Source organism: Carettochelys insculpta, chromosome 32, assembly GCF_033958435.1.
Source record: "Carettochelys insculpta isolate YL-2023 chromosome 32, ASM3395843v1, whole genome shotgun sequence".
Lineage (NCBI taxonomy): Eukaryota > Metazoa > Chordata > Testudines > Carettochelyidae > Carettochelys > Carettochelys insculpta.
The window spans coordinates 465,074-535,079 of record NC_134168.1 but is presented as its reverse complement, the minus strand read 5'-3'; the positions used below and the strand labels follow the sequence as shown (position 1 = coordinate 535,079).

The 70,006-nt window shown below is 53.8% G+C and overlaps 3 protein-coding genes across 3 annotated transcripts; 2 read left to right on the top strand and 1 right to left on the bottom strand.

Annotated features, from left to right (window-relative positions):
- Positions 1–25,241: 25,241 nt before the first annotated feature.
- Positions 25,242–47,837, top strand: LOC142004476 (olfactory receptor 10A4-like). Its single transcript, XM_074982120.1, has 3 exons — positions 25,242–25,493; positions 40,535–40,649; positions 46,897–47,837. The coding sequence occupies exons 1-3, from the start codon at positions 25,242–25,244 to the stop codon at positions 47,835–47,837; spliced, it is 1,308 nt and encodes a 435-aa protein (XP_074838221.1).
- A 6,062-nt stretch (positions 47,838–53,899) lies between these two features.
- LOC142004475 (olfactory receptor 6Z7-like) lies at positions 53,900–57,975 on the bottom strand. The gene is made up of 2 exons (XM_074982119.1): positions 57,362–57,975; positions 53,900–54,080 (listed from the first exon to the last, which is right to left on the bottom strand). Exons 1-2 carry the CDS (start codon positions 57,973–57,975, stop codon positions 53,900–53,902), a joined length of 795 nt encoding a protein of 264 aa, XP_074838220.1.
- An 11,041-nt stretch (positions 57,976–69,016) lies between these two features.
- Positions 69,017–69,985, top strand: LOC142004474 (olfactory receptor 10A4-like). Its single transcript, XM_074982118.1, has one exon. The coding sequence runs from the start codon at positions 69,017–69,019 to the stop codon at positions 69,983–69,985; it is 969 nt and encodes a 322-aa protein (XP_074838219.1).
- Positions 69,986–70,006: the final 21 nt, after the last annotated feature.

Sequence of the window (70,006 nt, the reverse complement as noted above, 5' to 3'; positions counted from 1 at the left end):
CCAAATGCTAAGAACAAGAACATAGATACGTGTTAAAAGAGAAGCAGCCGAGCCGTGATGTTAATGCAAAGGCATCAGAGCCCGTAATTCTGCAATCTCCTGCTTGTTTTTCCCTGTATCACTTGTTGATAAGTCCTTATCGCCTGCTGCTGTAACCACTGACTTACAATGCACCTGATCCAGCTCTGGCTTCCCCATGAGCAGAAAAGGATCACTGAGAGAAGTGCAAATAGAAATCTAGAAAACACACACACACACACACACACACACACACACAGAAGAAAGACCATTGTATTTGTTGGAACAATTCTACAAGCAATGAAACATGTGTGATGAATAATGGAGTGCACACACCGATAACAAATAAACTGGATTGATTCATGGAGAATACCTCGGATGGAAATCAGTCTTTCCCAGAGCTGGGAATGGGTGAGAGGAAATGGATCACTTGGGTTGTGTCTACTCGACAAAAATAACTTCAAAGTTGCTTACTTTGTAACTTTGTAAGCTACTTTGAAGTAGAGCATCTACACACACCCTACTTTGAATTTGGAATGGAGTAAAGACTTCAAAGTTGGGCTCCCTACATCGAAGTTAACTGTGAAGTCGTGGAAAATGTGTGTAGACTCTCTGCAGACAATTCAAAGAAGTGCCCAACTTCAAAGTTAGCTTTGAAGTTAGTTCGTAGTGTAGATGAACCCTTGATGATCACCTGTTCTATTCATTCCTTCTGGGGCACAGAGCATTGGCCACTGTCAGAAGAAAGGACACTGGCGTATATGGACCATGGATCTGATCCTCTATGTTCTAAATTGGAGATCTGTGTGTTCCTCCTTATTCTGCATGTTTTGCCCTGAACTCCTGAACTTTTTTCTCCTTCCCCTGGGGCTGGACAAGCAGTGATGTTCTTTCAGACTTGGCCCATGCTGGAGCAGGTCTTCATCTTTTCTAAATCTGATTACTTCATTGTCACTGTGCTGTGTTACCTTTCCCATCGATCATCTAGTGCCAGCTGCATCCTCATCCTCACCCTTCCTTCAGATATTCTGAGCTACGATTATAACCTTTGCCATCTATTTTCCAGTTATTCCTCCCATTGCTAGTCCTCACTGCCCACAGGAAATGGAGCCCTGCGCTCCTACTGCCTGGCTGGGCTTTATTGCTGATCTTGGGCGAAGTTGTTGTCGTTCCCTTGCATGGAACAGAACTGCTTCCACACTGAACATAACAGAGCCCAAAGAATTCCTGATCCCTAAGACGAAGCAACAGAAGAAAGGGAAAGTCTCATCTGAATGGAAATTGATTCCGAGGGACCTTTTGATCTGAAAGGAAATCGCTGTTCATGGGATAAGTAACGCAGGGGAGCCGTGTTAGTCTGTAGCTTTGAGAACAACAACAAGTCTTGTGGCACCTTATAGATGAACAGAGATTTTGGAGCAGAAGCTTTCATGGGCAAAGACCCATTTCATCACATGCCACAGAACAGGTCTTAGCCCAGGAAAGCTCCAAAACATCTGTGAGTCTATAAGTTGCCACAAGGCTTCTTGCTGTCGATGGGATGTGTGAGCTGAGCAGAGCTCCTGGAACAACAGAAAACAAGGACCACTGGCAGGTCTATTTCACAAAAAGTGGAAAACTGAAATACTCACAAGGAGAAACCAATTGTGAGATAAATCTCCCCGTTCAGTCTGAATTCTCTGGTGCCAAACGGAGGCTAAGAAGACCCCTGAGCTGCCACAGGACCAAAATTCCAGTCTCCTTTTGTGTTCGCTCAGGCAGGGACACGCCCAGCTGCAGTTACACACAGAGTCTCTGAGCAGCTCTGGTGGTAACCAAGAAAGGAAAAGCTCCAGCTCCCTGCCCAGGAACTGCGACTGCCCTGCCCGGCCCTGCTCAAAGCACCGACCCAGAGGAGCTTGTAACCGGCTTTGCCTCTTCCTCTGCGTGCAGAGGATTAGCCCCAGGTGTGCGACCAGGCTGGGATTCTGCCCTCGATATTCCATGTAGAGACACATGGTTTAGATTAAACTACAACCACATTCATTAGCTGCTAACGGTTGATTGTCTGGCCTAGCAAAGAGATCAAAGCAGGTTAACGAGCAAACCCACCAAGAGGCACAGTTAGATGGATTATGGATTAGCAGGTTCTCACCCTGACAGCTGATTTGCGGTTTGGGTTTCTCAGGTGCCCACAGACAGGCTGAGATCCCTTTAGTCGGGTCCAGCCCTTCCCCCCAGTTAAGCCTTTTTTCTCAGCTCGTTCCAGGAGTCCTCTTGTGTGGAGTGCAAAGAGGAAGTGAGGAGCTGAGTTCCTCCCTTTTATAGCTTCAGCGCAGGGCAGGAACGCTTTGTTTCCAGTCTTGGGTCTCAGACCAGCGGGTGTAAAAACACCGATTTCCTAACATGGCGCCCAGAGTTCTGGGATCTCATCACCTGCCCCTGTAGACTCACAGCTGCTGTTATTTACAGGCTGTGTGGGGAGTTGCCGGGAAGGCTCATCCAGGGGGTAGGAGCTGCCCCTAAGGCCCATCATGTTTCCTAAAGCTGTGGGGGCTGCCCCAGCATCTGAGTGTAGGTCTGTGGGGTCCAGGGCTGACCTGTAGCACTGGTCCCAATGTCACTGTGTCCTGAAGATCTCAGGGGCTGGGGCAAGTCTCCGTCTGGTCCCAGTCCCAATCCCAGAACCGGCTGTTAGGGGTAGAGGCTGGTGCTGGGCCGGCTCCCCACCACAGCCCGAGACACTGAGGGGGGCTTTGCCCCAGGAGAGAAGCACTCAGGGAAGGTGGGACTGGGCTCTGGGGAGGGGTGGACAGGCTGAGGCTGGTCCCCTACCAGTGATGGGCGGTGGTACAATGGCCTGAGCCCCTGCTGTGGGGAGCTCTGGGGCTCAAGCTGCAGCCTGGTCTGTGGGTGTGGGAGGGGAACAGGATCCCTCTGCCTGGCCTAGGCACATGTGTCAAAGCTACCAAATTACTCTTCACTCTTGGCAGCATTTAGACAGGGGGCAAAGACCCACTTTGTCAGATATACGTTGTGGAGATTCCAGAGGTCTAATTATACAGGTTCCCGGAAAAGGGGAAGTCCGGCATCGACGAGGTGAAGTGAGTTTTAGGGAGGGTGCGGACCACGTCCAGAAGCTAAAGTGGAGGTGTGAACATCAAGAGAGGAGAAGCTGTTTTTGTGGTTGACCAGCCACTCCCCATCTCTCTTCAGTTCTTTGCTCACAGTGTCAAATTTGCAGATGAATTGGAGCTCGGCAGTTGCTCTTTGGAGTCTGTTTTGAAGTTTTTTTGTTGTAGGACTGCGACTTTTAAATCTGTTACTGAGTGTTCAGGGAGACTGAAGTGTGCTCCGGCACTGGAGAGGTTTTAGCTGGGGGCTGTGTGTGATGGCCAATGAAATTCTGTTATTTTCCTTGTTGGGCCTGTCATGTATCTTGTGGCTTCTGGATACCCGTCTGGCTCTGTCGATCTGTTTCTGCACTTCCTTAGCTGGGGGTTGTAGTTTTTGGAAAGCTTGGGAAAGGTCTTGTGGGAGTTTGCCTCAGTCTGAAGGATTGGAGCAAATGCAGCGGTTCCTTAGTGCTTTGCTCTGTTCAATGGCTCGTGGGCTGTACCCTGGATGGAAGCTGGAAGCACGTTGGTCAGACATGGATGTGAAAAAGCTGCTTGGAGACCCCTCCCCACTCCTCAGCCAGAGCCAGGAGACAAATCAATGCACACTGACAAAAAAAGAGCAGTTCGGTAGCACTTTAAAGACTAACAATATAATTAATGAGGTGATGAGCTTCAGATCTGAAGAAGTGGGTCTGTCCCACAAAGCTCATCACCTCAGACATTATTTTGTTCGTCCTTAAAGTGCTCCTGGACGGCTTTTTAGTGTTGATCGTATATAGACTAGCACGGCCGTCTGTCTGTTACAGTGCGCACTGCTGTCACATTTGAGGGAGAACCCAGCCCCAAAATGGGTTGTGCCCCTGCCTGTCCTTCAACACTGGTGTCCTGAATGCTCTGCAAAAAAATAAAATAAAATAAAATATTAACACACCACAGGCAGCGTCCTGAGTATGTGTGTGCTGAGATTTCTGTGTTGTCCCAGCCTTGCCATCTGGTTAGTGAGTAGGTGGGCTTCCCATGGTCTTTTTGGGCAGGCAGTGCCTTCCCTGGCTTATGTTACCTACTGGCCACGTTCACCCTGGTCCCTGTCACTCACTTATCCATTGCACGAGTGATCCCTGCGTCTTGCCTCGGCCTAACATTTCTCAAAAGCTGTGCTCTGCTCTGTTGAGCCCTGGTGTAGACCATTCAGAAGCACAGCATGGGACATTTGCTCCTGTAAAGAGACAAAAAGCCCAGGCTATGACTTTGACTGCCATGGACCAACTCTTCCACTCTGAAAGGGCTGTGAGTTGGGTTGAGAAGAACAGTAGAATAATATCAGAGAGGAGCCGTGTTAGTCTGTAGCTTCAAGAACAACAAGAAGTCATGTGGCACCTTATAGATGAACAGATATTTTGGAGCATAAGCTTTCGTGGGCAAAGACCCGCTTTTTCAGTTGTTGTAGAATATTCAGTAGAATAATAGAGTCATAGACTCCTAGAGCTGGATGAGAAATCAGGAATTCATGAAGACCAGCCCCCTGCTCAAAGGAGGACCAACCCTGACGAACAAAATTCATGCGCATAAGTTAAGGCGGTATGGATTGGATACAGGGACTGTAAGGTAGAGAGAAAGCTGGCTGGGTGGTCAGGCCCAAAAGGTAGCGATCAATGGCTCAATGTCTGTTTGGTGGTCGGTTTCTAGTGGATTGTCCCACGGATCAGTTCTGGGGCTGATAGTTTTCACCATCTTTACTCATGGTCTGTAAGAGGGGACGGATTGCACTCTCAGCACATTTGCAGGTGAGACTAAGCTCAGGGAAGAGGGTAGGGTGAGTCCACATCTGGTGTATTGGATCCAGTTCTGGCCCCACAGTATAGAAAGGATGTGGATACATTGCAGCAGGTTCCGCACAGAGCAACCGAAATGATGAGGGGACTGGAACATGTGACGTATGAGAAGAGGCTGAGGGATCTGGGTTTATTTAAGTTGCAGAAGAGAAGAGTGAGGGGGGATTTGGCAGCAGCCTTCAAATTCCTGAAGGGGGCTCGAAAGAAGATGGAGAGAGGCTGTTCTCAGTAGTGAGATGGCAGAACAAGGGACAAGAGTGGGAGGTGTATGTTAGACATTAGGAAAAGTATTTCACCAGGAGGGTGGGGAACCACTGTGATGTATTGCCTAGAAAGGTGGTGAGATCTCCATCCCTGGAGGTTTTTAAGTCCCAGCTTGACAAAGTCCTGGCTGGGATGATTTAATCTGCGTTGGTCAGAACAGGACTGGACTAGATGACCTCCTGATGTCCCCTACAGCCCTAGGAGTCTATGATTCTGTGACTAAATCATCCCACCCAGGGCTCTGTCAGCCAGAACTTAAAGACCTCTAGGGAAGGCGATTCCACCACCTCTCTAGGTAACACATTCCAGTGCTTCACCAGCCTCCGAGGGCAATAGCTTTTTTTTTCCTAATAGCCAACCTACACCTCCAACATTACAATTTGAGACCATTGCTTCATGTTCTGTCATCTGTCTTCACTGAAAACACCCTCTCTCCATCCTCTTTATACTCCAACTTCAAGTATTTGAAGGGTGCTATCAATTGTCCCCTCAGTCGTCTCTTCTGAAGACTAAATAAGTCCAAATCCCACAGCATTGCCTCGTAAATCATGTGCTCCAGCCCCCTGGTCATTTTGGTTGCCCTCTGATGGACTCTCTTGAGTGTGTCCACATACTTTTTGTAATGGGAGGGGACCCAGAATTAGACACAATATATTAGATGTGGCATCACCAGTGTCAAATAAAGGGGAATAATCTCTTCCGTAGATCTGCTGGCATTGTCCCTAAAAAAGAGCCCAGTATATCATGAGCCTTCTTGTTTCTTTGTTTGTAAACTCTCTCTGAAAGGAAGGTTGAGAATGAGAGGAACCCCCACGTGAAGCCATCCCAAGTGCGTCTTCCTGGGTTAAGGGATTTTTCTTTCCACTTAGGTGGTGGGAGCTACAGCCCAGGGACAGGACATCTGTGACATTGGGGAGTTTTTTTTGTTTGTTTGTTTTTTTAAGGAGAGCATTGCAGGGAAGTTATTTTGAAAGGTTTTGTGGGACACCAATTTCTGCAATCAGAGTGTCAGAGTGGGGGGCAGGCCTGACACGTGCACCAAAATAGAGGCCAAGGTCTTAGAAATGCATCCATTGGCTTGATACGCTTTTGGAGGGAGCGGGCGTGCTATTCCGACATCCCTGAACACGTTATTGCAGGAGGAGTACAGGGATGCCTTGACATAGGGCTTTATTTTGGCATGTGGCACCAGTGAGACAGAGCCACATGCTGATACACCCTGTTTTGTGGTGAGTTTGTCCAGTCAACACAGCCTGTGAGAATGAGCTTATCACCCATTTGGAAAGAGCAGGAAGACAGGCAGAAGTGATGGACTCAGGCAGTATCAGGGTATTTTGCAGAGGCATTTGAGAAGTTTGTACACCCAAAGCCTACCATTAAAGTTACCATTAAATATTACCATTAAATTGACAAGCACGGCTTTCTCTCTGGAGCCGCGTCTACACTTGCACGCTACTTCGAAGTAGTGGCACTAACTTCGAAATAGTGCCCGTCGCGGCTACACGCGTCGGGCGCTATTTCGAAGTTAACTTCGACGTTAGGCGGCGAGACGTTGAAGTCGCTAACCCCATGAGGGGATAGGAATAGCGCCCTACTTCGACGTTCAATTTCGAAGTAGGGACCGTGTAGTTGTTGCGCATCCCGCAAAGTCGAAATTGCCGGGTCCTCCATGGTGGCCATCAGCTGGGGGGTTGAGAGACGCTCTCTCCAGCCCCTCAGCTCACTGGTGGCCGTGTGGAGCGGCCCCTTAAAGGTCCCCTCCCTCTCCCTTCCTGTGCAGGAAGCTGAGGGAACGTGCAGGCGGCAGCCCAGACACGCGGCCAGCCTGCACGTTCCTCAGCCACCCACCCAGCTGCGATGGCCGCCCGGCAGCCCCCCCAGCGCCCCCAGGGGACCCCCCCCAAGGGGAGCCAGGGCAGCCAGGCTGGCAAGCGGCAGCGGGGCCCCTCCTGGACGGAGGCCGAGCTGCGGGACCTGCTGGGGCTCTGGAGCGAGGAGGAGGTGCTCCAGGTAATGGGGAGCAAGACGCCGAACGCGGATGCATTCGCTCGGCTGGCCGAGGGCCTGGCCACCCGGGCTCACCCTGCCCGCACTCCGGATCATGTGAGGAGTAAGGTGAAGGAGCTGCGGCAGGGTTATGCCCAGGCCCGGGATGCGGCCAGCCGATCTGGGGCCGCCCCCGTCACTTGCCCCTTTTACAGGGAGCTCAGGGACATCCTGGGCCCCCAGCACACCTCCTCCCCTCTGGCCACCCTTGACACCTCGGCCGACGAGCCCCAGCAGGCCCTGCAGCCGGAGTCCGCCCCGGAGGCCACCCCCAGGACATCGCAGCAGGAGGAGGAGGAGGGGGGCTCCTCCTCCGCAGAATCCAGCCTGCAGATCCTCCTCCTGCCATCCCGGAGCAGCAGCAGGGCCTCCGCCCCCCCGGGGATCTCCGGACCGTGGGAGCGGACCGACAGGTAGGTACCCCTCTCTGGTGGACACCCCTGGGCTTGAGGGGCGGGGGTAACAGAGATGTGTCCAGGGCCCCCCACATGCTCACATGGCCATGGCCCCAAGGACACCAGGGCCATGGCCCTCACAGCACTGCATCAGCCCCTGCCCCCACCCAACCCCGCACGACAGTGCCATGCCCCATCCCCGGGCCAGGGGGCAGCGGAACCTCGAGGGGCCCCCGGGAGGAGGGGGTGGGACACCCCGCAGCAGCAGCATGTGATGGAGTGGGGGGAGTGCCAAAGGAAGACTCAGGCTACATATGAGCAACAAGAGCGGAATAGCTCCCAGGGGCAAAGGAGGATCCTGGGGCGACAGCTGGCAGGTGACACCTCTGCCCTGAACCAACAGGAGGGAGGAGCCGAGCTGGCTTGGACTTGGGGGGTGAGGGCGGGGCCCACAGGTAGAGGCTAGGGGAAGGGAGAGCTGGTAGGCAGCCAGCCTGAGGAGGGGGAAAGCTGCATCCCAGAGGGGCCCCCCTTGGGGTCTTCTCCCCACGACGGGTTGGAAGGACTGTCTCTTCCGACAGCTGGTGCTGTCACTCCTGGGAGAAACTGGCCATCTGTGGCCTAAGAAACCTCTCCTGCTGTCAGACCCTGCGGAGTGAAGTGAGAGTCGCTCCCACCAGGGGACGGGGTGCAGGGCAGGGGAACCCCTGAACCCCATCCATCACAGCAGCATCTCCCAGGGACGGGGATGGGGAACCTGCAGCACAGGGCTGGGGGGACAAAGGCCACGGCTCGGGGCCCACACTAACGCCTGTCTCCATTCTTCTTCCCCCCCTCCTCTCCTGTGTCCCGCACCTGCACCATCAGAAGGACCGGAAGAGAGCGCCGGCGAGGCGTCAGTCGTCCCGGAGAGCCCTCCGGGGCCATCGCTCCAGGCCAGCCCCTCGGCCGAGGACCGACCGGCCCCACGGCGGGCTAGACGGTGGACCCCGCGCCTCCAACCGCCGATGGCGACGGACCCCCAGCTGCTGGCCATCCACCGTCGGCAGCTGGAGGTCGCGGAGCAGCACCTCCAGCTGCAGGAGCGGGCGCTGGCCTGGCGCCAGGAGGCATGGGGGGCCTACATGGACACATTTAACCGCCTGGTGGACTACCTGGCCCCCCATGCCGCGCCGGCCGCAACCTCGCCCGCCCTGCCTGCTCCTGCAGCCCCACCACCAGCTGCTCCGCCCGTCGCCGTCCCGTCCGCCGTTGCCCCGCCACCCACCGGCGAGGGCCGGAGCGCCAAGGGACCCCTGGAGCCACCTGACACTCGCCGGCCACCGTACCTTCCGGTCCAGCCTGCTCCCACCCAGCCACGGACCAGGCTCCGAGCGCGGCGAGGCTCCCGGCCGCCAACGCCCAGTGCTGGGCTATAGGGGAGAGGGGCCCGGGACGTGGCCCCCCCCCGTATATAGTTGGACCCTGTTTTTTTCGGCCCCCAGTTTGCCCCGTCCCCCCATGTAAATAGTTCTCCCCTTTATCCTCCCTGGTTTTCTTTTTATTATTGCGGACAGTTGTTTCTTTGGATTGTTTTATTTTTGTACATATTGCTTTTGTTCAACGTTTGTACCTAGTTTTTGGTTTGTGGTTCACATATTTATTTACAGTCAGAAAAACAAAAGTTTCGGAAAGAAAAAAAAAAGTTTCGGAAAGAAAAAAAAAAGTTTACGTTCAGCCACAAGTGCGTGCTGTCATTTGTCCAGGACAAGTGGGAGGCGGGGCGGTGGGGTGCTCCCTGGTGTGGGCATTGGGGCAGGAGTGTGGGGGAGGAAGGGGCGGGCAGTAGGGGGCCTGGGCAGAGTTCACCCCGCGGCCTGTTCATCGAAGTGGGCCCGCAGGGCCTCCCGGACCCGGGTCCCCTCGGGGTCCACCTGCCGACTGGGGGCAGCAGGTGGCTGGACGTGTGCCCTGGCGGCCTCCGCAGCCCAGCCCTGGAGAAAGGTCTCCCCCTTGCTCTCGACCAAATTGTGCAGGGCGCAGCAGGCACCCACAATCTGGGGGATGTTGTTGGGGCCCGCATCCAGGCGGGTCAGGAGACATCTCCAGCGTCCCTTCAGCCGGCCAAATGAGCGCTCCACCACCTGGCGCGCACAGTTCAGGCGGTCGTTGAAGCGCTCCTGGCTGGCGGAGAGGTGGCCCGTGTAGGGGCGCATGAGCCACGGCCGGAGGGGGTAGGCCGCATCTGCGATGACGCAGAAGGGCATGGTGGTGTCCCCCAGAGGGATCTCCCGCTGGGGGATGTAGATCCCCGCCTCCAGCCGGCGGCACAGGCCTGAGTTCCGGAAAACCCGGGCGTCGTGGGTGCTGCCAGGCCAGCCCATGTAAATGTCCTGGAAACGTCCCCGGCTGTCCACCAAGGCCTGCAGGACGACAGAATGGTAGCCCTTTCGATTGAGGTATCGTCCTCCACTGTGATGCGGGGCGCGGATGGGGATGTGAGTCCCATCCAGAGCCCCGAAGCAGTTGGGGAAGCCCAGGGTGGCAAAGGCGGCGACGGTGGCATCTGGGTCCCCCAGCTTCACGAGCCTGTGCAGGAGCATGGCGTTGATGGCACGCACAACCTGCAGAGAAAGCACATGGGACAGCACCAATGAGGGGTGAGAAGGGTGTGCGTGGCCCTGCCCTGCTCTGGCCCCCCTGCCCTGCCCTGCCCTGCCCTGCCCTTCCCTGCCCTGCCCTGCTCTGGCCCCCCTGCCCTGGCCTCCCCTCCCCTGCCCTGCCCTCCCCCCATGGGTTCGCTTACCTCCATGAGGACAGCCCCGACGGTGGCCTTGCCGACACCAAACTGCTGGCCCACGGATCGGTAGCTGTCCGGAGTGGCCAGCTTCCAGACAGCGATGCTGACCCGTTTCTGCACCATGAGGGCACGCCGCATGGCAGTGTCCTGGTGCCTGAGTGCGGGGGTGAGTCGGTGCTGGTGGGGTAGCTCCACAGCCGCTGGCGTGTGAGGCGGGGGGTGGGGAGGGGTGCTGCAGGGGAAGGGGTTGAGCCCTGCTGCCCTGGGGGCATCTCCTCCCCTGGGGCAAGGAGGTGCTCAGCTGCTTCCCGCATGGCATGGGTCAGGGCAAGCCCTGCTCCTCCTGGAGGGCTGGGTGGACCTCTAGCTGCTGCTGCTGCTGCTGCTGCTGGGGGTCCATGACTGCGGCGCCCGGGGTCTGTGTGCCTATGGCTCCTAAGACCGCGTGCTGTGCAGGCTGAGTGTGTCTGGGAGGGGCCCTTTAAGGGAGCGGCTAGCTGTTGCCCCGGAAGCGCTAGTCCGCCCTGTGACCCTGTCTGCAGCTGTGCCTGGCATCCCTATTTCGATGTGTGCTACTTGGGCGTGTAGACGTTCCCTCGCTGCGCCTATTTCGATGTTGGGCTGCGCAACGTCGAAGTTGAACATCGACGTTGCCGGCCCTGGAGGACGTGTAGACGCTATTCATCGAAATAGCCTATTTCGATGTCGCCACATCGAAATAGGCTACTTCGATGTAGGCTTCACGTGTAGACATAGCCCCTGTCAGCATCCCACATGGTATCGTCAGGAGCAAAGGGGTAGTAAGGAAAACGGCTTCTCATAGTCTGACCTGGGAAGGACACAGTTCACAGAGGTGAACCTTCAATGAAACTTCTCTCCTTGGACACTGTATTTTCCTTTGACATTTTCAATGTTCAGGTTTGAGAATCAGGACCAGACTTTCTTGAAACTGAGTCCTTTGGTTTTTTTTCAATGAATTATAAATCAGGGGAAACTGTTCTGCCTTTTGTATTTCAAAAAAACTTGGACATTTTAAATTTTGGGGTAATTTGGCAACAAGAGATTCACTTCCCATTTTCCAGACAGGACAAAGTGTTTCAAAGGAACAAAAAAATTCAGAGTCATTGTGAGAAATTCAAGGAAATGTTTATGAATTTCCCTTCACAAGCGCCTCCCCCCACCGCCCCAATTTTGACTAATTTGACCGCTCAGTCTCTAGTTTCTCCAGTGGTGAGAAAAGCTGCTCTTCTGTATAGTTTTTCTCAAGGCTCCTTTCACCTCTTTGTTCCTCAAAGTGTAAATTATGGGGTTCAACACTGGTGAGACGATTGTGTTCAATAGGGAAATCAATAGGTCACTCTCTGTAGTGGAGCCAGTGTTGGGCACCAGGTAGGTGATGAGGTCCGTGACATAGTACACAATAACCACGGTGAGGTGGGAGGAGCAGGTGGAGAAGGCTTTACACCTTCCTTCTGCCGATGGCAGCTTGAGGATGGTGGAGATAATGCGGACGTAGGACAGGAGTGTCAACAGGAAAGGGCACAGGCCAAACACAACTGACACCATGAGGCTTACAACCTTAAACTGTGACATGTTGTCACATGCCATTTTCAATGTTGGTGGAGCATCACAGAAGAAGTGGTGGATGCGGTTGGAGCCACACAAGGGCAGGCTGAAAAGCCACATGATCAGAGGAACTCCCACCGAGATGCCAACAGCCCATGAAGCCCCTGCGAGCAGCACACACACCCGGCCAGTCATGGTGGTTGTGTAGTGCAGCGGGTGACATATGGCCACATAGCGGTCGTAGGCCATGGCTGCGAGGAGGCAGCATTGTGTGAGGCCCATGTTGGTGTAGATGTACGTCCCCGCTGCACAAGCTGCAATGGAGATGGTCTTTTCCTCCACCAGGAGGTGAGCCAGCAGCTGAGGGACCACACTGCTGGTGAAGCAGATTTCTGAGGCAGACAGATTCACCAGGAAGAAATACATGGGGGTGTGGAGGGAGGGGCTCAGCTTTATCAGCAGGATAACGAGCAGGTTCCCTGTCAGGATGAGCAGGTAGATCACCAGAAGCACCACAAACAGAAGGATTTGCATTTTCTTAAGGTATGAGAACCCCACCAGGACGAACACACTTGAGATGGTCTGGTTCCCTCCAGGGTCGCCCTCAGAAGAGGTCATCTGCAGGGGACAAAGAAACCGGGTCTGAGGCACATCAGAAATGTGACTGCAAATTAAAACATTTGTCCTGGTTTCCTTCCTGTTTGGACCCTTCTGACTAACACCTGCTGAAATGACTCTGTAAATAACAGCGACTGACCCGGCCTTGCTCTGGGCTTTAAGCAGAGTCAGGGACATTTGGTTCATGTGCTCAAGGGGTTGACTGTCTGGTTCTGGCTCTTTGAAGTCAGGTTGCTCCAGGCTCCTCGGGTTGAGATGTCTCTGTGTTTCCAGTCCATGTTGTCTGGGGTGAGGGAGTGTTGGGGTGTGGGAGGGTGGAGGGGTAGGGGTGGGTGGTGGCGGAAGAGAAGCAGAAGCTGGGAGGGTTCTGGACCAGGGCAGGGGGCAGAGGGTGCTGCAGTGAGGGCAGGGGGCCATGGGCCCTTGTTGTGTGTGGTGGTGAAGGACAGGGGATGGGGATGCAGAAGTCAGGGGGTTGGAGGGGACTCAGGCAGGGGGTGGGAGGTGCTGGGTGGTTGCACACCAGGGAGATGATTATCGACAGGGAAGGGCCTGTGAGGGCAGGAATGGGACAGGGCAGAGGGTTTGTGGGGTGGGAGTGTCGGGGGGTGAGGGCAGGAGCTGGAGGTGCAGATGTCAGAGGAGGGTTTGGTGTGGGGGTTCTCAGGGCAAGGGTGGAAGGGGATGGATTGAGGGGAGGGGGCTCAGGACAGAGGGCTGGGGGGGGGTGTTAGGGCAGGTGTTTGGACTGGGGGGTCCTTGCCGGGGTGTGATGGAGTATGTGCAGGGCAGCTCAGGGCAGGGGAAGGAGGGAGCCAGACGGAGGGTGCGGTGTGGGGGTCGGTGCAGAGTCTGGGGGTGAAAGTGTCACGGCAGCCGAGTTCCCAAATACGATTTCTCAAACGAGGGCACATTCTCCTCTCACTCGTATGTTAATGATACGAATAATCACACCAGTGCCCAGATTCCCCTGCAGTGACACCTCACACCAGCAAACGGACACTGGGGAGCCTAAACACGCTGGAAACCGTTTTCCGATGGAGAAGCCCCCTGGAATCTGAAAGCAGTGGGGGACTTTGGCCTTTTTGCACTGCACAGCGTTATTCTTCCTTCAGTGTTAGTGAACAACCCAAATCATTCCTGCCTCCCTCACAGCCAGTTCTGCCATACATTGGTTTGTGTCGACAATAGAGACGAGACCCAGGGCCAGCTCCTTACGTGGTGTAAATCGTAACAACGCCATGGGTGTAAAAGGAGCTGTACTGAGGACAAGGAGCAATGGGCTTAAACTGCAGCAAGGGAGGTTTAGGTTGGACATTTGGAAAAATTTCCCAGCTGTCAGGGTGCTTAAACGCTGGAATAAATTACCTAGAGGGGCTGTGGAATCTCCATCCCTGGGGATGTTTAAGAGCAGGTTAGACAGACATCTATCAGGGACGGTCTGTGCAGTGCAGGGGACTGGATGGAACAACCTCTCAAGGTCCCTCCCCATTCTAATGTTCTCTAATCCTATGAGTCTCCGAGTTACACCACATGTGAAGCTTTCTCCTATGATGGTAACACAAGGAATTTTACAAGAAAGATCCTACGATGCAGGAGACATTTCCAACACGTTTTACTTCAGGCTCATTTGTTGAAAAAGAACTTCATAATCGCAGGTGTGACCGTGAAGTGACAGTTGAATTAAAAATAAGACACAATAAATGGATTTTGCCTGCACTTGACTTCCCTAGTATGGGGCTCTCACAGGACTGCAGCAAATAATAGTGAGCTTGTAGGCAGGAACCAGAGTGACAGAAGAGACACACTGAGTGGGAACGCCCAGAACTGGAGACTGTGTTCTTCTGACTCTCAATGACACACGCTCTCCAAGAGAACAAAGAGAGAACATGAAATCACAGGAGCAAAGGAAAGGGTGGGGCTGAGCTACGCCCAGTGCACATCACAGAACCTTTTCAAACAGCTGTGAATGATATTTTCTAAACACACAGAAACGGTGAGAATTCTTGTGTCTGACCTAAGAGCTCCTTTGAGGAACCTACACTGACGTTACGAAGGACTTTCCTCAACACGACAATGGAACTAAATGCAGAGCTGGCTGAGAAATGGAATTTCCATCCCGTGGGAAATGCCAGTGTGTGTTTTCACACTGAATCAATTTGAAAAACTGAAGCAGCAAAAACCCAAATTACAGTTCACAAGAGTCCATATGAACTCAAACGTCCAACACAAATTGTTTTCTCAGTGTTTACAGATGGAAAACATCCATATGGATTAATTCTTTTACCAGAATGGATTTTGGTTTCTGTTTTTATTTCTGAGTTGACATTTGGACAGGCTCTAAATAAATGGAATGATTTCATTATTTGGCCTTATTTAGTTTGCAGAAGAGAAGAGTGAGGTGGGGATTTAATAGCAGCCTTCAACTTTCTGAAGAGGGGCTCTAAAGAGGGTGGAGAGAGCCTGTGACAGATGGTAGAATGAGGAACGAGGGTTTTTTATGTTACAGTGGGGGAAGTCTACGTTGGATATTAAGAGTAACTATTTCCCCAGCAGTGTGGGGAAGCACAGAAATGTGTTACCTAGAGAAGTAACAGAGAGGAAGCCGTGCTAGTCTCTACACTATCAAAACAAAAAGCAGTCAAGTAGCACTTTAAAGACTAGCAAAATAGTTTATAAGGTGAGCTTTCAAGGGACAGACCCACTTCTTCAGACCAGAGCCAGACCAGAACAGACTCAATATTTAAGGCACAGAGAACCAAAAACAGTAAGCAAGGAGGACAAATCAGAAAAAGATACTCAAGGTGAGCAAATCAGAGAATGGAGGGGTGGGGGGGAAGGTCAAGAATTAGATTGAGCCAAGTATGCGGATGAGCCCCTATAGTGACTCAGAAAGTTCCCATCACAATTTAAACCATGTGTTAATGTGCCGAATTTGAACATAAAAGCCAGCTCAGCTGTTTCTCTTTCCAGAACGGTGCGATAATTCTAATTCAGTAACACACTTACCTTTAGGTCATTGACAGAATGGCCCATTCCATTAAATTGTTGACTAACTGGTTTGTGGATCTGGAGTGTCTTGATGTCTGTTTTGTGCCCGTTGACCCTTTGTCTAAGGGAGTGAGAAGTCTGTCCAATATACAAAGCATCTGGGCATTGTTGGCACATGATGGAATATATGATGTTAGTAGAGGAGCATGAGAAAGTGCCCGTGATTCTGTGAGTAACCTGGTTAGGTCCAGGAATGGTTTTTCCAGAGAAGATATGTGGACAAAGCTGGCAGCGGGCTTTGTTGCAGGGAAAGGCTTCAGGACTGGTGTTCCTGGGGTATAGACTGTGGCTGTTAGTGAGGATCCTCATGAGGTTGGGAGGTTGTCTGTAGGAGAGAACAGGCCCGTCATGCAGGGTCTTCTGCAGCGTGGCATCCTGATTAAGGATAGGTTGTATGTCTTTAATAATTCGTTGCAGTGGTCTGAGTTGGGGACTGTAGGTGATGATCAGTGGTGTTCTGCTCTTGGCTTTTTTGGGCCAATCTTGGAGTAGCTGGTCTCTGGGTATTCGTCAGGCCCTGCCGATTTGTTTTTTTACTTCTCCTGGTGGGTAATTCAGGTTGATGAATATTTGGTAAAGTTCCTGTAGTTTACCTAGAGTGTTACCTAGAGAGTTGATGGAACCTGTATATCAAAAAGTTTTTAAATTGCCGCTTCACAAAGTCCTGGCTGGGATGATTTAGTTGGGGGTGATCCTGCTTTAGGCCGGGGACTGGACTCAATGACTTCCTGGGTTCTCTTCCAGTCCTGGCATTCTACGATTTACTCACCACTGAGAATAAGGTCCGGGGAGATTTCTGTCATTGAAAGTTCAGTGGTAATTTCAGTGCTCTTCAGGTCACCCAGACAGCCCCTTTAGAAACAGGAGACCATGCAATAAATTAACAAAGCCCCATTGTGGAACGAAAGGGCTCAGATAAATTCAGCTATGAGAGCCCACCTCTAAATTAGTGGGCTTCACCAGTGGAGCATGTGCCGTGGTCGTATTCAGGAGTGGATATTCTCATGAGAAGAGATCAGATGGAGCCCACCCAGCCGACTGTGCTCAAATTCATAAACAGCACACAGCTTACGAAACAACAGTTACACTCAAGAGTGAGTTGATAATAATGAGGAGGAGGAGGAGGAGGAAGGCTGGGGAGCAGAGTGGAGAAAAGACGAGAGACGTGAGAAGAAAAAACACCAACAACACAGCAAAAAGAATCAGGCGTGGGGGGGGAGGAGGAGGTGTGGGGCTCATCTGTCACTCTGCTGGGCACGATGGAATGAGGGGACCAGAACTTCACCTAGTGCCAATGACCCCCACGCCCTGAAATCCAGCACTTGGCCTCATCCCAGATAGCTACATAAGCTAAATTCTGAATGCAAGACAGACAGACAGACACTAAAGTTCTCCACAGACATATGGAAATTTTAGATGAAGGAACCAGTGAGGTGATTTGGCTCCCGTTGCAGAGTGGGGCACAACACTGAGGGTTGCAGTGGGAGGACGGCTGGGGGCTGAAGGCTCCTTTTCCCTACCTTGTTCAGGATGGGCAGTTCCATCTCCCAGCTGCTGCTGGTGCTGGACGTGCTGAAGGAAACAGGTGTGTTTATTACATTCACTGGCTTCTGGGACCAAGTCCCTCAGGCCAAATTTCTTGCCGTATTCCCCAGAGGAAAACAACACTGCCTCAGGCTGCAACAAACAAAAGTCACTGAGAGGCTGTGTGTGTGTGTGTGTGTGTGTGCGCGCGTACTGCATGCCCCGCCCCAGGGCAGACCCACCCCGCACTGTGTGTGTGTGCGTGTGTGTGTGTGTGCGCGCGCGTGCTCTGCAGGCCCCTCCCCGCCCCAGGGGAGACCCCCCCTGCGCTCTGTGTGTGTGTGTGTGTGCGTGTGTGTGTGCGTGCGCGCGCGCGTGCTCTGCAGGCCCCTCCCCGCCCCAGGGGAGACCCCCCCTGCGCTCTGTGTGTGTGTGTGTGTGTGTGTGTGTGTGAGCGTGCGCGCTCACTGCAAGCCCTGCCCCGCCCTGCCCCATGCCAGACCCCCCGGTGTGCGTGTATGTGTGTGTGTGTATGTGTGTGTGTGTGTGTGTGTGTGTGCGCGTGCACTGCAGGCCCCGCCCCACCCCAGAGCAGTCCCCCTGTGCTCTGTGTGTGTGTGTGTGGGCGCGCACGTGCACTGCAGGCCCCGCCCCGCCCCAGGGCAGACTCCCTGCACTCTGTGTGTGTGTGTGTGTGTGTGTGTGCGCGCGTGCACTGCAGGCTCCGCCCCACCCCAGGGCAAACCCCCCCATGCTCTGTGTGTGTGTGTGTGTGTGTGTGTGTGTGTGTGTGTGTGTGTGTGTGTTAAGGGAAAATCATTTACATGTCATTTTATGTGCATGTTTAAAGAGTTTGTTTTCTTAGCTTAGCACTAGTAGCAAAAGTCATTGAAGCCTTCGGCCCAGGTCACGCTGACCTGAGAGAAATGCTGAAAACAACAGCTGCAGAACCGGTGAAAACTGCCCGATGTCGTGCGAATTGGAAGTTTGCAAAATGGAGATAAAAGGAGAATGTGGGGAGCTGAGATAACGGCCTCCTAAAGAAGATCAAACACCCAGCAACAGACTGTCCTCTTAGCAAGGGAACCATCCAATGGGGAAGAGTAACGACCCCTCCTCAAATGAGGGGATTGGACTTTGGACAGGGGTATGGGCGGTGGTCCAAACTGTAAAGGGTATAATTGCCAGTGATTTCCGGAGGCACCCAGCTGGAGCTGTAATTCTGTACCTCAATAAAGGATACTTGTGGATTGAACCCTGAACTTGACAATCTGTGGGATCCTGCAGTCGAACCCTGCACCACACTGGCGGAGGGTGAGAGAGAGAGAGTTAAATCTTTCCTTAGCAGTACCAAAGGGGGCCAGGCTCATGGGGGGAGAAGAAGTGTCCCACTGGCCAGTGATGGCCCTTCCACTCTTCAGGTGGGGGATAAGGATGCTGGGTGATCCACCGCCCACCCCCCAGGGGTCTAAACAGCAGGGGCCAGATGAGAAAGGGGGTGGGGATCTGCCAAGCCTGTGAGCCCTGCACAAGTGTGAGGGCCTCATTGAACCCATCCACCCCCCATGGGATACATGAGGGATGGCAAAGTTTAGAGTCCACTGAAATAGTTTTGTGTGTGTGGAAATCCCAGATTGTCCAGTTACTGCAGACAGGTTGGCTCAAGGGCTGGGAACGTTCCCCTGGGCTTTACTGAGATGGATCCAGGGGCTTTTGCTGCTATCTCGGCGCTGATAAAGGATGAATGGCAATTTGGTGGCTTTGGCACCTTTCCCACTGCACAGTGAGAAATGCCCTGTCTACAGCTCCAGGCCTAAGACCTGTGTGAGGTCAATGGGTGGAGAATTCTCGACTTCCAGTGGCGTCCGACCTGTTCGTCATTGTTCCTTCGTTTAACACCCAGTAAGTTTCTACTGAGTAGGAATGAACATATGTAGAGTAGCTGTGGGAATTTCTTTGCATAGAGTGACTCGTCAGCTAACGAACACCACCAAAGGCCGTGCTAGTTAAACACTCCAGCGTATTCATTAATATCTGTCCTCTTCTTTGGAGAGACGTTCGTGGTTCTTTCCAGCTGAGATTTTCCAACAACCCCTGTGGAATGAGAGGCTGAAAGGGCATTGAGACGTCATTCGGCGTCGCACTTGGAAATCCCACTCCAAGTGAATGGTTGGTGAAACAGTGCATTGCCAGAGGGCAAGGACAGGGGGTTGCTCTCTCCTGCGTGATCTTTGCCTGGACTCCTACAGTCTGAGCACAAGACGGGGTTGTGAGGTGATCCCGTCTGGAGAATCTCAGCTGGCGGTGCCTGAACCCACCCCAGCAAGCTGAGCTGTGGACGAGGACACTGTGCGGGGAGATAACACGTCTCTCTGGGGTGTGTTACAGGAGCGTTCGCAGCTCCCAAGGCCAGAAAGGACAATTTCCATGGTGGGGCTGGATCCCGTACAGAGCACTGGCCAGAGAACTTCCCCAAAATGATTCCCTTTGGCCGTGGCTGCGCTCGGCCCTGCATTTCGGCAGGGGGATGAGAATGAGCCACTTCGGCACATGCACATGCAGATATATAAACATAAACACATGTACACACACACACACACACACACACACACACAGAGATAAACACACATACATACTTATACACCCCCACCCACCCCCACACACAGACACCCCGCTGTGCTCCCAGCACAGCCGTGGGGGCGGGGCCTGGTGGGGGGGGGCTGAGTGGAGCTCCACCCACGGCCCCTCCCCCACCCCATGTGGGTGGCCCCAGCCCAGAGCCTGGCGCGGCGCCTCTCCCCTGCTGCACTGGCAGCTCCGGGAGTTACGGGGGCCGGGGGGGGTGAAACAACTTGGGAGTGGAGGGGGGCGGTTTGGGTCGTGACTTCCAGTGTGGGGCGGGAGGCCGGTTTCGGGCATGTGTTCCGGCGGGGGTGGGGGGTGGTTTGGGGCATGAATTCCAGTTGGGGGGTGGTGGGCGGTTTGGGGTGTGAGTTCTTGTGGGGGGCGGTTTGGGGTGTGAGCGCTGCCCCCGCCCCTAGGAAATCAGCCCTGCGCACACACATGAGCAGCTTTTGGAGCAAACACCCCGTGGGGCTCATCGCAGCTGGAAAATGGGTTCTGCCCACTGAGTTCGTTGCTGTCAGTCTCTCAGGTGCCACCGGACCACTCGCTGCCCCGTCTGAGTCCTTCCGCCCAGCTCGCGGGATGGAGCCGCAGGAGTCAGGAGAATCTGAGCCCAGATCCCTGCCCTGCCCCGAGAGCGGCAGCAGCTCTGCACACATCTCAGGTCACTTGGACAATCTCTGCCTCACTCTCCCCAGACTCAGGCGCAGAGTGGGGCTTAAGGCCACCAGTTCCCTCCCCCTCCTGTATATGGTGGCGGGGGGGACATGGGCCTTCATTGCTGTACCCCGTCCAAGGCCAGAGCCCTAGCAGGGGTGGCCCTGGCTGCCTCTGTGTCAGTGGGAATCTGGCCCTGTGGTCTGGGCAGTGGGTCTGGCAGTGAGGACTCCTGGGTTCTGGTCTCATCTCTGGCAGAGCAGTGGGGTGTAATGGTTAGAGCAGGTGGCAGTGGGAGTCAGAGCTCCTGAGCTCTCATCATGGCTCTAAAACAAGAGTCGGAGCATCAGGAACCTGCAGTCGTGAGCCCTGGGGGTTGTCCCTGCCCCAACTCTAGGGTGTCTTCCTGGGACAAATCAGTCCTCCTTGTAGGCAAAACAGGTCAAATAATTTACCAGGAGAGCAAATCTCAGAATGATTTTAATTTAGAAAATACAGGTGAAGATGAGGATGATGATGATGCAACTTCCTAGAAACCGATTCTCTGAGTGACTTTTGTTTGTTGCAGCCTGAGGCAGTGTTGTTTTCCTCTGGGGAATACGGCAAGAAATTTGGCGTGAGGGACTTGGTCCCAGAAGCCAGTGAATGTAATAAACACACCTGTTTCCTTCAGCACGTCCAGCACCAGCAGCAGCTGGGAGATGGAACTGCCCATCCTGAGCAAGGTAGGGAAAAGGAGCGTTCGGCCCCCAGCCGTCCTCCCACTGCAACCCTCAGTGTTGTGCCCCACTCTGCAACGGGAGCCAAATCACCTCACTGGTTCCTTAATCTGAATTTTCCTTATGTGTGTGGAGAACCTGAGTGTCTGTCTGTCTGTCTGTCTGTCTTGCATTCAGTATTTACCTAATGTAGCTCTCTGGGGTGAGGCCAAGTGCTGGATTTCAGGGCGTGGGGGTCATTGGCACGAGGTAAAATTCTGGTCCCCTCATTCCATCGTGTCCAGCAGAGTGACAGATGAGCCCCACATCTCCTCCTCCCCACACCTGATTCTTTTTGTCGTTGTGTTGTTGGTGTTTTTTCTTCTCACAGCTCTCATCTTTTCTTCACTCTGCTCCCCAGTCTTCCTCCTCCGCCTCCTCCTCCTCCTCCTCCTCATTATCCACTAACTCTGAGTGTAAGTGTTGTTTCGTAAGCTGTGTGCTGTTTATGAATTAGAGCAGAGTTGGCTGGGTGGGCTCCATCTGATCTCTTCTCATCAGAATAGCCACTCCTGGATACGACCACAGCACATGCTCCACAGGTGAAGCCCAGTAATTTAGAGGTGGTCTCTCTCAAGCAAATTTATCTGAGCCCTTTCGTTACACAATGTGTGATTTGTTAATTTATTGCATGGTCTCCTGTTTCTAAAGGGACTGTCTGGGTGACCTGAAGAGCACTGAAATTACCACTGAGCTTTCAATGATAGGAATCTTCCCGGAACTTATTCTCAGTGGTGAGTAAATCGTAGAATGCCAGGGCTGGAAGACAACCCAGGAAGTCATTGAGTCCAGCCCCCTGCCTAAAGCAGGATCACCCCCAACTAAATCATCCCAGCCAGGACTTTTTGAAGCGGTGACTAAAAAAAATATTGATATCGAGGTTCCATCAACTCTCTAGGTAACACATTTCTGTGCTTCCCCACCCTGCTGGGAAAATAGTTATTCCTAATATCCAACCTTGACTTCCCCCACTGTAACTTAAGACCCTTGCTCCTTGTTCTACTGTCTGTCACTGCTGAGAACAGCCTCTCTCCACCCTCTTTAGAGCCCCTCCTCAGGAAATTGAAGGCTGCTATCAAATCCCCACCTCACTTTTCTCTTCTGCAAACTAAATAAGGCCAAATAATGAAATGATTCCATTTATTTAAAGCCTGTCCAAATGTCAACTAAGAAATTAAAACAGAAACCAAAATCCATTCTGGAAGAATAATTAATCTATATGGATGTTTTCCATCCGTAAACACTGAGAAAACATGTTGTGTTGGACGTTTGAGTTCTTACAGACTCTTGTGAACTGTAATTTGGCTTTTTACTGCTTCAACTTTCCATATTGATTCAGTGTGAAAACACACACTGGCATTTCCCACGGGATGGAAATTCCATTTCTCAGCCAGCTCTGCACTTAGTGCCATGGTCGTGCTGAGGAAAGTCCTTCCTAATGTCAGTGTAGGTTCCCCACAGGAGCTCTTAAGAGAGACACAAGAATTCTCACCGCTTCTGTATGTTTAGAAAATATCATTCACAGCTGTTTGAAAAGGTTCTGTGATGTGCACTGGACGTAGCTCAGCCCCACCCTTTCCTTTGGTCCTGTGATTTCATGTTGTCTCTTTGTTCTCTTGGAGAGCGTGTGTCATTGAGAGTCAGAAGAACACAGTCTCCAGTTCTGGGTGTTCCCCCTCAGTGTGTCTCTTCTGTCACTCTGGTTCCCGCTTAGGAGCTCACTATTATTTGCTGCAGTCCTGTGAGAGCCCCATAGTGAGGAAGTTAAGTGCAGGCAAAATCCGTTTGTTGTGTCTCATTTTTAATTCAACTGTCACTTCACTGTCACACCGGTGATTATGAAGTTCCTTTTCAACAAACGAGCCTGAAGTAAAACGTGTTGGAAATGTCTCCTGCATCGTAGGATCTTTCTTGTGAAATTCCTTGTGTTACCATCATAGGAGAAAGCTTCACAAGTGGTGTAACTCAGAGACTCGTAGGATTATAGAACATTAGAACTGGGAGGGACTTCGAGAGGTTGTTCCGTCCAGTCCCCTGCACTGCACAGACCATCCCTGATAGATGTCTGTCTAACCTGCTCTTAAACATCCCCAGGGATGGAGATTCCACAGCCCCCCCTAGGTAATTTATTCCAGCATTTAACCACCCTGACAGCTGGGAAATTTTTCCTAATGTCTGACCTATACCTCCCTTGCTGCAGTTTAAGCCCATTTCTCCTTGTCCTCAGTACAGCTCCTTTTACACCCATGGAGTTGTTATAATTTACACCACGTAAGGAGCTGGCCCTGTTTCTCGTTTCTTATGTCGACACAAACCAATGTATTGCAGAACTGGCTGTGAGGGAGGCAGGAATGATTTGGGTTGTTCACTAACACTGAAGGAAGAATAACGCTGTGCAGAGCAAAAAGGCCAAAGTCCCCCACTGCTTTCAGATTCCAGGGGGCTTCTCCATCGGAAAACGATTTCCAGCGTGTTTAGGCTCCGCAGTGTCCGTTTGCTGGTGTGAGGTGTCACTGCAGGGGAATCCGGGCACTGGTGTGATTATTCGTATCATTAACATACGAGTGAGGGGAGAATGTGCCCTCGTCTGAGAAATCGTATACGGGAGCTCGGCTGCGGTGACACTTTCACCCCCAGACTCTGCACTGACCCCCACACCGCACCCTCCGTCTGGCACCCTCCACCTCCTACCCTGAGCTGCCCCAACCCTCCCGGACCCTGCACATACTCCATCACATCGTGGCAAGGACCCCCCCAACCCAAACACCTGCCCTAACACCCCCAAACCCTCTGTCCTGAGCCCCCTCACCTCACTCCATCCCCCTCCACCTTTACCCTGAGACCCTTCCACAGCAAACCCTGCTGTGACATCTGCACCTCCAGCTCCTGCCCTCACCCTTGATCCTCCCACCCCCCAAACCCTCTGCCCTGTCCCATTCCTGCCCTCATAGGCCCTTCCCTGTCGATAATCATCTCCCTGGTGTGCAAACACCCAGCACCTCCCAACCCGTGCCCTGAGTACCCCCAGCTCCTCTGACTTCTGCACCTTCTGCATCCTCTGCCCTTAACCACCACACACAACGCCCAGCCCAGCAAGGCCACCCCCACATCCCCCTGCCCTCACTGCATCACCCTCTGCCCCCTGGCCTGGTTCCCCAACTTTCCCAGCTTCCCCTCCTCCTCCACTCACCTCCATCGTCAGGTCCAGCTCCATCCTATTCACACAGAACAGCCCAATCGAGAGCTGTTGGAAATGCAACAAACAGACAATATGGACTGAAAACACAGAGACAGAGACAAGCGGCTCTTCCATCAGATGAAAATGAAGAACTCCTGGAAACTCACCTTCATATGGACAGGAGAAGACAGTGAACATTTCAACCCAGTGACAGTGAGGAGCCCAGAGAAACCTGACTTCAAAGAGCCAGAACCAGACAGTCAAGCCCTCGAGCACACGAACCAAATGTCCCTGACTCTGCTTAAAGCCCTGAGCAAGGCTGAGTCAGTCACCGTTATTTACAGAGAAATTTCAGGAGGTGTTAGTCAGAAGGGTCCCAACAGGAAGGAAACCAGGACAAATGATTTAATTTGCAGTCACATTTCTGATGTGACTCAGACCTGGTCTCTTTGTCCCGCTACAGATGACCTATTTCGAGGGCGACCCTGGAGGGAACCAGACCATCTCCGATGTGTTCATCCTGGTCGGGTTCTCATACCTTAACGAGCTGCAAATTCTTCTGTTTTTGGTTCTTCTAGTCATCTACCTGCTCACCCTGATGTGGAACCTGCTCGTTATCCTGTTGATAAATCTGAGCCCCTCCCTCCACACCCCCATGTATTTCTTCCTTGTGAACCTGTCTGCCTCGGAAATCTGCTTCACCAGCAGTGTGGTCCCTCAGCTGCTGGCTCACCTCCTGGTGGAGGAAAAGACCATCTCCATTGCAGCTTGTGCAGCGGGGGTGTACATCAATGCCATTATGGCCCTCACACAATGCTGCCTCCTCACAGCCATGGCCTATGACCGCTACGTCGCCGTATGTCACCCCCTGCACTACAGAACCATCATGAGCCGCCGGGTATGTGCTCTGCTCGTGGGGGCTTCATGGGTTGCTGGCATCTCGGTGGAAGTTCCTCTGACCATGTGGATCTTCAGCCTGCCCTTCTGTGGCTCCAACCGCATCCCCCACTTCTACTGCGACTTCCCACCAGTAGTGAATATGGCATGTGCTGACACGTCGCAGATTAAGATTGTTGGTCCCATGGTGACAGTTGTGTTCACCCTGTGCCCTTTCCTGTTGACACTCCTGTCCTACATCCGCATTATCTCCACCATCCTCAAGCTGCCATCGGCGGAGGGAAGGCGTAAAGCCTTCTCCACCTGCTCCTCCCACCTCACAGTGGTGACTGTGTCCTATGTAACGGCCCTCATCACCTACCTGGTACCCAAGCCCGGCTCCACTACAGAGAGTGACCTATTCATCTCCCTATTGAACACAATCATCTCTCCAGTGTTGAATCCCATAATTTACACTTTGAGGAATAAAGAGGTGAAAGGAGCCTTGAGAAAACATTTACAGAATATCAGCTTTTCTTGCCAGCGGAGAAACTAGAGAATGAGCAGTGAAATTCGTCAAAATTGGGGCGGGGGTGGGGTCCTAGTGAAGGGAAGTTCATAAATATTTCATTGAATTTCTCACAACGACTCTGAATTTTTTTGTTCCTTTGACAGATTTTGTCCTGTCTGTAAAATGGGAAGTGAAACTCTTGTTGTCAAATTACCCCATAATTTTACATTGCTCATTTTTTTGAAATACAAAAGGCAGGATTTCCCTTGATTTATAATTCATTGAAAAAAAAACAAAAGATGAGATTTAGACCAAGTATGGTCCTGAAAACTGGAAATGTCAAAGGAAAACAGAGCGTCCAAGGAGAGATGTTTCATTCAAAGTTCATCTCTGTGAACTGTGTCCTTCCCAGGTCAGACTATGAGAAGCTGTTTTCCTTACTATCCCCTTGCTCCTGACGATACCATGTGGGATGCTGACAGGGAGAGGTGTGAGGGTGCCCTGATACTGAGGTCAGAAGGAGGTGAGAAAGGGCTAGTTGTACCGCCAGGCCCACCAGCAATATATTAGAAGCAACAGGAAGACCAAGCACAGGGTAGGCACATTGCTTAGTGAGGAGGGAGGAACAATATAAGAAAACTGGAAATGGCAGAGGTGCTGAATGACTTCATTGTTTCGGTCTTCACCAAGAAGTCCAATGGAGAAATGCCAAACATGGTGAAAGGGAGTCAGGAGGGGACAGGTTTAGAAGATAAAATAAAAAAAATAAAAAAGTTAAAAATTACCGAGAAATAGTCTGATGAAGGAATGCCCAACATAGTGCAGGCTAGTGGGAAAGGGGTAGGGTTCAAAGTTGAAATAAAAAAAGAACAAGTTAAAAATCACTTAGAAAAAATAGATGTCTGCATGTCACCAGGAGCTGAAGAAATGCCTCCTAGAATACTGGCGGAGCTGAAAGGGGAGGTATCTGAGCCTTTAGCTTTCGTCTTTGAAAAGTCCTGGAAGTGAGGAGAGATTTCAGGAGACTGGAAAAGGGCAGATAAAGTTCTCATCGACAAAAAAGGGAAATAAAAACAACCCAGGAAGTTGCAGACCAGTCAGTTTAACTTCTGTCCCAGGAAAGGTAATGGAGCAAGTAATTAAGAAATGCGTCTGCAAACACCTGGAAGACAATAGGGGGCTGGGTAACAGCCAGCGTGGATTTGTTAAGAACAAATCACGCCCAACCAATCGGATAGCTTTCTGTGATAGGATAACAAGCCTTGCGGACAAGGAAGAATGGGTGGACGTGGTGTACCTAGACATTAGAAAGGCATTTGATATGGTCTTGCATGTCCTCTTTTCAATATACTAGGCAAATACAACTTAGGTGGGGCTGCTATAGGGAGGAGGGAAGACCCTATTTGGACACAGACTGGCTAACGTAGTGAGGAGGGCTTTAAACTAGGTTCGACAGGGACAGGGGAGCAAAGCCAACAAGTAAGTGGAGAACATGGAAACCTGGGAAGTGGGTCGGAAGTGGGAGGGAGCACAGGCTATAATGGCAGAGAAAAAGGAGGGTTAGGGCAAAACTGGGAGGCAAGATCCAATCAATATTTTAGATGCCACTATACAAGTGCAAGAAGTATGGGCAATAAGCGGCAAGAACTGAAAGTGCTAATAAGTACAACTATGACATCGTTGGCATCACAGAAACTTGGTGGGATAATACACACATTTGGAATGTTGGTATGGAAGGGCACAGCCTGCTTTGGAAGGATAGATGGGGAGAAATGTAAAATATTAAAAATATACACAGTTGGACTGACATGGAGGTGGACAAAGGAAATGGATGTGTTGAGAGTCTCTGGGTCAGGCTAAAAGGGGTAAAAAACAATGGTGATGTCCTGCTAGGAGTCTACTACAGGCCGCCTTCCCAGATGGAGGAGGTGGATGAGGCTTTTTTTAACAACTAACAAAGTCATCCAGGGCCCAGGATTTGGTGGTGATGGGAGACTTCAACTATCCAGATATGTGTTGAGAAACTAACTCAGTGGGGCACAGACTATCCAATAAGTTCTTGGATGCGATTTTAACAAATAGGGAGGAACTGATTGAGAATTTGAAAGTGGAAGGCAGCTTGGGTGAAAGTGTTCATGAAATCGTAATATTCACAATTTTAAGGAAGGGTAGAGGGGAGAACAGCAAAATAGAGACAATGGATTTCAGGAAGGCAGATTTTGCTAAACTCAGAGAGCTGGTAGGTAAGGTCCCATGGGAAGCAAGACTGAGGGGAAAAACAACTGAGGAGAATTGGCAGTTTTTCAAAGGGACATTATTAAGGGCTCAAAAGCAAGCTATTCCGCTGTGTAGGAAAGAGAAAATATGGCAAAAGACCAGCTTGAGTTAGCCAGGAGATCTTACATGATCTCATAATAAAAAAGGAATCATAAAAATGGAAGCAAAGACAAAGTACATAGGATGAATAAAGACAAACAACACAGGAATGCAGGGGCAAGATTAGAAGGGCTAAGGCACAAAATGAGCTCAAACTAGCTACAGGCATAAAGAGAAACAAGAAAGCTTTTTATAAATCCATTAGAAAAGGAGGAAGACCATGGACAGGGTAGAGCCATTGCTCAGTGAGGAGGGAAAAAGAGTAACAGGAGACTTGGAAATGGCAAAACAAAAAAGCAGTCAAGCAGCACTTTAAAGACTAACAAAATAATTTATTAGGTGAACTTTCATGGGACAGACCCACTTCTTCAGACCAGAGCCAGACCAGACCAGACTCAATATTTAAGGCACAGAGAACCAAAAACAGTAAGCAAGAAGGACAAATCAGAAAAAAATGATCAAGGTGAGCAAATCAGAGAGTAGAGGGGTAGAAGAGGGTCGACGGGGGGGGAAGGTCAAGAATTAGATTAAGCCAAGTATGCAAATGAGCCCCTATAGTGACTCAGAAAAGTCCCATCCCGGTTCAAACTACGTGTTAACGTGCCGAATTTGAGTATAAAAGACAGCTCGGCTGTCTCCCTTTCAATAGTGGTGCGAAAATTTTTCTTCAGTTACACGCATCCTCTTAAATCATTGACAGAATGGCCCACTCCATTAAAATGCTGATTAACCAGTTTGTGGATCTGGAGTGTTTTTATGTCTGTTTTGTGCCCATTAACTCTTTGTCTAAGGGAGTTAGAAGTCTGTCCAATGTACAAAGCATCTGGGCATTGTTGGCACATGATGGCATATATGATGTTAGTTGAGGAACATGAGAACGTGCCCGTGATTCTGTGAATAACCTGGTTAGGTCCAGTGATGGTATTTCCAGAGAAGATATGTGGACAAAGCTGGCAGTGGGCTTTGTTGCAAGGAAAGGTTCCAGGACTGGTATTCCTGGGGTTTAGACTGTGGCTGTTGGTGAGGATCCTCATAAGGTTGGGAGGTTGTCTGTCGGAGAGAACAGGCCTGTCACCCAGGGCCTTCTGGAGTGTGGCATCCTGATTAAGGATAGGTTGTTGGTCTTTAATAATTCATTGCAGTGGTTTGAGTTGGAAATGACAGAGATGCTTAACGACTTCTTTGTTTCAGTGTTCACCGAGAAGTCTGAAGAAGGGATGCCAAAGATGTTGAGTGCTAGTGGGAAAGGAGTAGGGTTAGACGATAAAATAAAAAAGAGCAAGTTAAAAATCACTTGGAAAAGTTACATGTCTGCAAGTCACCATGGCCTGATGAAATGCATCCTAGAATACTCAAGGAGCTGATAGAGGAGATATCTGAGCCTTTAGCTATCATCTTTGGAAAATTATGGGAGACAGGAGAAATTCCAGAAGACTGGAAAAAGGCAAATATAGTGCCCATCTATAAAAAAGGGAATAAGAACAAAGCAGGAAACTACAGACCGGTCAGTTTAACTTCTGTATCAGGAAAGATAATGGAACAAGTAACTAAGGAAATCATCAGCAAACACGTGGAAGATGGTAAGGTGCTAGGGAACAGTCAGCATGGATTTGGAAAGAACAAATCCTGTCAAACCAATCTATTAGCTTTCTTTGATAGGATAACGAGTCTTGTGGATAAGGGAGAAGCGGTGGATGTGGTGTATGTAGACTTTAGTAAGGCATTTGATACGGTCTCGCATGATAGTCTTATCAATAAACTAGGCAAATGCAACTTAGATGGGGCTGCTATAAGGTGGGTGCATAACTGGCTGGATAACCACACTCAGAGAGGTGTTATTAATGGTTCTCAAACCTGCTGGAAAGGTATCAAAAGTGGGGTTCTGCAGGGGTCTGTTTTGGGACCAGTTCTATTCAATATCTTCATCAGCGATTTAGATATGGGCACAGAAAGTTCGCTTGTTAAGTTTGCAGATGATACCAAGCGGGGAGGGGTTGCAACTGCTTTGGAGGATAGGGTCAAAATTCAAAATGATCTGGCAAATAGGATGAAGTTTAATAAAGATAAATGCAAAGTGCTCCAATTCGGAAGGAACAATCAGTTTCACACAAACAGAATGGGAAGCGACTGTATAGGAAGGAGTTTGGCAAAAGGGGTCTAGGGGCTATAGGGGTCCACAAGCTAAATATGAGTCAACAGTGTGACGCTGTTGCAAAAAAAGCAAACGTGATTGTGGGATGCATTAAGAGGTGTGTAGTAAGCAAGACATGAGAAGTCATTCTTCTGCTCGACTCTGCGCTGGTTAGGCCGCAGTTGGAGTATTGTGTCCCGTTCTGGGCACTGCATTTCAAGAAAGATGCGGAGAAATTGGAAAGGGTAGAGAAAAGAGCAACGAGAATGATGGAAGGTCTAGAGATCATTATCTATGAAGAAAGGCTGAAAGAACTGGGCTTGTTTCGTTTGGAAAAGAGAAGATTGAGGGGGGACATGATAGCGGTTTTAGGTATCTAAAAGGGTGTCATAAGGAGGAGGGAGAAAACTTGTTCTTCTTGGTCTCTGAGGACAGAACAAGAAGCAATGGGCTTAAACCGCAGCAAGGGAGGCTTAGGTTGGACAGTAGGAAAGTTCCTAATGATCAGGGTGGTCAAACGCTGGAATAAATTGCCAAGGGAGGCTGTGGAATCTCTGGAGATATTTAAGAACAGGTCAGACAAATGTCTCTCAGAATTGGTCTAGACAGTACTTGGTCCTGCCATGAGGGCAGGGGGCTGGACATGATGACCTCGCAAGGTCCCTTCCAGTCCTCGTATTCTATGATGATATGCTATGTGGTGGGTGCAGAACTGGCTGGATACACGTTCTCAGATAGTTGTTATTAATGGGTCACAGTCCTGCTGGATGGGCAGAACAAGGGGGGCTCTGCAGGGGTCTGTTTTGGGACAGGCTCTGGTCAGTATCTTCGGCGATGTGGATCTGGGCATGGAGAGTGCGCTGCTTACGTCTGTAGGTGATACCAAGCTGGGAGGGAGAACAGGGTCGTCATTCAGAATGATCTGGGCACACTGGAGAAACGGCCTGAGGTCAATAGGGTGAAGCTGAATGAGGCCAAGTGCAAAGTGCTCCCCTGAGGAAGGCCCAATCCGTGTCACACCCAGCCGGGGAAGTGGCTGTCGAGGGAGGGGTCCTGCAGAAAGGGATCTGGGCTCAGAGCGGAGCACAAGCTCCAGAGGAGTCAACAGGGTGAGACTGTTGCCAGAAGCGCCAACCTGCTTGTGGGCGGCACTGCCGGGTGTTGGGAGCCAGCCAGGAGCAGCAATTCCTTCCCCCCGCTCTGCGCTGAGCAGCCTCCGTGGGGCTGGTGCCCAGGGCTGGCCCCACATTTGCAGGAGGCTGTGGAGAAGTGGGAGCAGGTGCGGAGAAGAGCACAAGGCTGGTGGAAGGTGCGGAGAACATGAGCTGTGGGGGAGCCGGACAGACCTGGGCTCCTTTCGCTCAGAAAAGAGAAAGCTCCCAGGGGCCAGGGGAGCGGGTCTCAAGCAGAGAGCTGCAAGGAAGAGGGATAATTGTGGTGCCCCCCAGCCAGCTGCAGCCCCTCCCACTCCCCACTGCCCCCCTCTCCCCACCCAGCCCCTCCTATAGCAGGGAGTCCAACAGGCTCTGGGGTGTCCTGCTGGTGGAGACGGGACCCGATCCTGTTGTTGTCAGATGCTACCAGCGTGGTGCTCTGCTCTCTCCAATGCTGGTATCACTCGGCTGCGTGCGTGTTCCCTCTGTGCGCTGCCCCAGCTCTGCAGATAGCCGACACAGCAGACCCAAGGAGAACCCCCAGTGACCACAGAGTCTAGTAAGGTGCGCAGGCGCGTCGGCCAGGTTTATTGCCGTATTGGACACAATAGTAGTTCCCTGCAGACTCCTCAGTCTAAGTCAGGGCATACTACAAATATGCACCCACGGTCAATGGACTCGGCTCAGTCAGTGGCAGGACTTTCCACTGCCCCCCCGGCCAGACACAGACCACACCCCAGAAGTACATTCTTATACACAGGTACAAACAACTTACACCTCACTCCTGACGTATTGGGGTACAACCCTTCTACGTAGCCAGGTGCCGCCTCTCACCTTGTACATGTTGGTTCGAACAACACAACTCCCCTTTGCCCCTGTCATTGGGGTGGGTCGGCCTGTTCGTTCTCATCCGTGGGATGTTCCAGGGTCGGGAGTTCTGGTACCATGTTCACACTTCAATATGCCAGGCAGAGATGTCTATGCACCAGCGACCCTCTTCTTGCCAGCTCCTGTGAGCAACGCGTTGCTTTAGCTCACAGCTGCACTTTGCTTTCTGTTAGCAAAGTCTTGACCATTACTTTGGCTCAGGCCTAAGGCCTCATACTGGGCCTATACTTACTACACCTGTCCTGGGGCTGAGGTGGGGGCTGATCCTACCCTGGGGCTGAGGCAGGGGCTGAGCGCCTCTGGTGGGGCTGGGGGCATCTTTCACTCCCACGGCTGCCGGAGGCTCCTGAACTCTGTGGGGCTGTGGGTGCCCATTGCGCAGCCCCCCAGTCTCTGGGGCAGGCAGCCAGTGCCCCACGCCCACCCAGCGGAGCAGGGACCAGACTCCCGAGTGCCACATCTCCCAGAGCAGCACTGGTGGGTGCAGATCCTGTCTCGGGGTCATGCAGGGACGTCCTGGGGCCGGGGGTGGAGGGCAGAAGCTGGGGGAGGGGCAGAGAGAAGCTGGGGGGGCTCGGGGCGGAAAGGAAATGGGGTCAGGGGGCAGAGGGTGCCGTGGGGCAGAGGGTGCCATGGGTCAGGGCTGGTGGATCTCAGCCAGCCCTGGAGCAGGTCCCCATCCCCACAGAGGCTCTGTGCCCCAGGACGGACATCACAGCTGGGATGTTCTGCCGCCGGGGCCCTGAGGTCGGTGGTGCCCAAGGTGCAGGAGGCTGCAGGCCTGAGGCAGCAGCTCCTGCTCTGGGGTGCGGCAAGAGCAGTCGAGGGGGCTGCCAGGTCTCAGCCGCTCTCCAGCCCGGCCGTGTCCTTCTCCCCCTCCGGCTCTCCTGGGCCGGCTGCTCTCATCAGAGCTTCTCCAGCCCCCATTCTCGTGCTGCGGGGAGAAGGGCTGAGCCCGGCCCATGGCCCTGGGGCGGGGGACTCCCTGGCTGGGGTCCTGCCTGTCCCAGCCAACTCCCCACCCAGTCCCGGCGCGCAGAGGACCCGAGTGCCCCTCCCTGGGGGGGATGCTCTGCAGTGGGGTGTGCAGGCCCAGGCCCTCAGTGAGCTGGGAAATGACAGATTTCAGTGGGGAACTGATTAAACGGTTTCTCACCCCAGTGCTGCAGCGCACTGCGGCGTTGCTGGGTGCTGTTATATCGCGCCTCTGCCCCACCCCAGAGGTGGCTGCATTTCAGCACTGGGGGTAGTGACTCCGGGGCACAGCTGCAGTGTGCTGTGAGGCAGCTGTCGTGTTCCACCCCAGAGGTGGCTGCGTTGTAATGCTGGGTGGAGCAATGTCCATACGGCTCCAGCATGGGCCAGTTGATTCTCAGCACTTGCTGGAGCCAGACGAGGAGCTGTGAACACCCCCTGCTGCCTCTCTCGCCCTGCCAGCGATGGAGGGAGGGGTGAGCGGGAGGGTGGGAGCCACTGGCCAGGACCCCGGCTTTCCCTGCCCATTGACTTCCCTTACTGCCGCCGCCGGGAGTGCAGACAATTACCCCACGCGGCTCACCCGTCCCCCAGCCCCTGCTCCAGGTGTCTCGTCTCCCTCCGCTTTGGGAGACCCGAACGGACCCGAACAGACTGGCCCAGCTGTGCCTGGGGGGCTGGGAGCCTTGTGCCTGAACCCTGCCCTGAGCCCCTCACACCCCACAGCTCCAGACACCTGCAGCAGCAGACGTCCCGTTACAGAGAATCGGGGAGTTCAGGTTCAGGGTGGCCCCACTGAGCAGCGAGGGACCGGTGGTCACTCACAGGCCACTCCGCCTCCTGTGCTGATACTGGCGGCGCCATTGGCTTCAGAGCTGGGTGTCCTGCCGGTGACCACCCCTCCCTCGCTGCTCAGTGCAGCCACGCTCCACACCTGGGAACCACAACAGCTGCCACTGCTCTGCTGCCGCCCAGGGCCAAAGGCAGCGCCACCGCCTGCAGTGGGGCAGAAGGAAGGGGGGCGATACCGTACCAGGCCCCTTCCTCCTGCGCTGCTGCTGGCGGTGGAGCTGACTTCAGCCTTGGGCGCCCTGCCAGTCCCTGCCTCTCTCCGGCCTCTCGGGGGGTGGGGGGGAGCCAGGCTGCCCCCGGCAGTGGCACAGAGGTGGGGTTGCACTCACAGACCTTCTGTGCCTCTGCTGGGGGCAGACGCCTTGTGCGCATGGTGACCGCTCTCTCTTGCCGCCCAGCTGAGCGGTGAGAGGCTCCGCCAGCAGCGGCACAGACGGGAGAGTGGCAATTCCAGCCCAGGCCTCCCTCCCTCCCGCGCTGCTGCTGGCGGTGGGGTTGCCATCCAGGTTGGGCACCGGACCCAATCCCACTGCCCCAGCCCCCGTCAGGCAGTGCCCCCGGCAGGGTGCACAAGGAAGGGAGGCAATGGCTCGCCAGGCCACCCTGCCCTCTGCGCTGCTGCTGGGGCGGCGCTGCCTTTCCCGCCGCCCACATGGGCAGACAGAGCTGCCCCCAGCAGGGGCGCAGCAGGCGGGGCAGCAACGCCATCGAATGCCGCCCTGCGTTCTGCGCTGCTGCTGGTGGCCCTGCTGCCCTCCCAGCCAGGTCAGAGGCAGCCGCTCTGCGGCCTCCCAGCGTGGAATTCAGCACGGCCAGCAGTGAGGATGTGAAGGACCAGGTGACTGTGGGATAAATAGGTCGTGTTGACTAGTCAATTCCCCCCGACTTGCTGCCTGTGTCACATAAGGGCAGGAGAGGAGGGGAAGAGAAGGTACTTCGCAGTGGCAGCGCCACGTGGAGCCAGGGGCAGCCAGGGACTCCCCAGCTCACCGCGGGCTCCCTGCGGCATTTCCACAGAACCCAATTCCCCAGCGGATCCTGGGTTGGGGAGATGCTGCGTGGAGCCCGGGACCCACTGACCCTCGGCTCCATGAGGCGCTTCCGCTTCGAAATGCACCAGAGTCTCCGGACTTCCCACTGGCCCCAGGCTGCACAGGGACTTCCCATTTCAAATGCACAAGGGCCCCGCTGGGCTCACGTCCATGTCAAAGTGCAGAAGTGTCCACCAGCTCCTCGAGCAGTCGATGGAAATTCCACCCACCAGGAAACAAATCTCTGTGACGTCCTTAGTCTGCAGCAGCAGCGATGGCGGCGGCGGCACAGAAGGGAGGCAGGTTTCTCCTCCGCTGCCCTTGTCCCATGTGTGATCTCGCAGGGCCCTGGCCGCTAGGCCGGCTGCTCAGCCTCATTGTGCGTCCCAATGGCCAGAGTCGGTCCCTTGCCCCTTTTCTCAGGGCAGTGCGTCCCAATGGCCAAAGTCGGTCCCTTGCCCCTTTTCTCAGGGCAGTGTGGCCCAATGGTTACAGTCCATAACCTGGCCCTGGCGCACAGGGCTGGGCAGGTCCCTGCGCGGGACAGGAGACGGGGACGGTTCCATCCCGCACGGGGGGCAGCCCCTCCCTCTCCACGGGAGCCCGGTCCAGGCTGCAGGTGGTGCTGTGGCTCCCGTCCCGGCGTGAGCGGGAAAAGCTGCGACCGAGGCGCTGACTCCCGCCGGCGGCTCCCTCCCTCCCCAGCAGCCGGCGCCTGCCCTGGCCCAGCCCCTGCCGAGCCGCGGGCACCTGGCGCCAGGCTGAGCCGGGGGAGCTGGCGCGTCCCCGTGGCCGGGCTCCTCCTGTCCCAAGAGAGCAAGGGCCTGTCGGACGCGGGGCCCCGGGAACCAGGGCTCAGGGGGAGCCGGGCCCTGGGATGGACTCAGCACCTCTCTAGTGCCCCCAGGGCCAGACCCCTCCCACCTATGGGCGCAGGAGCTGCTGCCCCCGCCCCCGTCCCGCCCCCCAGCTGTTCTGTTCCCTGCAGCGTGCGGCTGCCCCAGGGCCTGGCTGGGGCTGGGTTCCCAGGGGGCTGCAGCCCTGGCCCCACAGAAGAGCCGGCGCCTTGGTGCTGGGGAGGGGCTGGTCCCACATGGAGCGGGGGTGGGGGTGGGGGGCAGACAGACGCCCCCTCCCGCGGGCCGGTCCCAGGGGCTCTGGCGCGTTGCGACCGGGCTCCCATTTCCCGGGGGGGGGGACAGGCTGGGGGGCATTTCCGCAGGGCCCCGGCCTGGCGCCTGGCGGTGTCACTGCTCCAGGGGCCGGTGCCCAGCGGGTCCCTTACCTCTGGCGCAGCAGCAGTGGGGAGAGGGGTCCGGCACCTCCCTGGCCGGCCGCCCGGTGTCCTCGGCTGGGCCCCGAGGGACGGTCCCGGCTGGGTCCCCAGCTCCCTACTTGGGGACTGTGCTGAGCTGTGCTGGAAGGGAGGAGACGGGGCCCATCAGCGTCCTGCTGCCAGCCCCCAGCGCCCCCCAGGAGCCCCCTCCCCACGTCCCTCTGCTGGAGCCACTGGGGAGAGGGGCCGGATGAGACCCCCAGCTCCTGGGCAAAGGGCGCTGGGCAGGGCCCTCCATGGGGACTCCCCCCAGCGGCTCCAGGGGGCGAGGAGGGACCCAGGGCCGGGCAGGAGCCTGGCTGGAGCCGGGGCTGGAACATGGGCCCTTAAAGTGCCAGGGGCTCCCTGAGCCAGGAGCAGATGAGCTGGGCCCACGTCTGGCTCAGGCCCGGCTCTGACTCTGCCCCAGGGTCACTGCCAGGTGCAGCCCTGCAGCTGCCGCCCTGCGGCCTGTGGGAGCCGCCTGCCCACGCCGGGGTCCGGGAGCCGGCTCAGAGGTCACTCGCGGGCAGTGCGGGTGGGGGGTGAGTTACAGCCGGGCTCCGCTGCTCCCCCAGGGAAACTGCCCCCCCACCCCCACCCCCACGCTCCCCTCCCAGCTGTCCTGCTGCCCTCTGGGGCTCTGCCGCAGGTCCCCCGCAGGGCCGGCCCGAGGCCAGACCAGGCCCTGCAGAGCCTGCAGGGGAAGGGGGGGATGGGGGGTCCCAGGTTTACATGAGTTTTGCACAAAATGGCCGCGTGTCCAGTGCGGTTTTTTTGGCAAAAAAGCCTCTTTTGCAAAAAGTGTTTGACGGGGACATGCAAATGAGAGTGTGACATATGCTAATGAGCACTTCATTTACATTTCCTCTTCCCCAGGAGGGCAGCAGTGCAGACACAGCCCCAGAGAGACTCGGGGACTGCGCCAAGGCAGGAACTGCAGAGAAGCAGCTCGACCCCCCAGCCCCTGCTGGCCTGGGACTGGTCGGTCTGGGCTGTGAATCCCACAACAGGAGACCTGGAAGGGACCTCGAGAGAACGTCGAGTCCAGTCCCCTGCGCTCGCGCCAGGACCCAGCACCGGCTGGAGCCTCCCTGACAGGTGTGTGTCCAACCTGCCCTGAGACGTCTCCAGGGATGGAGATTCCACAGCCCCTGGGCGATTTATTCCAGTGTTCAACCACCCGGCCAGGTGGGGAGTTTTCCTCACGTCCGACCTCAGCCTCCCTGGGGGCAGGTTCAGCCCATTGCTCCTTGTCCTGCCCTCAGAGGCCCAGGAGAGCAACGTTTTTCCCTCCTCCTCAAGACACTCCTGAAAACACGCAAAAGGCCGGCCCAGGTCACCTCCGGCTCCCAGCGCTCTGCCAGCCCCAGCTCCGTGGGAGGCCTCCCGCCCCACCCCAGCCCCCACCCACCCTGCTTGGCGGGGGGCCGGGAAAGGGGGCGGAGGCAGGAGGGGGCAGCCAGAGGGAGGGAAAGGGGCGAAGGGGAACCAGACCGAGCAGGCTCCAAACCCCTCGGAGGCTCCCACCTTCTCCCCGGGCCCAGCCCCACCGGCCGCAGGGAAGGAGAAAACGCCCACGAGGCTCCTCCGGCCCCGCCCGTCGGTCCCAGTTCTCCCTCCGGCCCCCGCAGAGACCCTGGGGAGGCGCCGGCTGCTGCCAAGCCGCGGGAATCTCTGAGCTCGTCCCCGCCTCGCGCCTCTGTCCTGATTGGCTGTTGTCAGGGTCTCTCTGTGAGGTCATCCCTGTCCTCCAATAGGCTGAGGTCCTGCCACAGGCCTTTGTGATGTCACTGCCACCCCCACCCTTCCCGCCCAAGGCTGGTGTCCTGGCCCTGGCCAGCCCCTCTGGAGGTTGGAGGGGTTCCCCTGGCGCCCCACTGAATGGAAGCTGGGTCTGGGGCAGAGCGGGCTGGGCAGTAACGTCCCAGGGGCTGCTCCCTTGGCCCCACCCAACTCATCAGTCCTGAGCAGACAGGCCAGTGTAACCGGGGAGGTGTTAAGCAGACACTGGCCTGAGCCCTGGCGTGGACACAAGGGCGCTGCTATTAAGGCCCCTTCTCTTGCTGGAGTGTATTGTACGTCCTCAGCTGGAACCACGGCCTGCTGGAGGCTCTGTCACACGGTTAGGACTGAATCTGAGGTCATCTCTGCAGCAGCACACAACCTACTTTCCAGAGGAGAGAAGGTCCATTATCCTCGTTCTACAGTTGGAGAAACTGAGGCACAGACAGGGGTGGGGCCTTGCCTAAAGTCACCAAGCTGGAAACTGGTGGGCCCAGACTCCTGATTCTCAGTCCAGGGCTGGACGTCCTCCCCTTGATCAGGAACGGCCATATTACTGCCCCTCTCAGTGGGATTCCCACAATACACCCGCTGCTGGCGCTGTGCAGTGGGGTCGCTCTGCCTGCCGGCCTGGGGACTCGTCTGGTTCCTGTTCCCATGGCAGGACCAGCTGTCAGGGCAGTTCAGTCCCCAGAGTGAAGGGAGCAGCCACAGTCCTGCTCTGTACAGCCAGAATGAGATTCAAATCAATGGTTTTGTTCCTTCTAAACACTTCCTGTCCCACACTGGGTTTGTTCTGGTTGCAAAGCAAGTTTTCCCTGGGGAAACTGAACATTTTCTGCTCCAGCCAATTGCTCAGAATAAACACTTCCAAGGCTGGAACAGTTTAACTTTCTCCACGTGGAAGACTAAAGGAGAAATTGCTGTCAGCGAAGCAAATCACAATCTTCAACTCAATGGAGCAACAGAATACAGAAGAGTTATTTACTTCTTCCTGTGGCACAAGAACTAGCCGGTGACCAAATGACATCAGCACGGAGCAGAGTTACAACAACCTAAGGGAAATGTTTCTTCACATGGCACAAAGTCAGCCTGTGGAAAGTTCCTAAAGTTACTAACGACGCCTCTTGTGGGCAAATCCCCAGAGCTCCAGAGCAACAACTTTCATGATCGTTCCTAGTAAAGCTCCAGGGGATTTCAGCATCTCTTCACGCCCAGCACCAGGCTTAGTGAACACTTAACGGGGAGATTTATGAGGCTCTCACCTCTTTGGAACTTGGTTGTCTTCATCTGCTGGCCAGGACGGCAATGATCAGCTCGGATGCCCCAGGACGCCCTAGATGTTTGGGAGGCAGCCGGCTCTGAGGTCACAGCCATGGCCAGTTGCAGCAGGTACGGACTTTTCCTTCACACAGTGTGCGGTGCGACGGTGGGGACTGGTTATTAGCATTACGATGAGAGCTGCTCAGGGCTGCACTGCTCAGGAAAGAACAGCCTTAGCCGGGGAGGTAGCATCTGGCACTCACAGAGCGAGTGCTCCTCCAAAGGGATCTCCAGATGTTACCTGGAGTTCCCAGAGCACTCTCAGCAGATTAGGGGAAAGACAAACCACAGATTCTTTGCTCCCAGGATGGTCCGAGGTCTTTGTGCCTCTGGCTGTCCCACACCAGGTCTGCAGGACTCAGCTAAGAGATGCCGGGGCAAGGTGGTGGTGAGAATGAAACCGAGAAAGAGCCAAGGGAGGTATCTGGGGCTGCAGATAAAACCAGAGTGAGATTGCCTGGGTGGCTGCTTGCTTGTAGAGAAGTTTACCCGTCTGTAGCTGTCATGCAGCTTTACTCTGGAATTGCAAAGCCCCAGAATTTCAGTGGGAGCCGGACACCGAACACCCTTCGTCTCCTGAGACCTGCCAGCCTCCAGTGTCCAAAAGCCACCTGTCCGACAAGGGCTGAGGAGCATCCCGTACTATCCCTGTGAGTGTCTCTCTGCTGCTCATAGGCTGGCACCTGGATGGAGCTTTAGGGGTCTCCTCCAGCAGCTGACCCAACAGCTGTGGGTGCTCAGCTCAGCCCAGAGGTGCTCAGGCTTTTACATCAAGCTGTCTGGAGCTGAGTCCTTGGGCGTGTCTTCAGCCTCCACTCCTGAGCAGCTGCAGTTAGTTCGGCAGCCTCTGAGGTTGACAGGAAAGTGGTGAGCAATGTCCCGTCCGCTTTCACTGCCTTTGTCCCCAGGAGATCCACCTCCTGGCCTTGTACCTGAGTGCTCCACGGTCGTCAGGGGACTGGCCCTCAGAGCCTTCCTACCAAGGCAGGGAGCTGCAGCATCGCCCTGTTTCACAAAGGGAAAGTGAGTCGCAGTCCCTGGTTTTTAAAGGGCCCTGGAGAGGTCAGGAGTGAGAGGATCGAGGGGAATTGGTCACCTACCTCCATTATTCTCCTTGGAAGAGCGCACACCAGGAGGGGGGGTGAATTGTTTATGGGCACAAAAGGGCTCCATCTACCCTACAGTTGTGTAGACAAACCTGGGGTTTTGATGGGTGTCGTTGACAAAAGCTGTGAAGCGTCTACGTGCAAAATGTGTTAAAAAGCCTTGTAGATGCTCTGGGGGCCGGGGGGCTGTTTGTTGACAGATCGGATTGAAAGATCGACCTGCTTTTATGTGCAGACACAATCTGTGGGTAGAAGTTTTGTAAGGACACGTCTTCCAGCAGTAACTGCTGTCAACAGGTGATTCTAGTGTCGACGTAGCCAAGTTGTCTCTGGTGGGACAAAAACTGTATCTTGGTCTCTGCAGCCCAAGGTCAGTGGCTTTCCCACAAAACCATTCTCCTGAGTTTCTCACAGCAACTTCACCCTCTTGTCTGGAGTTGACATTTTTCTACGGAAACAATTGACTGTGCAAGTACATAATTCTGTCAACAAATTGTGGATGACAAGATCTGTCTTTAGTCATTTTTTTAAAAGAGATCTGAAATGTTAAGAGCAAAATATTTCTTTCATGGAATCCTGGGTCAAAATTTTCAATCTTTACATTTTCAAGTAGTCAAAAAGTGAGATAAAATTAATCTTAAAAATTAAAATTATTTTCTGAACTTCTCATTCATTTTTCTCCCCTTTCTTTCCGCACCCCTCTTATTTTTCGAATGAGCAAACTTAAAACCAGGAGAAAATGCCTGGGAGTGTCTGGAGAGTATCCAAAAAAATAAAAATAAAAAGCCCCTTGAATTCAGGTCTTTTTTCCAAAGACTGAATCAAAAGCAATATGTCATTAATAATGGGAAGATTTTGCTAAAAGATTTTTCTCAAGAGTTTCAAAATTTTCATGGAGATTCAGTTTCTACATCCTCTGGGTGTTTTAAATATCTTCTCCGTCTTAAAAAGGTTTCCAGCGTGTTTAGGCTCCCCAGTGTCCGTTTGCTGGTGTGAGATGTCACTGCAGGGGAATCCGGGCCCTGGTGTGATTATTCGTATCATTAACATACGAATGAGAGGAGAATGTGCCCTCGTTTGAGAAATCGTATTTGGGAAATTGGCTGCAGTGACACTTTCACCCCCAGACTCTGCAATGACCCCCACACCGCACCCTCCGTCTGGCACCCTCCACCCCCTGCCCTGAGCTGCCTCGACCCTCCCGGACCCTGCACATACTACATCACACCCCGGTAAAGACCCCTCCAACCCAAACACCTGCCCTAACGCCCCCCAAACCCTCTGTCCTGAGCCCCCTCACCTCACTCCATCATCCTCCCCCTTTGCCCTGAGATCCCCCACACCAAACTCTGCTGTGACATCTGCACCTCCAGCTCCTGCCCTCACCCCCGACCCTCCCACCCCCCAAACCCTCTGCCCTGACCCATTCCTGCCCTCATAGGCCCTTCCCTGTCGGTAATCATCTCCCTGGTGTACAACCACCCAGCACTTCCCACCCCCTGCCCTGTGTCCCCCCAACCCCCTGACGTCTGCACCCCCATCCCCTTCCCTTAACCACCACATGCAATAAGGCCTCCCCCACAGCCCCCTGTCCTCACTGCAGCACCCTCTGCCCCCTGCCCTGGTCCCCCAATCCTTCCATCTTCTGCTCCACCTACTCCACCACCCACTCCTACCCCTCCACCGTCCCAAGCCCCAAGACTCCCTCGTCCCCAGCCTTCAGGAACCCACCTCCACCCCACTGACATATCTTACACGGCCCATGGGGAGCCCCCCAAGAGCTGGGGGTGCCCATACAAGTGAACGTAGAAGACATAGCTGTTACTATCACCCTTGGGCTGTACCAGGCTGATCCACAACAACGGGCTCAACCTACCACACCATTCAGACCAGCGAGACAGCAGAGACGCAGAACAGGAAATGCACTTTCCCACTGCCAAATTTGTCCACATATCTTCTTTGGAAATACCATCACTGGACCTAACCAGGTTGCTCACAGAATCACGGGCACTTTCTCATGCTCCTCTACGAACATCATATATGCCATCATGTGCCAACAATGCCCAGATGCCCAGATGCTTTGTATATTGGACAGACTTCTAACTCCCTTAGACAAAGGGTCAATGGGCACAAAACAGACATCAAAACACTCCAGATCCACAATCCAGTTAGTCAACATTTTAATGGAATGGGGCATTCTGTCAATGACCTCAAGGTATGTGTGTTACAGATAAGGAATTATCGCACCGTTTTGGAAAGAGAAACAGCCGAGCTGGCTTTTATATTCAAATTCGGCACATTAACACATGGTTTAAATCGTGAAGGGAACTTTCTAAGTCACTGGAGGGGCTTGTCTGCATAGTTGGCTCAGTCTAATTTGTGACCTTCCCCCCCCACCCCTCCACTCTCTGATTTGCTCACCTTGATTATCTTTTTTCTGATTTGTCCTCCTTGCTTACTGTTTTTGGTTCTCTGTGCCTTAAATATTGAGTCTGGTCTGGTCTGGTCTGACTATGGTCTGAAGAAGTGGGTCTGTCCCACGAAAGCTCACCTAATAAACCATTTTGCTAGTCTTTAAAGTGCTACTTGGCTGCTTTTTGTTTTGATAGTGTATAGACTAGCACAGCTTCCTCTTTGTTGTTTTATAAGGTGTGTGCTGTTTACAAATTTGAGCAGAGTCAGGTGGGTGGGCTGCATCTGATCTCTTCTCATCAGACTATCCACTCCTGAATACGACCACGGTACATGCTCCACAGGTGAAGCCCACTAATTTAGAGGGGGTCTCTCATAGCTGAATTTATCTGAGCCCTTTTGGTACATAATGTGTACTTCGTTAATTTATTGCATGGTCTCCTGTTTCCAAAGGGACTGTCTGGGTGACCTGAAGAGCACTGAAATTACCACTGAGCTTTCAATGACAAGAATCTCCCCGGACCTTATTTTCAGGGGTGAGTAAATCGTAGAATGCCAGGGCTGGAAGAGAACCCAGCAAGTCATTGAGCTCAGCCCCCTGCCTAAAGCAGGATCACCCCCAACTAAATCATCCCAGCCAGGACTTTGTCAAGCGGTGACTTAAAAACTTCTTGATATAGAGGTTCCATCAACTCTCTAGGTAACACATTTCTGTGCTTCCCACCCTGCTGGGGAAATAGTTTTTCCTAATATCCAACCTCGACTTCCCCCACTGCAACTTAAAACCCTCGTTCCTCATTCTACCATCTGTCACAGCCTCTCTCCACGCTCTTTAGAGCCCCTCTTCAGGAAGTTGAAGGCTGCTATCAAATCCCCACCTCACTCTTCTCTTCTGCAAACTAAATAAGGCCAAATAATGAAACAATTCCATTTATTTAGAGCCTGTCCAAATGTCAGCTCAGAAATAAAAACAGAAACCAAAATCCATTCTGGAAAAAGAATTAATCTATATGGATGTTTTCCATCAGTAAACACAGAGAAAACATTTTGTGTTGAATGTTTGAGTTCATAAAGGCTCTTGTGAACTTTAATTTGGGTTTTTGCTGCTTCTACTTTTCACATTGATTCAGTGTGAAAACACACACTGGCATTTCCCACGGGATGCAAATTCCATTTCTCAGCCAGCTCTGCATTTAGTGCCATGGTCGTGCTGAGGAAAGTCCTTCGTAATGTCAGTGAAGGTTTTTCAAAGGAGCTCTTAAGAGAGACACAAGAATTCTCACCGCTTCTGTATGTTTAGAAAATATCACTCACAGCCGTTTGAAAAGGTTTTGTGATGTGCACTGGACGTAGCTCAGCCCCACCCTTTCATTTGGTCCTGTGATTTCATGTTCTCTCTTTGTTCTCTTGGAGAGCGTGTGTCATTTGGAGTCAGAAGAACACAGTCTCCAGTTCTGGGCGTTCCCACTCAGTGTGTCTCTTCTGTCACTCTGGTTCCCGCTTACGAGCTCACTGTTATTTGCTGCAGTCCTGTGAGAGCCCCATAGCAAGGAAGTTAAGCACAGGCGAAATCCATTTGTTGTGTCTCATTTTTAATTCAACTCTGTCACTTCACGGTCACACAAGTGATTATGAAGTTCCTTTTCAACAAATAAACCTGAAATAAAACATGTAGGAAATGTCTCCTACATCATGGGATTTTTCTTGTAAAATTCCTTGTGTTACCATCACAGGAGAAAGCTTCACAAGTGGTGTAACTCGGAGACTCATAGGATTATAGAACATTAGAACTGGGAGGGACCTCGAGCGGTTGTTCCGTCCAGTCCCCTGCACTGCACAGACCGTCCCTGATAGATGTCTGTCTAACCAGCTCTTAAACATCCCCAGGGATGGAGATTCCACAGCCCCTCCAGGTAATTTATTCCAGCGTTTAACCACCCTGACAGCTGGGAAATTTTTCCTAATGTCCAACCTAAACCTCCCTTGGTGCAGTTTAAGCTCTTTGCTCCTTTTCCTCAGTGCAGCTCCTTTTACACCCATGTAAGGTGCTGGCCCTGGGTCTCGTCTCTTATGTGGACACAAACCAATGTATTGCAGAACTGGCTGTGAGGGAGGCAGGAATGATTTGGGTCGTTCGCTAACACTGAAGGAAGAATAACGCTGTGCAGAGCAGAAAGGCCACAGTCCCCCACTGCTTTCAGATTCCAGGGGGCTTCTCCATCGGAAAAAGGTTTCCAGCGTGTTTTGGCTCCGCAGTGTCCGTTTGCTGGTGTGAGGTGTCACTGCAGGGGAATCCGGGCACTGGTGTGATTATTCGTATCATTAACATACGAGTGAGAGGAGAATGTGCCCTCGTCTGAGAAATCGTATTCGGGAACTCGGCTGCAGTCACACTTTCACCCCCAGACTCTGCACTGACCCCCACACCTCACCCTCCATCTGGCTCCCTCCATCCCCTGCCCTGAGCTGCCCCAACCCTCCTGGACCCTGCACATACTCCATCACACCCTGGCAAGGACCCCCCCACCCAAACACCTGCCTTAACGCCCCCCCAACCCTCTGTCCTGAGCCCCGTCCCCTCACTCCATCCCCCTCCACCTTTACCCTGAGACCCCCCACACCAAACCCTGCTGTGACAACTGCACCTCCAGCTCCTGCCCTCACCCCCGACCCTCCCACCTCCCAAAACCTCGGCCCTGACCTCTCCCTGCCCTCATAGGCCCCTCCCTGTCGATAATGATCTCCCTGGTGTGCACCCACCCAGCACTTCCCACCCCCTGCCCTGGTCCCCCCAGGTCCCTGCCTTCTGCATACCCAACCCCTGCCCTTAGCCACCATATGCAATGAGGCCTCCCCCACAGCCCCCTGTCCTCACTGCAGCACCCTCTGCACCCTGCCCTGGTCCCCCAACCCTTCCATCTTCTGCTCCACCTCCTCCACCACCCACCTCTTCCCCTCCACCATCCCAAGCCCAAACACTCCCCCACCCCCAGCCTTCAGCCACCCTCAGCCACCCCACTGATATCTCTTACACAGCCCATGGGGGGCCATACAAGAGAACGTAGAACACACAGCTGTTACCTTCACCCCTGGGCTGCGCCAGGCTGATACACAACAATGGGCTAAACCTACCACACCATTCCTTCTCACCACACCTTTCAGACCAGCGAGACCGCAGAGATGCAGAGCAGGAAATGCACTTTCCCACTGGAAGTGACGCACCTTACACAGCGCCACATTCACTGAGGGACTTTTTCACAAAATGCCAATAGAAAAAAGACCACCGTCAGCTCCAGCTCCATCCCATTCACACAGAACGGCGCAATCGAGAGCTGTTGGAAATGCAACGAACAGACAACACGGACTGGAAACACAGAGACAAGAGACAAGCGGCTCTTCCATCAGATGAAAATGAAGAACTCCAGGAAACTCACCTTCATATGGACAGAAGTCAACATCTCAACCCAATGACAGTGAGGAGCCAAGAGAAACCTGACTTGCAAGAGACAGAAGAAGACAATCAACCCCTCGAGCACACGAACCAAATGTCCCTGACTCTGCTTAAAGCCTGGAGCAAGCCCAGATCAGTGGGCTGTAATTTACAGAGAAATTTCAGCAGTTGTTAGTCAGAAGGGTCCCGACAGGAAGGAAACCAGGACAAATGTTTTAATTTGCAGTCACATTTCTGATGTGTCTCAGACCTGGTCTCTTTGTTCCCCTACAGATGACCTCTTCCAAGAGCGACCCTGGAGGGAACCAGACCATCTTCGATGTGTTTGTCCTGGTGGGGTTCTCACATCTTAACGAGCTGCAAATCCTTCTGTTTGTGGTGCTTCTAGTCATATACCTGCTCACCCTGATGGGGAACCTACTCGTTATCCTGCTGATAAAGCTGAGCTCCTCCCTCCACACCCCCATGTATTTCTTCCTGGTGAACCTGTCTGCCTCGGAAATCTGCTTCACCAGCAGTGTGGTCCCTCAGCTGCTGGCTCACCTCCTGGTGGAGGAAAAGACCATCTCCATTGAAGCTTGTGCAGCGGGGATGTACGTTTTAGCCATCACGGGTCTCACGGAAGGCTGCCTCCTCGCAGCCATGGCCTACGACCGCTACGTGGCCATATGTCACCCCCTGCACTACACAACCATCATGAGCAGCCGGGTGTGTGCTCTGCTCGCGGGGGCTTCATGGGCTGTTGGCATCTCGGTGGGAGTTTCTCTGACCATGTGGATCTTCAGCCTGCCCTTGTGTGGCTCCAACCGCATCCACCACTTCTTCTGTGATGCTCCACCATTTTTGGAAATGGCATGCGCTGACACATCAATAATTAAGGCTGTAGGCCGTATGGTGGCAGTTCTGTTCACCCTGGGCCCTTTCCTGTTGATACTCCTGTCCTACATCCGCATTATCTCCACCATCCTCAAGCTGGCATCGGTGGAGGGAAGGTGTAAAGCTTTCTCCACCTGCTCCTCCCACCTCACGGTGGTGACTGTGTTCTATGGAACAGCCCTCATCACCTACCTGGTGCCCAGCACTGGCTCCACTACAGAGAGTGACCTATTGATTTCCCTATTATACACAATCGTCTCACCAGCATTGAACCCCATAATTTACACTCTGAGGAACAAAGAGGTGAAAGGAGCCTTGAGAAAAACTGTACAGAAGAGCAGCTTTTCTCACCACTGGAGAAATTAGAGCCTGAAAAGTCGAATTAATCAAATTGGGTGGTGGGGTCCTGGTGAACAGAAATTCAAAAAGATTTTATTGAATTTCTCACAACGCTCAACTTCTTTGTTCTTTTGAAAGACTATATCCAGTCTGGAAAATGGAAGAGAAACTTTTGTTGCCAATTTACCTCAAAATTTAAAATGTCTCTATTTTTTGAAATTCAAAAGGCAGAATGGTTTCCTCGGATTTATAATTCATTGGGAACATCCCGCCCCCCCCCCCGCCAAAAGGAAAAGGTTTAGTCAAAGTATGGTCCTGACTTTCAGCTTTCAAAACTGGAAATGTCAAAGGAAAACAGAGCTTCCAAGGAGAGACGTTTCATTCCAGTTCCACCTCCGCCAGCCATGTCCTTCCCAGGTCCGACTATGTGAAGCTCTTTTCCTTACTACCCCTTGCTCCTGACGATACCATGTGGGATGCTGACAGGGAGAGGGTTGGGGGCTATCCTGATACTGCAGAAGGAAGTGAGAAGGGGTTGGTTGTACATCCAGATCCACCAGCAGTGTATTAGAAGCAAGAGCAAGGCCAAGGACAGGGTAGGCTCCTTGTGCAGTGAGGAGGGAGGAACAATATCAACAAAAGTTGGATATGGCAGAGCTGCTTAATGACCTCTTTGTTTTGGTATTCACCAAGGAGTCTGCTGGAGAAATGGCAAACACGGGGAGTCCCAGTGGGGAGGGGATAGATATGGAAGATAAAATAAAGAGAGAACAAGTTAAAAATGACCTAGAAATGTTCGATGTCTGCAAGACACAAGGGCCTGATGAAATGCCTCCTAGAATACTGGAGGAGCTGAAAGAGGAAATATCTGAGCCTCTTGCTATCGTCTTTGAAAAGTCCTGGAATTCGTGTTAGTCTGGATCTGCAAAAGCAACGAGGGGTCCTGAGGCACCTTATAGACTAACAGAAATGGATGCGCATGAGCTTTTGTGGGCAAAGACCCACTTCATGGAGCACCAGCAGCTGAGGAAGTGGCTCTTTGCCCATGAAAGCTCATGCTCACACATTTCTGTTAGTCTGTGAGGTGCCACAGGACCCCTCATTGCTTTAACTCTAAAAAGGAAAATAAGGACAACCCAGGAAATTTCAGACCAGTCAGTTTAACTTCTGTGCCAGGAAAGGACAAAGCAAGTAATTAAGGAATTTACCTGCAAACATCTGCAAGACAATCAGGGGCTGGGGAACAGCCAGCGTAGATCTGTACACTACAAGTCACGTCCAACCAATCGGATAGCTTTCTGTGAAAGTGTAACAACGCTTGTGGGCAAGGGAGAAGGGGTGGATGTGGTGTACCTGTGTTTTAGGAAGGCATTTGATATGGTCTCGCATGATCTTCTTATCAATATATTTGGTAAATACAACTGAGATGGGGCTGCTGTAAGGTGGGTGCATAACTGGCTGTACAGCCGTTCTCAGAGAGTCGTTATTAATGGGTCACAGTCCTGCTGGAAGGGCAGAACAAGGGGGGCTCTGCAGGGGTCTGTTCGGGGACAAGCTTTGCTCAGTATCTTCGGTGATGTGGATCTGGGCGTGGAGAGTGCGCTGCTTACGTCTGTAGGTGATACCAAGCTGGGAGGGAGAACAGGGTCGTAACTCAGAATGATCTGGGCACACTGGAGAAACGGCCTGAGGTCAATAGGGTGAAGCTGAATAAGGCCAAGTGCAAAGTGCTCCCCTGAGGAAGGGCCAATCCGTGTCACACCCAGCCGGGGAAGTGGCTGTCGAGGGAGGGGTCCTGCAGAAAGGGATCTGGGCTCAGAGCGGAGCACAAGCTACACAGGAGTCAACAGGGTGAGACTGTTGCCAGAAGCGCCAACCTGCTTGTGGGCGGCACTGCCGGGTGTTGGGAGCCAGCCAGGAGCAGCAATTCCTTCCCCCGGCTCTGCGCTGAGCAGCCTCCGTGGGGCTGGTGCCCAGGGCTGGCCCCACATTTGCAGAAGGCTGTGGAGAAGGGGGAGCAGGTGCGGAGAAGAGCACAAGGCTGGTGGAAGGTGCAGAGAACATGAGCTGTGGGGGAGCCGGACAGACCTGGGCTCCTTTCGCTCAGAAAAGAGAAAGCTCCCAGGGGCCAGGGGAGCGGGTCTCAAGCAGAGAGCTGCAAGGAAGAGGGGTAATTGTGGTGCCCCCAGCCAGCCCCCAGCCCCTCACACTCTCCGCTGCCCCCCTCTCCCCACCCAGCCCGTCCTGTAGCAGGGAGTCCCACAGGCTCTGAGTGTCCTGACCACAGAGATGGGACCTGATCCTGGCCTAGGTCTGAGGTGGGGGCTGATCCTGCCCTGTGGCTGAGGTGGGGGCTGATCCTACTCTGGGGCTGAGGTGGGGGCTGATCCTACTCTGGGGCTGAGGGAGGGGCTGATCCTGCCCTGGGGCTTAGTCGGGGGCTGTGGGGCAGAGGGCGCCGTGGGGCAGGGCTGGTGGAACTCAGCCGGCCCTGGAGCAGGTTCCTGTCCCCACAGAGGCTCTGCACCCCAGGTCCAACATCGCAGCTGGGGTGTTCTGCCGCCGGGACCCTGAGGTCAGTGGTGCCCGAGCAGTCCCCGCCCGCCGTGGGGAGAAGGGCCACGCCAGCCCAGCCAGGCAGGGGCACCTCTGTGCCGGGACTGGAGCTGTGCCCTGGCTGTGGAAGCCATTTCTGTCACCGGTGTGTAGAGCGGCACCGACCCTTGGGCTGGGGGGCCAAGTGAGGGGTCTGATGAAAGCTGGAGATGCCCTGAAGCTGTGTGTGACTTGTGTGTCGGTGCCGTGGTCGTGTGAGAAGTTACACACATTGGCTCTGTAGCTGTGTTAGAAATGTCTGAGTGCTGAGAGTCACACTAGGGGGTGTGCGCACACACACACACACACACAGACACATGCAGAACCAGGCTGCTGGGCTAGACACCAGGCTCAGGCGTCGAATACACATCTCAGGGAAGTGGGACTTGTTGTCCACACCAGCCCAAGGGGTCAGGTGGCCTGGGCTGAGCAATGGGGTTGAAATCGGACGCCCAGACCTCCATCCCAGCTGCCATGTGACTGGACTGGGCCGTGCTGGGGAAACCAGCCACCGAAGGCAGTTTCCCACAGCGGCTCACCGGAGTCGGGTGACTCTGAGCCGCCAGTGCCTGTGGGAAGGAGAAAGGACGTTTCCCTCCCTGTGGAAAGCCGTCAGATGCCCTGGCGGTGACCACCTCGCTCCCAGTTTGGGTTCTGGTTCCAGTACTCCAGCGCCCAGTTCTCCAGTCTGCAGGAACTAAGCCAGTGTCCTCTGGTCTCCTGCCCCCGTGGGGGGTGTTCAGAGACTTTCAAGACATCAGCACAGGATGTGGCTGGCTGCATCAGTGGCCGTGGGGGACGTCTGGAATGCGCCACCTCCACCCACTCTCTGCCTGGGTCGGTCTGTCGGTGTTAACACACCTGTACACGTGGATGCTGAAGGCCAGGCCCAGCGTGCTGGTTGGTGGGAGCCAAGCCTGGATTGACCTGGGGCTGTGGCTGGACCCTTTGGGGCCGGAAGAAGCTGGGTGCAGCTGGTGACCCAGGTTTCAGTGACCTCTCCCCCGAGCAGGGGCTGTCGGTCGGGGGTGGAGCAGCTGGAGAATCTGGGGGTTTGCCTGTGGGGCTTGTGGCTGCCGGAGGGGCTGGCAGAGGTACTTTTGTGGAACCAGCCGGCTGCTCCACTCTCCCTCCGCACCTCCCTCCTGTGTAACTAACTCACTTCCCGCGGGTCTCGGCCTCCACCAAGACCTGTCCTACCCGACACCCCCTGGGCCATTCGCTCTCCCTCACCCCAGCCAGGCTCCCCCACTGCCCCAGCCCCTCCCAGGGTCCAGTTCAGCCCTGGGGAAGTGGGTCCCCCTGCACCACTGCAACGGGTGGAGCTGCCTTGTCCTGCGCCAGGCCTGGATTGGGCCCTCACAGCACAGGGTACGGCCAAGCGCCAACATCAGGCCAGACGCAGAGGGGACCCCGCCCCATGTGCCCTCCCTGCCCCCACCCCCTCCGCGCCTGCCCGGCTGGCTCCCCACACACAGGGAGGAGAAGGTGTCCCTGTAACGGTGCCACAGGGGGATCCTGTCCCAGGGCCTCTCCTTCCCTCGGTGGGGGCAGCTGGGTGGCAGCGTGACCCCTCGCTGGCCTGCAGCCCCTTCTCACCCTCCATCAGTACCAGCTCCTGGCAGTGCCCATGGGCCTGTCTCAGCTGCTGCTGCTGCAGTGGGATCAGCACAACACCCCAGGGTGCCCCCCACCCACAGGCTGCCCCTCGCCCTGCCCCCGAAGGGTCTGCCCCAGTGTCCTCCCAGCGGGTGGGACGATCCCAGGGGCAGGGCGAGCCCACCTGCCCCCTGCACACACCTCACCCTGCGCCCCAGGGATCTGGAGGGTGAAATAAAGAGAACTCTCGTGTGGGGTCTTATTCTAAGGTTTTCCCGGGGCTGCAGCCCACGCCCCCAGGAGTGTTTCTGTTGCCGAGACAACAGCCCCTCCCCAAGCAAAGCCCTGCCTGGCTCCTGGCTGGGGCAGTCACAGCGGCGGGTGTCAGAGCCGGGGACAGGAGTCGCACAGCAGCCAATAGGCAGGTCTTATTGGCTCAGACTTGCAGGGCACAAAGGACCGTCAAGGGCAACCGCTCTGACCTGTACCTGGCAGGCCCCAGATCTCCCCCAGCCCCTGCTGCCCCCACTCACCCCGGCTGAGTTACTGATGCTCTCGCGGCACAGCTGAGCGATGGCCAGGGATGGAGAATCCCCCATTGACATGACTGGAACCCAGCCCGGGACCCCGCCCCACGCTGCAGAGCAAGGGAGCCTCATCCCCCACCCTATGGGCTCTGCACATCCGACCCCTTGAATGTCCCTTCCCAGCCCAGACACGGGGTCGCTCAGAGCAGGAGTGTTTGGCCAGAGCCCCCAGCCGAGCGCCGGGAAAGAATTGTCTGGAGCAGCTCAGCACGGGGGGGGCCCACATTTCCCACTGCCGAGTGGGGGGCAGCTGGGAAATTCCTCCCGCGCAAGTGAGTTCAGCGGCCGCCGGTCGCAGCTGGCGGCACAAACGCTCACGTTCACACCCATTCCCCTGAGCCCCTGTGTCGAGGGGCACGGCCGGGGGGTGGCTCCCCTAGAGACGAGCCCTTCCCAGGGTGTTGCTCGGCCTTTTCTCCAAGGCTCTGCTCGCTCCCCACACTCGGTGCTCACCCGGCCACTCGGCCCAAATCCACAGATACATCTGCTAACACCTGCTCAACTCCGCAGCCTTGCGCTCCACTGGGTCCCCTCGGGTAGAGGCAATGGGGCCCAGAGGCCTCGTTGTGAAGTGAGTCCCCTCTCCCTCCAGAGACAAACGGCACAGAGGCCCAGTCCATACGTACGTCCCTCCCATGGGCTGCAATACGGCTGCAGGCCGAGCTCAGAGGTGAGTCTCCAAACTTCCAGGGTGCTGCCTCGCCACGGGGGGACCTGTGGGATAACACCAAGATCTGAACCCCAATTAAAAGAGAGCACAAAAATCAGCTGCAATCTCACAGGTGACCTTTCAGTCTTTGCCACATTTGTACACAGCCCCCTCCTGAGGACACAGGTCAAATCATTGCCTTGAAAAGGGTGATCTATTAATGAAACAAAAGGCAAAATATACAAGGCGATAACACACACGTGCTGGCTGTTCTCAAGCAACTTTGAAAAAGGGGGGAGATAAACACAGAGCAAATCACTTCCCTGGGATTCTGTTGAAAAGTTACAATGTACGGGGGGTGCACCAGGCCTCCTGAGAAGTCGACACCAAGGCCAACAGGAATGACAACCTGACTATTTCCTTTCAGCTTCCATGTCTGCATGCCCAGACCTCGCTCTGGCCTGGATATTGACTGGATTCGTTAAGCCCTGCCCAGGCTTAAACATCTCCGTCTTCCTCTCCCGGACACACAAAGAAACAGCCCCCACTGCAGGTAACTGCTTCAAATGAAAAGATCCCTCCCTCTTCGCAGGGGCTCACCTGGCAGCTGGCCAACAGAGAACCCCCCTCTCTGGTTTCACCCCAATACAGACGTTCACTCATGCCAATTGTTTTCTGAAAGCAACCACTTTACGAGTCCCTTTCCGCAGGGACTCCTGGACCTCCTTGTTCCTGAGGCAGCAGATGACAGGGTTGATCAAGGGAGTCAGGACGATGTAGAAGACAGAGAACGTTCTGTGAAGGGCCTTGGGCGTGTTGGCTGTTGGAACCACATAGACACTGATCACGCACACGTAGAAAACGGTCAGCACAATGAGGTGAGAGGAGCAGGTGGAAAAGGCCTTTTGCCTCCCGGTGGTGGACGGGATTCTCAGGCTGGCACTGATGGTACAACTGTAGAACGTCAGGGTCAGCAGCAAGGGCACACGTGACCCTGTGGTGGCCCTTCTTGTTACCCTTCACATCCCTTGCCAGCTGCAGTTCCAATTGTGCTTTCGCTTTCCCGATGACCCCCCAGTATTCTCCAGCTGTATGTTTATACTCCTCCTCAGTCAGCTGTCCTCATTTCCATTTCTTGTACGGATCCATTTAACCTCACCAAGGACTTCCCTTGTAAGCCAAGCTGGTTGCCTCCCATATTTGCTTTTCTGACTGTGCATCAGGATGGTTTGTTCCTGTGCCTTCAATAAGACTTCTTGAAAATCCTGCCAGTTCTCCTGAACTCCTTTTCTCCTTTATATGAGCTTCCCAGGGGATCCCGCCCATCGCTTCTCTCAGAGAGTCGAAGTCTGCTCCACTGAAATCAAGGGTCTGTATGTTACTTCTCACCTTTCTTGCTTGTGTCAGGATCCTGAAATCCACCATCTCATGGTCACTGCAGCCCAGGTTGACACCCACTTCCACTTCTCCGACCAGTTCTTCCCTGTTTGTGAGCAGCAGGTTCAGCTGCACACGGCCCCTGGTCGGTTCCTTCATCACTTGTACCAAGAAGTAATCCCCATTCTCCAAAAACTTCCTGGCTTATCTCTGTGCTATCATATTGGTCTCCCAACAAATGTCTGGGTGATTAAAGTCTCCCATGAGAACCAGCTCCTGTGATCTGGAAGCTTCTCATACTTGTCTGAAGAAATTCTCGTCTACCTCGTCGACCTGATCTGGTGGCGTGTCGCAGACACCAAACACAACATCTCCTCTTCTGCGTCCACTTCCAAGCTTAACCCAAAGACCCTCTGTTGTCTCTTCTCTCCCATAAACTGGAGCTCTGACAATCTCGTTGCTCTCTCACATAAATCACAACTCCTTCTCCTTTTCTCCCCACCTGTTCTTCCTGAAGAGTTTATACCTTTCGGTGACAGTGCTCCAGTTATGCGAGTCATCCCACCCAGTCTCTGTTATTCCAACCATCTCATACCTCCTTGACTGTGCCAGGGCCTCTAATTCCTCCTGTTTCTTTCCCTTGTACGTATGAAATCCCTTCTATCCTCCAGGAGGAAAACAAACACACCACTTGCAGGGCAGGGCAGAACGGCTGTCAGGAGACTTGTCCTTATCCATTTTTTTACTTTCTTCAGAGAATTCACCCAGAAGGTATCAGAGCCGATTTGAAGGGCAGAAGAGAAAAAAAATCTACCTGACTCCCAAGCTTAGTGTCATCCGCAACTTGCTCAGGGTGCAATCCATCCCCTCGTCCAGGTCATTAATAAAGACATTGAAGAACACCAGCCCCAGAACCAAGCCTTGGGAAACTCCACTTGAAACCGACCATCATCCAGATATTGAGCCATTGACCTCTACCCGTTGGGCCAAACCATCAAGCCAGCTTTCTATCCATCTTACAAGTATGAGTATCTGCAAGTATCTATCCACCTTGCACTCCATGTATCCAATCCATACTTCCTTAATTTATGGGCACATAATATCAATAAAGGAAGCCATATCTCTTTTGGCATCAATCACGTCTGTATGATTTGGTGGCCCCATGACAATGGTTCCCAAAGAAAATTAACTGTCTATGTTGCCAGGCAAGCTGAATCACCTTGGCAACAAATAGCAAGAAAGCCAGCTTCCCAGCAACGCACGACGTTTCCTCTCGCGTCCATCAGAGGGATGACATTAGAACAGATAGGTTGACTTGCCTTGCATGTCACCAGGGTCCCAGTACAAAGTAAGAACTTAAGAACATAAGAACGGCCATGCTGGGTCAGACCAAAGGTCCATCCAGGCCAGTAGCCTGTCTGCCGACAGTGGCCAGTGCCAGGTGCTCCAGAGGGGGTGGACCGAAGACAATGATCAAGCGATTTGTCTCCTGCCATCCTTCTCCAGCCTCTGACAATCAGAGGCCAGGGACACCATTCCTACCCTTGGCTAATAGCCTTTTATGGACCTAATCTCCAGTAATTTATCTAGCTCTTTCTTACATTCTGTTATAGTCCCAGCCTTCACAGTCTGCTCTGGTGAGGAGTTCCACAGGTTAACTGTGCCCTGAGTGAAGAAGAACTTTATTTTCTTAGTTTTAAACCTGCTACCCATTAATTTCATTTGCTGTCCTCTAGTTCTTGCATTATGGGCACAAGTAAATAACTTCTCCTTCTTCACCCTCCCCACACTTGTTGTAATTTAATAGACCTCTATCATGTTCCCCCTCAGCCGCCTCTTTTCTAAACTGAAAAGTCCCAGTCGTTTTGCCTTCCTGATATGGGACCTATTCCAACCCCCTCATCATTTTTGTTGTCCTTTTCTGAACCTTTCCCAGTGCCAGGAGATCTTTTTTTTAGGTGAGGAGACCACCTCTCTACGCAGCATTCAAGATGTGGGCGTACCATAGATTTATATAGGGGCAGTAAGATACTCGTTGTCTTATTTTCTATCCCTTTTCTAATACCTAACATCCTCTTTGCCTTTTTGGCGGCCGCCGCACACTGCGTGGATGGTTTCAAGGAAATATCCACGATAACTCCAAGATCTTTTTCCTGATTTGTTACAGCTACATTAGCCTCCATCGTATTGTACGTATAGCTGGGGTTATTTTTTCCAATGTGCACACATATGTTAAATGAGTTCTAACATTTAGAAAGTGCCCAGTGTATGCGGTAGCTCAATTTTAATCCCAGTGGGGACAAAGTTACTGAAGACAAATGCTAGGTTTCTTAAGAAGTTTGTTTTAATTATTTTATTTCCATGAACTAATTAAGTTCTTCAACATTCATCCACTGCCAGAAGAGAATAATTCAAACTCATGGAAGCTTCACAGTCCTGTGTGAGTAAAGGGTGCAGGGAACATTTGGCTGCGTGTCTTAATTTTCCCCCAGAATGATTCCAATGACCCCAGGTAGGCACCATGCAGACTCCACTGGTACAGTCATGAAGTTCTGATTTTCATACTATTGAAAAGACACTCCTAAAACCCTGTGTTCATTTAAAAGACAAAAATGGAAGGAAAGCTTTCCTCAAGGCTTCCTTCACCTCCTTGTTTCTGAGGCTGTAGATGAGGGGGTTGCCCAGAGGAGTCAGGACTCCATAGAAGACAGAACACTTTGTTAAGGTCCCCCAATGTATCAGACTCTGAGACCAAATAAACCATGATGAGGGTCCCATAGAAAATTGTCACCACAATGAGGTGAGAGGAGCAGGTGGAAAAGGCCTTTTTTCTCCCAGTGGTGGACGGGATTCTCAGGATGCTGGAGATGATGCAAACGTAAGATGCTAGTGTCAACAGAAAGGGAGGGAGAGTGAATAGGGAAGAAGACATGAAACTAGTAATTTCCACCATGTGGGTGTCAGTGCAGGAGAGCTTTATTATTGGGCGAAAATCACAAAAGAAATGGTCGATTTCACTGGGGCCACAGAACGTTAATTGTGACATCAAAAAAACAAAGATAGACACAAACAGAAACCCACCTATCCACAGCCCAGCCTCTAGCTGGAGGCACAGCCTGCCATTCATAAGGGCTGCATAGTGCAGAGGCTTGCATATTGCTAGATATCGATCGTAGCACATCACAGATAGCAGACAACATTCAGTGCCTGCCAGAGAACCAAAGAGATACAATTGCACGATGCAGCCGGGCACAGAGACGGCTCTGTCCCCAGTCAGGAGGCTGGCCAGCAGCCTGGGCAGGATGGTAGAGCTGTAGCAGATCTCCAAGCAGGACAAGTTCCCCAGGAAGAAGTACATAGGGGTGTGGAGGTGATGATCAGCCACAACGAGCACCACGAGGAGGCTGTTCCCAGCCATAGTTGCCAGATAGATCGCAAGAAACAGCATTTAGGTTACCGAGGTCTTGAAATCCCAAGAGGATGAATTCCATGATGGTCGTTTCATTTCCCACCAGTGTGTTTGTTGTGGGTTTCATCTGGGGTAAATAAAAGAAATGATGCAATTAGAAATCTAACATCCATGTGAAACAGTGATAATTTCAGTTCTGGTTTCTTCCTGCTGGTAGCCACCCCAACGGTTCAGTCAAGACTCCAGATGGTGAACATGTTTGGAAACATGTTTTTTAAAAGGCCAAAGTTAATTGACATTGTAAATTTAATTATGGTCTTGCATATCTATGGCTGAACACACCTCACCTTCAGTACTAAGTGTTCTTGCCAGCGAGTTAAAGAAGCACGGATTGGAAGCATGGTCTACAAGGTGGATAAAAAGCTGGCTAGATCACCAGGCTCAATGGGCAGTGCTCAATAGCGCCTTGTCTAATTAGATGCCAGTATCACACAGGAGCCGCATCTACACGTGCCGGCTACTTTGAAGTAGCGGCGCCAACTTCGAAATAGCGCCCGTCACGGCTACATGTGGCGGGCGCTATTTCGAAGTTGACATCGATGTGAGGTGGCAAGACGTCGAAGTCCCTATCCCCATCAGGAGATGGGAATAGCGCCCAGTTCGACATTCAACGTCGAAGTGGGGAACATGTAGCCATTGCACGTCCCGCAACATCGAAATAGCGGGGTCCGCCATGGTGGCCATCAGCTGAGGGGTTGAGAGACGCTCTCTCCAGCCCCTGAGCTCGATGGTCGCAGCGTGCAGCGGCCCCTTAAAGGTCCCCGCCCCCTGCCTTCCTGTGCAGGAAGCTGAGAGAGCGTGCAGGCGGCAGCACAGCCATGCGGCCAGCCTGCACATCTCTGAGCAGCCACATCAACCCCCCACCGCTGCGATGGCTGCCCCCCAGCCCCCTAAGCGCCCCCAGGGCACCCCCCCAAGGGGAGCCAGGGCTCCCAGACTGGAAGCCAGGCTGGGAAGCGGCAGCGGGGCCCCTCCTGGACGGAGGCCGAGCTTTGGGACCTGCTGGGGCTCTGGAGCGAGGAGGAGGTGCTCCAGGTAATGGGGAGCAAGAGGCGGTATGTGGATGCATTTGCTTGGCTGGCCGAGGGCCTGGCTGCCCGGGTTCACCCTGCCCGCACTCCTGACCACGTCAGGAGTAAGGTGAAGGAGCTGCAGCAGGGTTACGCCCGGGCCCGGGATGCAAGCGGCCGATCTGGGGCTGCCCCCGTCACTTGCCCATTTTACAGGGAGCTCAGGGCCATCCTGGGCCCCCAGCACACCTCCTCCCCTCCGGCCACCCTTGATACCTTGGCCGACGAGCCCCAGCAGGCCCTGCAGCCGGAGTGTGCCCCGGAGGTAAGCCCTGCACCCCGGGGGCCCCCCAAGGAGCCCACCCCCGGGGCACCGGAGGAGGAGGAGAAGGGGGAGCCCTCCTCCAGCAATGCATGTCTCTGGATCCACATCCCATCCCAGAGCTCCAGCAGGGTGCCCACCCACCGGGTGTCCCCCGACCGTGGGAGTGGACCATCAGGTGTGTACCCCCCTGGTGCACACCCCTGGGGTTGAGGGGTGGGGGAAATAGATATGACCAGGGCCCTCCACATGCCCAGATGACCATGGCCCCAAGGACAGCAGTGGCATGTCCCTCAGAAGAGTGCATCAGCCCCTGCCCCCCCAGCACGACAGTGCCATGCCCCATCCCTGGGGATGGGGGGAGCGGAACCTAGGGTCCCCCGGGGGGAGGGGGTGGGACACCCATCATCATCAGAAGCAGCATCTCACGGGGATGGGAAAGCTGCAGCAGAGGGGTGGGGAGACAAGGGCCACGGCTCGGGGCCCACACTAACGGCTGTCTCCACTCTTCTTCCCCGCCATGTTCCGCAGCTGCACCATAGGAGGGACCAGAGAGCGCCAGCGAGGTGTCAGTGGTCCCGGAGAGCCCACCAGGGCCATCACTCCAGGCCAGCCCCTCGGCGGAGCACCGACCGGCCCCAAGGAGGGGACGACGGTGGAGCCAGCACCATCCAAGGACGGGAACGGACCCCCCAGCTGCTGACCATCCTCCGTCGGCAGCTGGAGGTCTCCGATCAGCGCCTGCGGGTGGAGGAGCGGTGCCTCCAACTACAGGAGCGGGCGCTGGCCTGGCGCCAGGAGGCATGGGGGGCCTTTATTCGCACATTTGAGCGCATCGCAGACTACCTGGCCCCCCATGCTGTGCCGGCCACTGCTCTGCCCGCCCTGCTTGCTCCACCCTCCGCTCCACCCGCCATTGCACCGCCGTCCTCCACCGAGGGGCCTTCTGCCGAGGGGGACCTGGGGCCAGCTGACACCCGCCGGCCTTATCTCCCAGTCTGCCCGGCCCCCAGCTAGCCCCGGCGTGGGCTGCGGCCGAGGCGCAGGTCATGGCCACCCACCGCCAGCGCTGGACATTAGGGGGTGTGGGGCCCAGGACATGGCTCCCCCCCTCCCCCTTTGTATATATCCCCTTCACCTATCTTTTGTAAATAGTTTGTATTAGACCCCTGTTCTGTTATGTTATGATGATACCTGCCCCCCCATGTAAATAGTTCTCCCCTTCCTTGTCTTCCCCTTTTTTTCCTTTCATCTTATAATACGCATATGTATAATATTTATTTTGGCTGTACATAGTTATGATATAATAATAAGAGTTCAACATATATATTCTGGTTTCACGAAAAACATGTCTGTTTTTATTTACAAGAAAAGTGGGGGTGTGGGGTGTGCTGTTGGGTGCTCTGTGGTGTGGGCATAGGTGCAGGGAGTGTTGTGGAGGATGGGGGGGGTGCAGTGGGAGGCCTGCCAGCGTTCACCCCACGGCCTCATCGAACTGGACCCACAGGGCCTCCTGGACCGGGGTCCCTTCGGGGTCCACCTGGCGACTGGGGGCAGCAGGTGGCTGCACATTGGCCCTGCCGGCCTGCACAGCCCAGCCCTGGAAGAAGGTCTCCCCCTTGCTCTCCACCAGGTTGTGCAGGGCGCTGCACGCACCCACAATCTGGGGGATGTTGGGGGGCCCGCATCGAGGCGGGTGAGGAGACACCTCCAGCGCCCCTTGAGGCGGCCAAATGTGCGCTCCACCACCTGGCGCGCGTGGTTCAGGCGCTGGTTGAAGTGCTCCTGGCTGGCAGACAGATGGCCCGTGTACGGGTGCATGAGGCAGGACCGGAGGGGGTATGCCACATCGGCGATGATGCAGAGGGGCATGGTGGTGTCCCCCACAGGGATCTCCCGCTGGGGGATGTAGGTCCCCGCCTCCAGCCGGCGGCACAGGCCCGAGTTCCGGAATACCCGGGCGTCGTTTGTGCTGCCAGGCCAGCCCACATACATGTCCAGGAAGCGGCCCCGGCTGTCCACCAAGGCCTGGAGGACCACTGAGTGGTAGCCCTTCCTGTTTAGGTAGCGTCCTCCACTGTGCTCCGGGGCGCGGATGGGGATGTGGGTCCCATACAGAGCCCCGAAGCAACTGGGGAAGCCCAGGGTGGCAAAGCCCGCGATGGCGGCATCCGGGTCCCCAATAATCATGAGCCTGTGGAGGAGGAGGGTGTTGATGGCACGGACAACCTGCAGGGGAAGCACATGGGAGAGCACCAATGAGGGGTGTGCAGGGTGTGTGTGGCCCACCCCCGCCAGGGCCCCCCTCCCCTCCCCTGCCAGGGCTGCCTCCCCCTCCCCCCGTGGGTCCTCTTACCTCCATGAGGACAGCCCCGGGGGTGGCCTTGCCGACGCATAACTGCTGCCCCACGGATCAGTAGCTGTCTGGAGTGGCCAGCTTCCAGACAGCGATGCCGACCCGTTTCTCCACGCTGAGGGCACGCCGCATGGCGGTGTCCTGCTGCCTGAGTGCGGGGGTGAGCCACTGGCAGAGCTCCGGAAATGTCTGCGGGTTCATGCGAAAGTTCTGGAGCCAGCGGTCGTCGTCCCACTCCCCAAGCACCAGACGCTCCCACCAGTCGGTGCTCGTGGGGTAGCTCCACAGCCGGCGGCGTGTGCGGCGGGTGTGGGGGGTGCTGCAGGGTTGGGGGTTGTGTCCTCCTCCCCTGCAGGCAGCTCCTCCTCTGTGGCAAGGAGGTGCTCAGCTGCCTCTTGCATGGCATGGATCAGGGTGAGCCCTGCTCCTGCAGGGGCGGCTGGGTGGACCTCTGGCTGCTGCTGCTGCTGCTGCTGGGGGTCCATGACTGCGTCGCTCGAGGTGTGCGTGCCTATTGCTCTGCAGACCAAGTGCTGTGCAGGCTGCGTGTGTCTGGGAGGGGCCCTTTAAGGGAGCGGCTAGCTGTTGCCCCGGAAGTGCTAGTCTGCCCTGTGACCCTGTCTGCAGGTGTGCCTGGCACCCTTATTTCGATGTGTGCTACTTTGGCGTATAGACGTTCCCTCGCAGCGCTTATTTTGATGTGGTGCTGCGCAACGTCGACGCTGAACGTCAACGTTGCCAGCCCTGGAGGACATGTAGACGCTATTCATCGAAATAGCCTATTTTGTGTTTTGTAGCCTTATGTTGCTACATGGAAATAAGCCATTTTGATGTAGCGTGCACGTGTAGATGTTGCTTAACTCAGGGACCCATCCATGCAACAAACCTCGTTGCCAGTTCTGCCCACATATCTACACCAGCAACACCATTACAGGACCTAACCAGATCAGCCACATCATTGTGGGTGCATTCAGCTGCACATCTACCAATATAATTTATGCCATCACGTGCCAGCAATGCCTCTCTGCTGTATACATCGGACAAACTGGACGGTCTCTACGTAAAAGAATGAACGCACACAAATCAGACATCCAAAATGGCAATATACAAAAACCCATAGGAGAGCACTTCAATCTCCCAGGCCACACAGTAGGAGACTTAAAAGTAGCTATCCTGCAGCAAAGAAATTTCAAGACCAGACTCCAGAGAGAAATTGCTGAGCTACAATTCATCTGCAAATTCGACGCCCTCAGCTCAGGCTTAAACAAACACTGTGAATGGCTGGCTCAATACAAAAGCAGCTTCCCCTCCCTTGGTGTTCACACCTCCAGATCAACTGCTGGTAGTAAGCCTCACCCTCCCTGACTGAGCTAACCTTGTTATCCCCAGCCTTGCTCTGGCTTATTTATACCTGGCCCTGCAGATTTCCAAGACCAGCATCTGATGAAGTGAGTCTTTCTTCACGAAAGCTCATGCTCAAAACTTTTCTGTTAGTCTATAAGGTGCCACAGGACCCTTCGTTGCTGTTAGTTGAAGCAGTTTTTTGAGTTTGGTGGTCTTTCCTATATCTTGGTAGTGCAGTTCAAAGCCCGGTTTGATTGGCCATCCCCATCTGTTGAAAGACAGAGTTGGACCCCAGCGTTTTCATAAGTTTTTACAGTCCCAACGTGAAGAGCTGAAATCACAGGGTTCTGTGTTCGGGTGATTCCCCCAGTGGTCAATGGTGCGTGGCTGGTAGGAGAAGTGAACAGCAAGTAGCAGTTGATGGGATGCTGCGGACAAGTGGACAGCAAGTACTGCCCTGGGCTCTGGGTTTGGGACTGCACCGTGGGAGGTGCCCCCTGTAACTGTGTGTGGGGAAAGGCCAAGAACCCCAGCAAGAGATGTGGTTCTGCAGTGTGTGGGGCTGGTACCTTGTTAAAGGGCTTTGTCTCTTCTTTGCTTAGATATTCTGCATCTGTCCCTGTGAACTCGGGGCAGGTTATTGTTATTAAATGAGCTGTTTCTATCTTAGACTCTGTGCTTGCGAGGAGGCAGGGGGAGAACTGCCTTACAGGCACCCAGCAAGTGGGGTGAGATTGTCCGAGGCCATTGGGTGGGGGCTCAAGCTGGTTGGTTGTAGCCTTAACAGGAAACCCCTGGGAGCTGAACCCGGCCCTTCTGGCAGGCACCTGGCATCAATAGAAGAGTTACACAAGTGGGGGCCCTTTGCAAAGGTGGGGGGGTTTGGGGCGTGAGTTCTGGTGGGGGGTTGGGGGGAGGTTTGAGGCGTGAGTTCTGGTGGGGGGTTGGGGGGAGGTTTGGGGTGTGAGTTCCAGAGGAGGGACAGGGGGCGGTTTGGGGCATGAATTCCAGTGGGGGGTTGGGGGGAGGTTTGGGGCGTGAGTTCTGGTGGGGGGGTTGGGGGGAGGTTTGGGGTGTGAGTTCTGGTGAGGGGTTGGGGGGAGGTTTGGGGTGTGAGTTCCGGTAGGGGGTGGGGCGGATTGAGGCATCAGTTCCAGTGGAAGGCAGGAGACAGGAGGCGGTTTGGGGCGTGAGTGGAGCCGCAGGAGTCAGGAGAATCTGAGACCAGATCCCCGCCCGGCCCCGAGAGCGGCAGCAGCTCCGCACACATCTCAGGTGCCAGCTCAGAGCTGCCCAGGGGATTTGAGCACCCACTTCCATTTCCTTTTTATAACAGGTGCCTAAACCACCTACGTCACTTGGACAATCTCTGCCTCAGTCACTCTCCACAGACTCAGGGGTGCACAGTGGGGCTGAAAGCCACCGGTTCCCTCCCTCTTCGGCGTGTGGTGGCAGGGGGGACGTGGGCCTTCATTGCTCTACCCCGTCCAAGGCCAGGGCCCTAGCAGGGGTGGTCATGGCAGCCCCCAGGGTCAGTGGGAATCCGGCCCTGTAGTCTGGGCAGTGGGTCTGAGCAGTGAGGACTCCTGGGTTCTGCTCTCATCTCTGGCAGAGCAGTGGGGTGTAATGGTTAGAGCAGGCAGGAGTGGGAGTCAGAGCTCCTGGGCTCTCATCATGGCTCTGAGACAAGAGTCTGAGCATCAGGGAACTGCAGCCATGAGCCCTGGGGGTTGTCCCTGCCCCAAATCTGGGGTGTCCTGATGGGACAAATCAGTCCTCCTTGTTGGCAAAAGAGGTCAAATAATTTACCAGGAGAGCGAATCTCAGAATGATTTTAATTCAGAAAATACAGGTGAAGTTGAGGGTGACGATGATACAACTTCCTAGAAACTGATTCTCTGAGTGACTTTTGTTTGTTGCAGCCTGAGGCAGTGTTGTTTTCCTCTGGGGAATACGGCAAGAAATTTGGCCTGAGGGACTTGGTCCCAGAAGCCAGTGAATGTAATAAACACACCTGTTTCCTTCAGCACGTCCAGCACCAGCAGCAGCTGGGAGATGGAACTGCCCATCCTGAACAAGGTAGGTAAAAGGAGCTTCAGCCCCCAGCCGTCCCCCCACTGCAATCCTGTCTGTGGACAACCTTAGTGTCTGTCTGTCATTCAGAATTTACCTAATGTTGCTATCTTGGATGAGGGCAAGTGTTGGATTTCAGGGTGCGGTGATCATTGGCACAAGGTGAAGTTCTGGTCCCCTCATTCCATAGTGCCCAGCAGAGTGACAGATGAGCCCCACACCTCCTCCTCCCCACGCCTGATTCTTTTTGTGGTGGTGATGTCGGTGTTTTTTCTTCTCACATCTCTCGTCTTTTCTCCACTCTGCTCCCCAGCCTTCCTCCTCCTCCTCCTCCTCATTATCCACTAACTCTGAGTGTAACTGTTGTTTCGTAAGCTGTGTGCTGTTTATGAATTTGAGCAGAGTCAGCTGGGTGGGCTCCATCTGATCTCTTCTCATGAGAATATTCACTCCTGAACACGACCACGGCACATGCTCCACAGGTGAAGGCCACTAATTTAGAGGTGGGCTCTCATAGCTGAATTTATCTGAGCCCTTTCGTTACACAATGGGGCTTTGTTAATTTCTTGCATGGTCTCCTGTTTCTAAAGGGACTGTGTGGGTGACCTGAAGAGAACTGAAATTACCACTGAGCTTTCAAAGACAGGACTCTCCCCAGACCTTATTCTGAGTGGTGAGTAAATCGTAGAATGTCAGGGCTGGAAGAGAACCCAGGAAGTCATTGAGTCCAGCCCCCTGCCAAAAGTAGGATCACCCCAACTAAATCATCCCAGCCAGGACTTTGTCAAGCTGGGACTAAAGAACTTCTTGATGTGGAGGTTCCATCGACGCTCTCGGAAATGCATTTCTGTGCTTCCCCACCCTGATTCCTAATATCCAACCTAGACTCCTTGTTCTACCATCTGTCGCTACTGAGAACAGCCTCTCTCCACCCTCTTTCGAGCCCTGCTTCAGGAAGTTGAAGGCTGCTATCAAATCCCCCCTCACTCTTGCCTTCTGCAAACTAAGTAAGGCCAAATAATGAAATAATTCCGTCCAAATGGCAGCCAAGACATAAAAACAAAAACCAAAATCCATTCTGGAAAAAGAAGTAATCTATCTGGATGTTTTCCATACGTAAACACTGAGAAAACATTTTGTGTTAGACATTTGAGTTCATATGGACTCTTGTGAACTGTAATTTGGGTTTTTGCTGCTTCAACTTTTCATATTGATTCAGTGTGAAAACACACACTGGCATTTCCCACAGAATGCAAATTCCATTTCTCAGCCAGCTCTGCACTTAGTGCCATGGTCGTGCTGAGGAAAGTCCTTCATAATGTCAGTGTAGGTTCCTCAAAGGAGCTCTTAAGAGAGACACAAGAATTCTCACGGCTTCTGTATGTTTAGAAAATATCATTCACAGGTGTTTGAAAAGGTTCTGTGATGTGCACTGGGCGTAGCTCAGCCCCACCCTTTCCTTTGCTCCTGTGATTTCATGTTCTCTCTTTGTTCTCTTGGAGAGCGTGTGTCATTGAGAGTCAGAAGAACAGTCTCTAGTTCTGGGTGTTCCCACTCAGTGTGTCTCTTCTGTCACTCTGGTTCCCACTTACGAGCTCACTGTTATTTGCTGCAGTCCTGTGAGAGCCCCATACTGAGGAAGTTAAGGGCAGGCAAAATCCACTTTCTGTGTCTCGTTTTTAATTCAACTCTGTCATTTCATGGTCACACCTGCGATTATGAAGTTCCTTTTCAACTAATGAGCCTGAAGTAAAATGTGTAGGAAATGTCTCCTACATCATGGGATGTTTCTTGTAAAATTCCTTGTGTTACCATCATAGGAGAAAGCTTCAGAACTGGTGTAACTCAGAGGCTCCCAGGATTATAGACCATCAGAACTGGGAGGGACCTCGAGAGGTCGTTGCGTCCAGTCCCCTGCACTGCACAGACCGTCCCTGATAGATGTCTGTCTAACCTGCTCTTAAACATCCCCAGGGATGGAGATTCCACAGCCCCTCCAGGTAATTTATTCCAGTGTTTAACCCCCCTGACAGCTGGGAAATTTTTCCAAATGTCCAACCTAAACCTCCCTTGCTGCAGTTCAAGCCCATTGATCCTTGTTCTCAGTACAGCTCCTTTTACACCCCTGGCGTTGTTACGATTTACACCACATAAGGAGCTGGCCCTGGGTCTCTTCTGTTACGTCGACACAAACCAATGTATTGCAGAACTGGCTGTGAGGGAGGCAGGAATGATTTGGGTCGTTCACTAACACTGAAGGAAGAATAACGCTGTGCAGAGCAAAAAGGCCAAAGTCCCCCACCGCTTTCAGATTCCAGGGGGCTTCTCCATCGGAAAACGGTTTCCAGCATGTTTCGGCTCCCCAGTGTCCGTTTGCTGGTGTGAGGTGTCACTGCAGGGGAATCCGGGCACTGGTGCGATTATTCGTATCATTAACATACGAGTGAGAGGAGAATGTGCCCTCATTTGAGAAATCGTATTTGGGAACTCGCCTGCGGTGACACTTTCACCACCAGACTCTGCACTGACCCCCACACTGCACCCTCCGTCTGGCACCCTCCACCCCCTATCCTGAGCTGCCCCAACCCTCCCAGACCCTGCACATACTACATCACACCCCGGCAAGGACCCCCCCACCCAAACACCTGCGCTAACGACCCCCCAACCCTCTGTCCTGAGCCCCCTCCCCTCACTCCATCCCCCTCCACCTTTGCCCTGAGAAACCCCACACCAAACCCTGCTGTGACATCTGCACCTCCAGCTCCTGCCCTCACCCCCGACCCTCCCACCCCCCAAACCCTCTGCCCTGACCTATCCCTGCCCTCACAGGCCCTTCCCTGTCAATAATCATCTCCCTGGTGTGCAACCACCCAGCACTTCCCACCCCCTGCCCTGGTCCCCCCAACTCCCTGACTTCTGCACCCTCACCCCCTACCCTCAACCACCACAGACAACAAGGCCCCCACTGCAGCCCCCTGCCCTCACTGCAGCACCCTCTGCCCACTGCCATGGTCCCTAAACCCTCCAAGCTTCTGCTCCCCCTCCTCTACCACCCACCCCTACTCCTCCACCATCCCAAACACCAAGACTCCCTCATCCCCAGCCTTCAGCCACCCGCCTCCACCCCCACTGACATATCTTACACGGCCCATGGGGAGCCCCCCAACGGCCAGGGATGGCCATACCAGAGTACCTCAAACAAACAGCTCTTATCTTCACACCTCGGCTGCACCAGGCTAATCCACAACAATGGGCAAAGACGACCGCGCCATTCCTTCTCACCACACCTTTCAGACCAGCGAGACAGCAGAGACGCAGAGCAGGAAATGCACTTTCCCACTGGAAGTGACACAACTTACACAGCGCCACATTCACTGAGGGAATTAGACCCCCGTCAGGTCCAGCTCCATCCCACTCACACAGAACGGCCCCATCGAGAGCTGTTGGAAATGCAACAAACAGACAACATCGACTGGAAACACAGAGACAGAGACAAGCGGCTCTTCCATCAGATGAAAACGAAGAACTCCGGAAAACTCACCTTCATATGGACAGAAGAACATCTCAACCCAATGACAGTGAGTTGCCTGGAGAAACCTGACTTGCAAGAGACAGAAGAAGACACCCCCTTTAGCACACGAACCAAATGTCCCTGACTCTGCTTAAGGCCTTGAGCAAGCACGTATCAGTCGGCTGTAATTTACAGAGATATTTCAGCTGGTGTTAGTCAGAAGGGTCCCAACAGGAAGGAAACCAGGAAAAATGTTTTAATTTGCAGTCACTTTTCTGATATGTCTGAGATCCGGTCTCTTTGTCCCCCGACAGATGACCTCTTCCAAGGGCGACCCTGGAGGGAACCAGACCATCCTTGATGTGTTCGTCCTGGTGGGGTTCTCGTACCTTAATGAGCTGCAAATTCTTCTTTTTGTGGTTCTTCTGGTCATCTACTTACTCACCCTCATGGGGAACCTGCTCATTATCCTGCTGATAAAGCTGAGCCCCTCCCTCCACACCCCCATGTATTTCTTCCTGGTGAACCTGTCTTTCGTGGAAATCTGCTTCACCAGCAGTGTGGTCCCTCAGCTGCTGGCTCACCTCCTGGTGGAGGAAAAGACCATCTCCATTGCAGCTTGTGCAGCGGGGGTGTACGTTTTCACCATCATGGGCCTCACACAATGCTACCTCCTTGCAGCCATGGCCTATGACCGCTACGTGGCCATATGTCACCCCCTGCACTACACAACCATCATGAGCGGCCGGGTGTGTGCTCTGCTCGTGGGGGCTGCATGGGCTGCTGGCATCTTGGTGGAAGTTCCTCTGATTATGTGGATCTTCAGCCTGCCCTTCTGTGGCTCCAACCGCATCCAACACTTCTTCTGTGACATCCCACCCATGCTGAATATGGCATGTGCTGACACATCTCAGATTAAGGCTGTTGGCCTCATGGGGTTAGTTCTGTTCACCCTGTGCCCTTTCCTGTTGATACTCCTGTCCTACATCCACATTATCTCCACCATCCTCAAGCTGCCATCGGCGGAGGGAAGGCGTAAAGCCTTCTCCACCTGCTCCTGCCACCTCACCGTGGTGACTGTGTCCTATGTCACGGGCCTCATCACCTACGTGAAACCCAAATTTGGCTCCACTACACAGAGTGACCTACTGATTTCCCTATTGAACACAATCATCTCTCCAGTGTTGAACCCCATAATTTACGCTCTGAGGAACAAAGAGGTGAAAGGAGCCTTGAGAAAAACTTTACAGAAAAGCACCTTTTATTGCCACTGGAGAAACTAGAGCACGAAAAGTTGAGTTAGT

Excerpts from the sequence above, each read along its gene's own strand:
- LOC142004475 (XM_074982119.1), bottom strand. The coding sequence starts at position 57,975 with ATGTACTTCTTCCTGGGGAACTTGTCCTGCTTGGAGATCTGCTACAGC. Across the intron at positions 54,081-57,361 it reads ATGGTTTATTTGGTCTCAGA|TGTCTATGTGGTTCCAACAG; the intron begins GTCTGATACATT and ends GTGCGTGATCAG.
- LOC142004476 (XM_074982120.1), top strand. The coding sequence starts at position 25,242 with ATGGCCTATGACCGCTACGTCGCCGTATGTCACCCCCTGCACTACAGA. Across the intron at positions 25,494-40,534 it reads TTAAGATTGTTGGTCCCATG|GAGATCCACCTCCTGGCCTT; the intron begins GTGACAGTTGTG and ends CTTTGTCCCCAG. Across the intron at positions 40,650-46,896 it reads CCCTGTTTCACAAAGGGAAA|GGAACCAGACCATCTTCGAT; the intron begins GTGAGTCGCAGT and ends GCGACCCTGGAG.
- LOC142004474 (XM_074982118.1), top strand. The coding sequence starts at position 69,017 with ATGACCTCTTCCAAGGGCGACCCTGGAGGGAACCAGACCATCCTTGAT.